The following is a 60,948-nucleotide window of genomic DNA, read 5'->3' as shown; positions in this document are numbered from 1 at the left end:
CCACCAGAGATAATTGATGCTCCGCCGTGCACATGTACCTCTTGTTTTTATGGGTATATTAAAGATTAATTTATCCCCGATCAATATGATAATGACAAATTAACTTTATGAAAAAATAATTTACTCTTAATAACTAGTCTAATGATTTTGTTTGAAAATAACAAAATAGTCATTTCACTATTTCAATCCATAATAAATTGTGTCTTAATGCATCGTAAAAGGCTAATCTCTTTTAGCTTTTGTGTTTAATTAGGTTAGTTTTCTAAATAATGGCCTGTTTATATATATATAAAAAAAAAAGAGATTAAAGCCTACTATATTTTTTTTTCAAGATTCGATTCAATCCCAATTTTAGCTATAAATAAACATGTCCAAATTGACCAATTTTCCTTTTAATTTGATTTAGTTTGATTCAATGTATTAATATATCTTATATTCCAATTTGATTATATTTTTTTAATTAAAACCAAATTGTTTAATGAAATCAAATTGGAAAATAAGATTTTATTAATTTGCTTATCCAATATCAATTAATGGAATCTTGTATGATCAATTTGCTTATTTTATATTGATTAATGGAATCATGTTTGATAATTGATGGTTGATTTGATGATATTTAAGTTGTGGAGGCTTTTGTAATAGGAGTATTGATTATGAGGATATAGTTAGGTAGTGTTTAATGGATGATGTTTAGATGATGGTGGTCGGTGTCGTAATTGCAATAACGATTATGTTAAGGTGGTGAGATGGAGATGATCGATGACGATGTTAATGAAAAAAATTAAAAGCGATTGCTTTGTATAAATAATTTAAATAATTATATCAAATTTAAAAATATTATATGTCACTTAGTTCCTGATAAATCAATATACTTTTTTAAAGACATAAAAAAGCAAAGATTTCTTCTCACTACATTGAAAACACCATTGAATTAAAGTCATTATTATTCCATTAATTATTTTATTAAATTATCTTCATACACAATATTGGGTTTAATTATAAAAGGCAGAAGAAAGTTCAAGTGATGAAGATGGACAGCACAGATTTTCAAGCATAAATTCAACAAGAAATCATAAATTCATCAAGCTCAACAGACTATTTTAATAATGTCCCATCCACAGCACGCAGGCGCGGTAGTGGATTTTAGACCTTTAGCAACTTGTCTCGCACTTTCTTTTGCTGTCCTTCTCATACGCATAGCATAACAAAATATACTGGAGAATGGTGAAATCTAGAGTACAAATTTCTGTAGCTCTAAGAATCAATAGCGCCGTGGATTGTAATAGTCAAGTTACGATTTTACTTTACCCCTCGTAACAAAAACATTTAACGTGATTGATAGGGATAACAGGGTGTTTTTTCTTTTTTTTACAAAAAAACTGTTAAAATACAACTTAACAGGTTTTAATTAATTAATTAATTTATTTTTACTTTTATTTTTTTAATTGTTATTTTATTTTTTTTGTTTTTTTATCTTTATGTATAATAATTTTTTTTTCTCAATTTTATCGTTCAATATTTGATTTGCTCAGGATTGAGTTTCGTAAATTTTTCATATATAATGTTTTTGTTTTAATAACCCGGGTTACGAGTTTAAAGAGTTGATACGTGTTGATATTTTTTAGTTATTTTTTTATTTTATAATTTGATATTAGTTTTTTTTTTTTAAATAATAAGTGACTTAGTGGTTTTCTTTGGTTTCTATTCTATCAGGTTATCTTACCTAAATTATATGTTTATTATGCTATCTCAGATTAACTCAGACCAAGTTTTTTTTTTCTTCTTCTATTTTATTCAATTTTGTGCTTCCAAATATTTTTTTCATGCTATTATTATCGTATTCTTTTTCTTTTTAAATTTGATCTGTTTATTATTATTTTTTATTTTTTATTACCTAATTAAAATAAAATCAATTTATTATAATATTAACTAATACTCTAAAACACATGAGAAAAGTATTGTAGCTTGCCCCACATGTTTTTTTTTCCATTTATTTTTGTTTTTCCCCCTTTGTTTTTGGGTTTTACATGTTTTTTTTTCTTTTTTTCCCAAGATTGTCTTCTTCTTCTTCTTCTTTTTTTAATTATCTTTTTTGATTTTTTTAAATATTGAACTAGTTGTGAATTTAGTTTTGTAGTTTTTTTCTTTAAAACATTATGGATTACTACAATATTTTCCTACATAGTTTTTTTTTTTATGAATTTTTATCTTTTTTTTTTCCAAAATGATCTTTGTCGATTTTATTTTTTTTATATTAACCTAGTTGAAAATTTTGCTTCGTAATTTTTTTCTTTAAAACATTGTGGATTGTTACAATGTTTTGCTACATGGTTTTTGTTTTGCTATAGTATTTTCCCATATTTTTTTTTTTCAAAATTATCTTTGTCAATTTTTTTTTAATATTGAGTTTGTTTAGAATTTAGCTATAACTTTCCCCACATGTTTTTTTTTTTTCCAAAATTGTTTTTTTTTTTCAGAATTGTTTTTATTGATTTTATTTTTTTAATACTGTGGATTGCTATAGTGTTTCTACATATGATATTTTTTATGATTTTTTTTTTTTAAAATTGTCTTTATCGATTTTATTTTTTCATATTAAACTGATTGAGAATTTAGTTTCATAGTTTTTTTCTTTAAACACTATGGATTGCTTCATTGTTCCCTTACATGATTTGTTTTTTGTTATGATTTTTTTAAAATTATATTTATCGATGTTATTATTTTTAATATTGAGCTGTTTGAGAATTATAATATAAATTTTCTTATGAAACACTATAAATTGCTACAATGTTTCCCTGCATGGTTATGCCTTTTTTTTTTCCTAGTCTTTCATTTGCCTTTTTTTTTTCCTTTCGTTTTTTTTTTTTATGATTTTTTTTAAAATTTTCTTTGTTGATTTTATTTTGTTAATATTAAATTGGTTAAAATTTTAATTTTATAGTTTTTTTCTTGAAATCATTGTGAATTAAAATAATTTTTCTCTATATAATTTTTTTTTATATATATAAATCCATGACAACGTATAATCATACAGCAAGTCAGTGACATCGTGCGTGCATGACATCTAGCATTAAGACTATAACCCCAATCGTTAATTAGAAAAACAGAAAAAAAGATACGCGATGTAACACGATCCACGTCTACTATATTATACATTTATGTTTTTTATTATTTATTTCTCATCTTCGATCGTCTCTTCTTGGACTAGCTAAAGGTCACCACTCAGCACCTTTAGGGGTCCCCACTAACGTCGTCGTCGACTCTTTATTATCATCACTATTTGGCAGTGATTGCTTTAGGGCCATCCGGTCACGGACAACACCAGCAAAGGATAGCCCATGGTGACTTTATTGGTCTTTGATCAGCAGTGCCTAGCAAAGGTGCCTTAGACTCAGTAGCTAGAATTGCAGGGATTTGTAACAATTAATAATAATAATAATAATAATAATAATAATAATTGATGCTTCAGAGCATAGTTTTAAAACCCGGCCCGGCCCGGCGGGTCGACCCGGGACCCGGCCGACCCGGGCATGGGACCGGTCCGGGTGAAGGCCAAAACCCGTTTGGGAATTGGCCCGGCCAGACCCGGTCGACCCGGTGGGTCGACCCGGGACCCGGTTGACCCGGCAAGACCCGGTCAACATCTAGCCCCAAACCCGTTGACTTTTATTTTTTTTTGTTTTTTTTTTTTTGCTAAAACGACGTCGTTTTGATTTTTTTTAAAAAAAATTAAAATTTTTTTTTGACCCAGCCGACCCGGCGACCCGGTGACCCGGTCAAAACCCGGAACCCGGGCCTTGGACCGGGTCGACCACCGGGCCGGGTCTTAAAACTATGCTTCAGAGATAAAAGGATAGCTGAAGTACACCTGTCGTGAAACATCTTGAAATGTGTTTTTTTTTTTTTTTTTTCCTGTCGGCAATCAATGTCTTCTGATATGTCTGTGACTGAGATACGGTGAGGCGTAGTGACTTTGCTAAAATTCTCATGAAAGCTCAAAACAAGGTAAAATATCAGTAACCAGTCACTATTTAGCCGTTTGTATCCCCAAGAGTCAATGGGCCAGTGGCAGGCTTGTGAGCAGCAATCTTCGACTTTGTGATTCTTAAGAAGGGTACAAAAGTGTTTCTGGGATCATTTCAATATCATTTTATTTACATTGTGTTATGATTCCAAGATTGCAATCGATTTACAGGGTGATTGATTGTGAAATCCACATGTAAAAAATGGTGTTTATCCTTCTTTTTTTTTTTTTTTTTAAATGAACTATTTTAAAAATATGTGAAGGGCTTGTTTAAGAAAGAACCCAACTATGTCAATGCAAATAAAATTTAAATTTCTTCTCTTCATTACTCCATGTCTTTGCTTACAATTTAAACAAATTGTTTAATAACAAAATCCTAAAAAGTTGGCACCACTACTATACTATCTAAACCATTAACAAAATATAAAAAATAACAATTGAATAAAATGAAATCTACATGAAATTTGCCAACCGGAGCATAATGCAATATTGGCCATCCTAGCTTCAACTTCCAGTGTTTTTAACAGCCACAACTCCTAATCTTCAGCCAGCTTCTTATCCACGTGGACATTGTTCATAACACATTGTCTTTGATTGGATGCTATATCGTAGGGATATTGATGAAGTTCGTATAAACTTCGTTTGGATATGGGCTCAATTCGTGGATAATATTGAGCTAGAGATGTGAGTGGTATCTATAAAATAACATTTTAATGGTTAAGTTAGTGTTGTGTTTGAAGGATTTTTTTTATTAGAAAAATATAAAGAAAGTAATTATGGATATGTAGTTCTGAGTGAGAATATTTATCATTCTCTTCTTTATTTTATTTTATTTATATAACTTACCTCAAAAAAATAATTAGGAATAACTCATTATGAATTACAAAACATGAGATAAGTGTAGCTCTTCATATAAATGCATTACGCCATTACAATTTGATGGGTCATGGTTTTTATAAACTAACCCTATTTAAAAGGTTATCGCATGAAGTCACAACCCAAAATGGGGTTATGTGTTTTTTGGTTCCCAACTCTAGTTTGGGCCATGACATGTCCACACCCAACTCTAAGTTGAGTAAGGGAACATCTGTACCTAATCCTATGTTGGGCCTGTACATGATCGTGTCCACTCTACGTTGGACTTAGACGTGTTCACGCCCAACCCCACGTTGGGCTCGGACGCATCCGCGCCCTGTTTTCTCTTGGGTTTCGGGCAGGGATTAAGCCCAACATCCCTCAAATTGGGTGCATAACTAACTAGTCACTCTACATTAAGCCTCCCATATTATGGGTTTGGGTTAACAATTATGATACTCACCACATCCTATTAAATACAAATAAGTAGCCCATGCTCATATTAATTAGATGTGATAATACAAGTAGTAGAATTATATATCTACCTCTCCACGTTGTATGAAGCTGGTCAAGCTAGGTAATATAAAAAAGGAGAGGAATATACAACAAGGGGTTCGAAACCTTATACTCTAAGACAAAAACACATTCTCTGCTTCTTCTTTCTTAATTCTACATCTTTTTCCTTCTCATCTTCTCTATCTTCATAAAAGCTCATTAATACTTCTATTAATGTCTTCAATTACATAAACAATACCTGGTACTGACTTGATCTTCGGAGGGTCCCTCATCAACACCCTCGAGGGACTTTGTGTAGGTATTTGTTTAGGAAGAAACTAACACCCCGGAAGAGATCCATTAAAGAAGTTAGTGTAGTCTTAAAGTGAAGGTCATAAACTAACACCCCGGAAGAGATCCATTAAAGAAGTCAGTGTAATCTTAAAGTGAAGGTCATAAAACATACTGTGAATGATGTGTAGGGATCTCTAGGAAATAAGAATATTCCTAGTGATTTTTATGGCCTTATCACAACTAAATGACATCGGTGAAGCGTATATGAGTGTGTAGTGCATGACATCCTCCTTAACTTATAGGTTGTTGACATGAATAATAAACTAGATAGAAAAAGGATAAAGAGAGGGAAGAAAGAGAAGGAAAGGACCAAAATATTCAATTGAATTGAGCCTAAAGTAGCCAAACCGAGCCCATTATGGACTTAATTGTGTTCAGTTTAACCGTGGTCAAACCAAGCTTAAAAAGAGTTAGGATCATTGACTTGGGTCAACGTAACGATAAAAGTGGTAATTATTATAATTTTAAAACTCGATTCAAGGGTCAATTCAATGCTAGTATGGGTCGGGTTGACCATGCACTAAACATCTTAAACCATGCACTAAACATCTTTGAGATTTGTTTAAGCATCTCAAATGTTCTATAATCATTTACAGAGTTATTGGGTACCAATCATCTCTAACCTCACTATTTTGTTCTCTCCAACTTGTTCTCACTGTTTATGACAGGTCTTAAAATGCTAATCTTCATGCTTGAGTTTGAAGGGTGAACTTGCTTTCTTGTCAAGAAATTTAAACACGCAAGCAAACAAGTTTAAAAGAAACTAATTGCTTGTATTTATTAGGAGGTCATTAATTAGTGTTTGTTTTTAGGATTATTAATTAATTAATGTTAGCGATGGATTAGTGTTGGGGTTTAGAATTTATTTTTTAGATTTAAGGTTATGTTTATGATTAGAAGATTATTGCTTAAAATTTGTATTCATATTCGAGTTTAATTTTTTATTTTTTAAGTCATTATTACCAATCACATTTTATATTTTTTTAAATCACTGCTTTTAACAAAGATGATATAGGGCTGTAGGTAATTTATAGAGAGTTTGAATAGAGAACTATAAAATAACTGAATAAATTAATACAAGGGAAAGGCACCCTATTTATAAAAGAGATGGGCAATGAAATAACACTACTATGTGACTAATCTTCTAGAAGGTATATAATACATGACATGGCATTCCACATAATCAAGCATGCCTTGAATTAAGTGTTCCAAGGTTTTTATTAAATTTTATTATTTAATATTAATATTAGATCGATGATAAACTCTAAACAAATAAAAAGTAAAAAAATACCAAAACAAAATTATTATATTTACTTAGTGTTTGTTCTAGCTAGTTAATTAATTTGTGAAGCACTGTATTTATATTTTCATCAATGCCAAAGTACTTCATAAAAACTGTAGAGGTACTAGTCTGATATTTTATACCATATAACTTGGCTCAAGGGTAGACTCAATACCAATCATTAATTAGGTTAATCATTAAGTTGGGTCAATATAAAAATAACAATAATTATTATTTTAGTTTTAAAATTAGACTTAAGGGTTGCTTTGGGGTTACAAGTCAAGGCTAAACTTATTTTTAAACCTGATTTGAGGGTTGATCTGAGATAAGGCTTAAGTCACCACTTGGAAGGGTTAACCTGAGTTGATCTAAATTGAGAAAAAATCAAAGTAACCTCGTTTTGATAAAAATAAAAAATAAAAAAATTCAATTGATTTTTGAACCATGTTTTATCTTAGGTCGATCGAGTTGTAGTTTGACTCGAGTTTTTAACCAGGTCAGGTTAGATCAATTCTTTTTTTATTTTTCAAAACAATTTAGATCTTGAGTTGGCTGAGTCCCATCTAATATCTAGCAAATATAAAATAAAGTAAGTTGTCTAGTTCAATCTAAAACACACCAAACACATGATAAGACAATTATTTATCCAATTCATTCCGACCCAGTTAATACCAATCAATATTATTCAGCTTAACAAAGAACACCTCACTTATTTGTAGCATGCAATATTTTATCCTATAATAATACAATGTGGAAAGTGTCATACCAAACCATATATAATATATATATTAAAAGAAAAAAGAAAAAACAAAACCAAAATATATAAATCAGAGTAAATTAAGAATATTTGAAAAAACATACTCAGGCCAGTAACCATAAAAAATATTTAAAATCTACAATAATGTTTTCGTTGTTGTCTATAATCATCCACCAAGGCTTGAGCTGGAACAAGACACAAACAAGAAACGAATCAAATTAGGTGCGTAGTCAAGACCACAATAAAAGAAAGAAGGAAGATAAAGGCATGGCAACCAAATCTTGCATTAGAATAACATGTTAGCCTGCCGACACTTTGCCGAACCTGAGGCTCTGTCATAGGCTCCTCCAATCCAAGCCTAATTTAACATGCAAAGCCTGCTACTACTCATTGGGTCGTTGATAAAAAAAAAAAGTATCTACCTCCAACACAAGTTTCATCTCATGCACTGAGAGAAAAACAGCTAGACAGATAACATAGAGAAGTGACCTTGTGGCTGTGCTGTCACTATAGCTATAAAAAAGCGTAAACAGTTCTAGTGCCCTTACTATCTTTTTTGTGTGTGTCGCCGGTGCTTGTTTCAAGAACTTTGTGTCTTAAAAGAGTTTTCCATTAAGAGTCTAGATTACTGTGATCATTCCAGGTTCTGGGTTCCTGCTCAAATTTCCATTTCTTGATTCTACACTAGCCACCAGGTCATTTCTATCAGTATATGCTATTGTTTTGCTTAGTTTCTCACTAAAAAAAGGTACAAACATCTCCAGTTTCCTGTAGTATTGAATCAGTTGTAATGGTTTTTGGATTGGTTGTTGAAGTCCTTGTCTCAAAATTGGAAATGTTTCTGAGTGGAAACATATAAGCTCAACTCTCGTCTCATTACTTTCATTGTTTATAGTGTCTAAAACTAGGAAAGACGCTGTTGTTTTACAATGCTTTCCGCAAAATCTGAATCTGATATTACTAGTTTAGCTCCATCTTCACCTTCAAGGTCTCCAAAACGTCCTGTATATTTCGTACAAAGCCCTTCAAGGGACTCACATGATGGGGACAAGTCGTCTTCTATGCAACCAAGTCCAATGGAGTCACCTTCACACCCTTCTTATGGTCGCCACTCAAGGAACTCGTCGGCTAGTAGGTTTTCAGGGATCTTTAGGTCCTCTTCAGGGAGAAAAAGTGGTAGTAGGAAAAGAAATGATAGTAAGGGGTGGAATGATAAGGGATGGCCTGAGTGTAATGTTATCATGGAAGAAGGGAGCTATGATGATGAGGATAAAGCGTTTACCAGAAGGTTTCAGGCCTTGATTGCTCTGTTAAGTTTTGTGTTTTTGTTTACAGTTTTTTGCTTGATTATATGGGGTGCCAGCAGGCCTTACAAAGCAGAGATTACAGTCAAGGTATGCCAGTTTTAAGTTTCATTTTCTCTGATTATTTGACCTGCTTAATACAGTCATTAGAACAAACATTTTGTCGCCGAGATTTGAACTTCGAGAGTGGATTAGAATGGACATTACTGTAAATTAATGCTACTGTACCTTTTCTGCAACTGTTATGCAAGCATTTATTTCATCAGGTTGAATCAATGTTCCAATAAGTTATTCATTTTGAAATAATTGGGCTGTTTAAAGATCTCGGGAACAGATAAAGTATAAATACAATAAATAGTTGGAATTTGGTACAGATGCTACAAAGAAAATTTGACTTCACTTTAACTGTTTGCTTAACATTTTCATTTCTTATTATACAATTTGACCGTCTAGAGTTTGTAAGCACCATTGATTTGTTTATGGATCTAGTTCAATTGTCTGATCGAGTTCATGTATGGTGACTGCTGTACAATTTCAAGCATTGTTATAATAATAGGTTATAAAGAAGAAGAAGAAGAAGACGAAGACGAAGACGAAGAAGAAAAGGAAGAATCTGATGTCTAGTATTTAATCAGAAAGTGTATGATAGGGACCTTATACATGTAGCTTTCCACTTGGTCGTATTTTCATCCATAACTACTTCTAGAATCTGTGGAGATGTATAGGAACTTAGAAACTAGCAGCCAATGGTTAATTCTCTGGGGATGGTCAATAGTACAATGCATGTAGTTAAAGCTGATTGTTTTTTGACAAAAGGCCCACACCCATGCATGTTCCTTGGATCCACCATCTTCCATGTCAAGGATTGTCTTCATTTAGACAAAATTGATCTGCCGTAAAGAAGCCTCTGTCAAATATTTTTGCTTATAGAGGATATTTTGCATGATTGCTTAGTGAGGATATTTATCCCTGCTCTAGTTCAGGTCATTTTCCATTTTTTTTTCGTTGTTACTATGTCCAGACAATGAAAAATGTTGTGGAAGGCCATCTTTCTGAATAACTAGGACTTGAAACTCCCTGTACATGCAGCTGAATAATTGAATCAACCAGCTGAATTCTGTGATCAAAAGGACCAACACAGAGTTATTGTGCCACCCTAATTGGATTTAAAATCTTTATCTGGGGCTTGTACTTGCTGAGATTCATCATCAATCTTTAAAAGCCATTTCTTTGTATCATATTCCTGTCTTCTCTGGAAGATTCACAGAGTTTGTGATTACTGTGGTTCAGCTAGTCAGAGGGAGTCATTGTATTTGAAGCCTCGATAATATTTCTATGAATTAGCCTTGGATGGTCCCAAACATATCTCCCTTACAGGATGAATTAAGCCGTTTAGTGTGTGTCACTCACCAGCTAATCAATGTGGTTCTTGAGGTAAAGTTCATTTCTAATGGAAAATCTGATTCTTGCAGAGCTTGGCCGTATATAATTTTTATGTTGGGGAAGGTACTGACTCCTCTGGTGTTCCTACAAAGCTGCTTACAGTGAATGGTTCATTGAGGATGAGTGTTTACAACCCTGCTACGCTATTTGGCATTCATGTCAGCTCCACACCAATCAATCTTGTATACTCAGAGGTCCCCATCGCAACTGGTCAGGTACAATCCTTTGCATTACCATGTAATGATATTTAATCCAAATCAGCGAGGATTCGATGGATTCGGGATAGACCCTTAAAGCCAATAGAACTTAAAATGTTTTCAAATTATGTCAAGAACTTGTGCTTGTGTTGCAAGTTTGAAGTAATTGCATGATGTCTCTTTGCATTCCTCCAATTAGAGGGCTTGGTCTCTAATTGGTATCAAAATCAATAATGAGTGTTACTGATTGCCCTTTAATGCCGCAGTTGAAGAAATACTATCAGCCAAGAAAGAGTCGCAGGACTGTATCGGTGATTGTGGAAGGAAATAAGGTTCCTTTGTATGGAGCTGGATCAAGTCTAACAGTTTCACAAACTGGTATTGTAGTTCCATTGACACTGAAATTTGATATTAAATCACGAGGCAATGTGGTAGGAAAGCTGGTCAGGACAAAGCATCGAAGACGAATCTCCTGTCCCTTGGTCATTGATTCTAGCAGCTCCAAACCTATCAAGTTCAAGAAAAATACATGCACCTATGATTGAGGTCCTTCTGCCATGCTGCGAACTATGGCCTGGTGGCTCTGTGGTATCCCTCTGTGAATACAGCATCTTGAGTTGCTGTGCTTGCATGAATTCCATTTTATTGAAGAGAGAAATCGATTCAAGTGAAATTTCCCCTCTTTCATTCTCGGCTTGTTCCCTTGTTTAAGATATGTGGTAATAAATGTGCAATTGTATGAATTTGTGCATACTATAATGTATGAAACAGCCGAAAGTGATAAATGTAAGAAAGATTGCATGTATATTGTTTCGAAGTGAGATTAATGTTGTTGTTGAACGAAAATACATGATGCATAATCAATCATCAGGCAGTAAGTGTTCAAGGGCTCTTCTTTCTCCCCAGATCCCAATCTCTGATTTAGCAGCATTCAGTCAATGCTAATGCTATGAAGCACTGCAAATAAGCTCTCCCTGTCCTGAAGTGTTCCTTTCCCATGAGGAATGAATCAGAAGGTATGTAATGTCACTGTCATAAATGTTAATCTCTTTCTTGTTTTGGGTTGTCCAGACTGAGAGATGTGGAAAGTTGACAGCAAGGAATTGGGGTGTGCTGCCATGGATGTGTTCAAATTACTTTTGCTTACCAAGTTCATAAGTTGCCGGTACCGTTTTGTAATCAGAAAATGGATCTTATTCATCAAAGGAAATGCCAGAACGAAGGAGCTGCAGCTGGTACTAATACAATCAATCGACAGAGATCACGAGGTTATGCATCTGTCCGTCCTCCTTGAGGAAGATAATCTTCATGGATGCCTCATTTCAAAGTAAATCGTCTGTTCTGTCTATAACCCAGCCAGAAGAATACGCATCAATCATGAAAAAAACTAACCCAAACATATTAAAAATCAAATTGTAGACTTGGAGTTGATGAATAGAGAAGGGAATTTTTTTATAGATTATAAAAAGAATGTAAAGGAGAGCATCTCGTTTATACTGTATTTGTTTTTGCTATGTTTTTGAGAATTTTTATTTTTTTTATTTTAAATTAATATAATTTTTATATTTTTGAATCATTAATATTAAAAATAATTTTTAAAATAATTTTTTTAATATATTTTAAAATAAAAATTATTTTCAACCAATTTTTAAATAACAAAAAATTCTCCATGTTCATTGAAAGAAGAACAAGAACAAGAAAAAGAAAAAGAAAAAGAAAAAATTGTTCCTAAATAACCAAAAACTATTCATATTGATCAGGCAAGGGTTTTTTTTAGATTAATATAGTTGGTTAAGTTAATTTATGTATAATTTTATTAATTTTAAAGTTAATAATTATATAAGTTTTTAATGATATAATTTATAGTATTTGAAGATAATTTTTAAAATATAAATTCAAGAACTAAGGTTTCACAAGAAGATTTTCTAGTAATAAGATAAGGACACATGATTTTTTTTTTTTAATATCACGTAGACATGACTTTAATACTAAAAGTCTAAAACTCCCTTCACGTTCATTCCTATCTCTCAATTTTGCCCTTTTACGTATGACTCCCTTAATAACCTCCACCAATTAAGGAAGATCTCCAGATCAGACCCTTTTAACCAAGATTCAGAAAACCCTCAAACCCCTCTACACAAATCTCAAACAACACAGAAAAACGTCTCCTTTCAACAAAACCAGCATGTTTCCCTCAAAACCCACCTCAAGATCCATGCTTTTCACCGTCACCATCCTCTTTTTACTCACTTCTACCATCCTTGTCACTGCCAATGAAGACCCAACAGTTGAAACTTATAATGACGGTGCTGATAGTGATTTACAAGAATTGATAGCAATTGATGAGCAAGAAGGAGGAGGAGGAGGAGAAGAGCAGCAGCAAGGTGACCAACAGAAGGAGGCTGAGGTATTGTCCAAAGCACAGAGGATAGTTCTTGAGCTGAACAGTGATAATGCGAGAAGGATTATTGATCAGAATGAGTTTGTGTTGATTCTTGGGTATGCACCTTGGTGTGTAAGAAGTGCTGAGCTTATGCCTCAATTTGCTGAGGCTGCTAATAAGCTCAAGGAGTTGGGGAGTCCTGTCTTGATGGCTAAACTTGATGCTGAAAGGTACCCAAAAGTTGCTTCAACTCTTGGGATCAAAGGCTTCCCTACTCTGCTTCTTTTTGTCAACGGGACCTCTCAGGTCTACACTGGTGGATTTTCCGGGTATGTCTCTTTTTATGGTTTTAATGATTTTGTTTCCTAATGTCAAATTACGAGTGATTAACATAAGTTTTTCTTAAATTATTCTCTTGCCTTGTTAAACAATTTTTTTTAGTTGTGCTTGATTTTGATCGATTGTTTTCGTGTGATTAATTTGAGATCAGGGAAGATATAGTGATCTGGGCTAGGAAAAAGACAGGTGTGCCTGTTATTAGGATAAGTTCAAGTGTGGAGGCTGAGGATTTTCAGAAGAAGCATGACTTGTTTGTTCTTGGTCTTTTTGATAAATTTGAGGTATGTATGTTTAAACTGCCTCATGTTTTCTTTGATAAATTTTGAACTGAATTATAAACTTGCTAGCGAGTAGTCAATGAAATACAGAAACGCATATTTGGAATTTACAGTGTTTGCACTCGGTCCTTGCCTCAATGGCGGAGTTGTTGTCACTTCATAACATTTAACCAAAGGGGGAGTGTTGTGCTTTGAGAAAGGGCTGTTAAATGAATGCTTTATCACCATTGACTGCTCTGTTAATTGGGTCTTACATACGTTGCATCTTTTTGCCTGACTGGTTGGTGTTCGATGTTAGATTTTGAACTTTGTGTTCATCTCGTCTCTTAGGCTTGAGAGCTTATAACACCTGAATTTTTTTGCGTTGGATTTCTTCTAGCTATCTAACAAACCCCTCCTGCATACAATAGTGCCTGGCAGAATTAGTATGCTGCAGTTAACTGAAGTAAATGATGGTCCATGACTTCAACTCAGTTTTACTAACAAGAATCATTCTGCAAACTATTTTCTTCAATTGTTTTTAATAAGTTGATGGTGAGGGATGGTGAGGTTTAGTTTTATGTAGTTTTGTTTTGCTTGGAACACTTGCTCATAAAAGTTTGATCTAACATGCAGCACAGTCAACTATATTTTAAAAATTCAGAGTTTGAAAGGTAAAAAGATTTTCATTGGTTGAGCATCATCTCATCACTACAATTTTTCTCCTCTTTGATATTCATGGGATTTTACAAGTCTTTAGCAACTATATGTAGCTGTAAGCATCTTAAGCTTTTATGTTCTTTTGTATTTCATAGTTTACACTAACCCCTCGATGTTTCAATGCATTAAATTTTCTATTTACCAGATCAAGTTCTACATGTCTTCACATTTTTGGGACTTCTCTTGATAAACATGAAATTTTTCTTAGGGACATGATTACGAAGAATTTATAAAAGCAGCAACCATTGACAACGAAATCCAGTTTGTTGAAGTGAGCAGCTCTGCTGTTGCTAAAATTCTCTTCCCAAATATCAATGCTAGAGACAATTTCATTGGAATTGTTAAAAGTGAGCCTGAAAAATATACAGCTTATGGTGAGTTGCTGATGTTCAACCAACTTGTACTTCGTTTCATCTTTACAGAGACTGCCTTTCTGAGAGTTATTTTGAAATACTTTCATTCTTGTTTTTCATTTTTAATGAATTAATTCCAATCAGCCTCAATTTACTGAGTTCATGAATGGAAACTTGCCTGTTTTGTAGGAGGGATCTTTGAAAAGGACACAATATTACAGTTTCTGGAATATAACAAGTTTCCCCTTGTTACCATTCTTACTGAACTGAACTCTGCCAGAGTTTACTCCAGTCCTGTCAAACTACAGGTTGATACTTGTAACTTACATGCATTGTGACTACAGAAAAAGAAGGATGAGTCATTGCTATGGCAGAAATTAATTTTTTGATTCCATTGTACTAAATGATAACCTTTTTTAAGTCGTCATGGATCTATTGTGCTTTGTTCATTTATTTTTCAAGGCATATCAGTGCTTCTAAATAATTTAATTTTCCTTCATTTTTCCACATATGGATACGGAATTTTATCCAGTGTGCAACAGTGTAATATAGTGTGTATTGCACTGTCTTCTATCATTTACCTCTTAGATTTTTTAGAATGAGAGAACTCACATATAAAGCTAAACATGCACAGCCAAATCAAACCCAGGCCTCATAGCAGCACTCTGCCAAAACTTTCAATTTTTTTTTAAACAATTTGTAATGAAACTGTATAAGTAGATCTGGTGCCCTGTTGGAAACTTTGATTTTGACTCTTCCTCGAGCGTTTGTTAAGTGAGAAGTTTATCCCTTGGTCACATCAGTAATCATGTAAATAGCAATAATAGAACATCTGTCATCTGTTCTCTATATCAACGGCTACTTTAAAAACAATGCTAATCATGCCAAAGTGGTCTGGTGGAGTAAATTTTGAGATGACTTACTTTTTCTGCAGGTTATTGTCTTTGCAGATGCTAATGATTTCAAAAATCTCATCCAGCCTCTTCAAGAGGTTGCCAGAAAGTTCATATCAAAGGTACCTTGTTTGGGTAATTTAATTGAGGCTGCTGCCTTTTCTTAGCTTAATTTCCTGATTCTGTCCTTCTGGTGCAGATAATGTTCATATACATAGACATTGCAGATGAAAACCAAGCAAAGCCCTTCTTAACATTATTTGGGATTGAAGATTCAGAAAATACTGTGGTTAGTTTCCTAGCTAGCAAGTAATTGTTTTCTTCAAGTTCCAGCAGTAGTTTCACTTATTTTTTTTGCTGAAGCTATAGCTTAATGAAATTTACATGTACTGGCTTGATAGGTGACTGCTTTTGACAACAGAATGAGCTCAAAGTATTTGTTAGAGTCCAATCCAACGCCAAGCAACATAGAAGTAATTTTTTCCTTCACTATTCTTTCCCCTTTGAGAATATCCAACTTAGCTAATATGATATAATTTGGCTTTTGTAGGAATTCTGCTTGAGGCTTCTGCATGGTAGTCTGTCACCTTACTTCAAATCACAACCAATACCTGATAATGTGAGTGTTATTAACTTTCTGTAAATTGATTATGGTAATGCACGTGTGATTGAAGCTTGGGGGATTGTTTTTTTTTTTTTTCCTCCTTTTTGAAGAAGACATGGGAATAATGCTTGCATGTTAGGGAATAGGTAGGCTTTTGATGTTGCTTTGCAGCAGTTGGTTAGCTGGAGAAGCTCCATTCTATTCTGGAGGAAAATTTCTTGAACAATCCATGTCATGATAATTTGTGACCCTGCTTTAAATTTTTGATGGATGGCAGTGTGCAGAAAGTCACACGTGGCTGATGTAGTATAGCTGTGCCTTGATGGAAATTAAGATAAATAATTGTGGTATTATTATGCTTCAATAATATTCTAATTTTTAGACAATTATTGGAGGAAAGAGAACAATATCATCAGAGCAAACTTGTTTAATTTCCATTAAAAGTACATTGGACTCCTTTCATCCTGTGAAAACTTGATTTACTTTCAATTTCCTTCATCAAAACATATTATTTTCATGTTCTTGAGAGTGATGAAACTTGGAATTGTTATGTAATGCTGGTTCATTGATTTCAATTTTTAAACTATCCTGTGATTACGGGAAATTGCAGAAAGAGAAAATTCTCCAGGTTGTTGTAGGGAAGACTCTTGACGACTTGGTTTTGAGCAGTCCCAAGAATGTACTTCTAGAGGTAAGCACAATTTCATGTAACCATGCACCACAGGTTTAAGCTCTGCAAGTTTGGATGGAAAAAAAATTATCATTCCTGATTTAGGAGGGATGCATTTTAAAGTTAGAAATAAGTGTGGTTATTAACCAGAGATGGGAAGCATGCAATATAACCGATTTCCCTGAAACTACCATGTCTAGAAAATGCTAAAGATGTTAGTCGTTTTCATTACATTACAGTCTATTTCAAGTGAACTGCATCTTCTGAAACCATATGCCTGCTGCTCTTGTCTAAAATACCTTATAGACCATAAGAATTAAGTGGATGCTGCAACTAGTATCTATTTCAACTTTCTTTCTTGAAACGTCAACGACAGGTGTATACACCATGGTGCATCAGCTGTGAGACTACAACTAAGCAGATCGAGAAGTTGGCTAAGCATTTTAAAGGTGTAGACAATTTAGTTTTTGCAAGGATAGATGCTTCTGCAAACGAACATCCAAAACTGCAGGTATGAGATTTGCTTCAACACAATTTTGTTGCAAATTAAAGTAAACATTTTAATGCCATTGAAAGATAACCGTATTTGATGTGTGAAATTTACCAGGTGGATTTTGTGCCACCTGGCATTCAAATCTATCATATTGGTTGGTTGCTTAACAGTACAAGTTAGCAATCAATCTTTTAGAAAACTGTTCCTCAACATTTGGGATGAAGAAACTCTTTTTTTTTCCCTTTCAGCTAAGGAGTCTTATAATAATTGATGATGAACTTATAATACTGAGAACTCTTCCTTTGTTACTATTAATTGTTGTAGGTGGACGACTATCCAACACTTCTATTTTATCCAGTCGGGGATAAAGAAAATCCGGTAATAATTTCAGGATATTTTCATTTCCATATTCATTATTTTTTAATTGTATATGCAGATTATAGAATCTGATGCATGAAACCTATTTCATTGTGCAGGTCAAGCTTTCAACAAAATCCAGCTCAAAGGACCTGGCAACAGTCATCAAATCTCTTTTGAGAGCTAAAGAGGATGTCCCCAAAGATGAACTATAGAATTATAGTGAATAGGAGCAGTGAGAATATAACTTGATCAAAAAAAAGAAGCTGGATGAGTTTCTAAATGGGATTCTGGAAGATATGTTGTGTGAAGTAGTTCAAGTAATTTAAATTTTGCTTGCGTTGGTTACCACAGTTTTCAAGAGTTACAACTAAAGCAAGCGGCCATGCTTAATACCTGCAAACTCCAAAGAGTCTGTCCACAATCTACCAGACTGAAATGCAGTTCCATTGTATACTGGTCAAGTGGTGACTGACAGAGAGTAGTTACTAAGAGAATACTGGTTGCTATCTCGTTATTTTACTGATAAATCACAATACCAATGAAATTTATGCATTTTGTGGGATTTTTCTTTGGAGCATTTGCTATCTTAATTATTATTGGACACGATCTGCAATCAAGTTGTCTTTGTTAAATACATGTATCTGCTACCTGCCAGTCTACCATTGGTTCTGTGAAACCCGAATTATTTGGACCGTCCACTGGTTAAAGCCGATGTGAACAGTTTTTGGACATATGGGCTTGCCAAAGATGGAGTATTCAGCAACTGGAATCAAGCACTCAAAGAATTGAAGCTAAAATAAACAATGGAAAGGCTTTCCAGATTGAGACAATCGAAAATAGAAAGAAAAAGGTTTATTGTCCTATAATAAACTAAGCTTCATATGAACAGATGTTATCAAATCCCAAGTACTCGTGATGTTCGGTCTTTTCAACCATATTTGCTATCCCGACTCCACCTGTTTGGAGAGGAAAACAAACCATTATTATTAAAAGGAAAATGGAAAAAGAAAAGCCCACCAAGGAAATCCATTTCTATTATCAATCAATGAAAAACTGTGTTGTCACAGATTGCGCTCACAAAAATTGTCAAGGACAGGATGGAGATGATGAGTGATGCTCTTCCTAGTAAATTGATTAGCTTTCTCGCAACAGATTGCCCTAAGAAGGAAGCAACAGTCGCCACAGCTACGGAGTATAGAGCTGTGTTGGAGATTAAAGATGATGAATTCTGAAAGAAACTTTTTTCTGATGCTAATATAGCATGTAATTCTAGTTTAGGTGCTCAAATGTTGATCAGTAAACTACTCACCATAAGGGACTGGAATATTGACAACCACGTGCTAATATAGCATGTAATACTTTTTTTTTTTTTTTAATTCATGTGGGGTGTTTGATCAGCTTGCACGTGCTTCGACTAATTTTTATGGATCTTAAAGTTAACAACCAAGTAAACCTCCAGTGATCATTAATAGTAACAACCACATTACTTGAACTTGAAATTATAGGAGAAGCAAATCCCTTGGTCTCAAATTTTTACTATTGACCATTTACTAGATGGTTGTAATACTTAACTACTGACATGGATGCAAAAAGTATTGTGGTTGTGGTTGTTTTTTAAAGTGTTTTTTATACCGAAATATATTAAAATAATATTTTTATTTTATTTTTTAAAAATTATTTTTGAGATCAACACATTAAAACGATCCAAAATATACTTAAAAAATTAATTTTTCATAAAAAAAATTTAAAATAAAATATAAATTGACTCACGTTTTCAAACACTTAATCGAAAAGGTCACTCTGGTACTTAACAACAATGTTTTATTTATTTTTTTAATTAAAACAACTGTTCTCGTACATTGCAATAAAAGAAACTCTCTCTCTCAGGAAAAGATATGAAATGTATTTATAAATTAATATGAAGAAATACTATTTCGATTTTATATAAAGTTTGATTCCTAATTGAAATAGTTACTTTTTCTACTTTCAATTATATAAAATAAATATTATTTTACTAAAATAAAAACTAAGAATGGAAAGCTGACTCATCGAGATTTAATATTTAGGAGATACAAATCCCATATATAAAATGCTTATTGTTAAAAAGTTTCATGAAAAAAATCAAACATTTAATTTAATTCAATAAATATTTGGATTTATTATTTTATTAAGATTAAAATAATTTATTAATATTAATGAAAAATATCAATATATGGTCGAACAAACCTAATTAATTAAAGGTAATTTTACCAAATAATTGAAGATTTTAGAGACTTATGGCCTGTTGGGCATCTCAGAGAATGGCAAACTTCCTGCAGAAAAACATTATTACTGTATGGCACAAATTAACTCGTCTTTGTGAAGGGTACGAGGAATTTTTTGTGTATAATTCCCTTCAAATACGAAGAATTATATATTAATTATTTTTCTCGATTTTATAAGAAAATTATTCTTAAATCAAGTTTTTTGTTTAGATCAATTTATGTGGGTGCTTAATTATAGTTCCCTAAGCAATTTGGTAATGAATATAAAATGGTTAACATAATGGAACTGTGGGAAGTTCCGATGGATGAAAAAGACGGTTAAGAGCATCTTCAATGGAAAATGCTATATTGAAAAGCCAAATAAAAAAAATAACTCTTTGAATAGTGTAAATATAGTTTTTTTGATTATGTGCATTCCAATGGTAAAAAAACTATTTAGAAAAAACATTTATATTTTAATATAGTTCATGTTAAATTAATTTTAATATAATTATATAACTAATTTAGATATTTTATATATAATATAATTATGATGTTATTAATTATATAATTAATATGAGTAATTTATAAAAATAATATAAAATTAATGAAGTAATATGAAAGTTAAAAGATATAATTTAAAATTAAATTTAAAATTTATTTATATGAATATTTTTAATTTTAAGTTTTATAAGTTATTGTTAAAATTTTAATTTTTTAAAAGTAAATTCAAATTCAAACTTTGAAAAAATGACCGTCAACTTTCTAATTTGAACTTCTTATGTTAACATAATTTTCAAGTTTTTTATGTTTTTTTTTTCATTATGGTTGTTATCTTTTAAGTTAATTAATCCTACTTATTATTGTTAAGTGTTAGAGGAACTTTATATTTAAAATAACCAAGAATTTTCTACATATTTAATTAAAATACATTACATTACAATAAATCAATCAAAGTTAATTAAAAATCAAAACCCCTCTTTTGCATAATTTCTAACTTTCTATTTTGAAAATACGCTGCAAAAATTGGATCTAAATTAGAAATATCCATTTTCATAATTTGTTCTTCTTTCTTAATCCTGTCCAATTCTTGTTTCTCTTGACTTTGTTGAATCATCATGGCTTGTTGCTCTAACATGATTTTTTTTGTCTTGTTTCTTCTGATCCTCAATTTCAACTAGAGTTTCCCTGAATTATTGTAAGAGATTCATTATAGTTACATCCCCAACTTTATCTTTTCTTTGTCTACGTTTAAGTCGTTCCTTTACAGCCTTCTGACCGATTGGTCTATCTTGATAAATCAATGGTTCACTATCTTCTCCTAAATTAACAGAATCAGGGGTAGATGAAGTTGATGAAGCTAGACTTGCATTGACATTACCTTTTTGTTTCTTATTTGACCTTTGATGTTGACTTGCACGTTCAAATTGTCATTTGGGTTCTTTTCTTAAGATAACCCAACAATGTTCTAGTTGAAATCGTTTGCCAACGCAAGAAGCATACATTTGCCGAGCATCATTAATCTGGTACAAAAATAAATAAATTAAATAATGTTAAAATATAAGTTAAACAATTTAATGTAGAAATGAATATTAACATTACCCTTGATTCTTCGGTCATTCCACTTTGCTGACGATTTTCAATTTGAGTAACAAATCCAACAAATTTACTGACTTCTCTATTTATTTCTTGTCATCTACTTAAAATGTTTATTTGTAAACGATTATTCAAGTTTCCTCCATTCTCTACAAAGTAAGCATGTACGCGAGCCCAGAACTGTTTTGTTTGTTGTTCAACTCCTGTAATTGGATCATTGCTTGTATTTAGTCATGCAGAGACAAGTAAACAATCCTTCTCTGGTGAGAAATTTTTACTTCTTTGTGATTTTTTTGCCGAATGGACATTTAAATTCGAGTATGTTAATTTAAGTCATCAATTAATTGATTAGAATCACTTGATTGAGAGAGAATATCTTCTGACTTACTTATAAGAAAGTTGGTAAAAGAGCTTGGAAAATTTGAATCCATCAACATTAAAAAAAAAAAAAAAATCAAGTTAAAACCTTATAAGAGAGTGTAAAAGAAGCTCACATTCAATGTCTAGCAATTTTGTAGTTTTCATACATGCGAATTAATAATAAGCATTGCCTCCTATTTGTTCTAACATAACAATTTGACCATTTTTTAAAACTAAAAGAGAATTGATATACTGGTTTAATTGCATTTTTAACAAGACAAAATATAATTGACATCAAATTAAAACAGACAATAAAAAATAATTAAATATGTAACTCTATCTTTTAATCAATATCAACTATCATTATTAATTCCTCTCAATTTTATCAAAGATAACAACATAAATAAAAATTGTCTTCCTTAACCCATATTAAAAACATAAAATAATAAAAAAATAAAAATCATCACAAATATTAAATTAACAACAAAAGGTCTAAAAAATCAAGAGATATAAAAGATAAAATAAAAAAGCTTTTAAACAAGCATACCTTTTAATTTCAACTAATTAACACAACCGATGTTAATAATTAACTGTAGAATAATTTATTCTTGTTTTTCTAAATTTGAGAGAAGGGTAAGGCACAATACAAAAATTTAAAACTACAAGTTTTTTGTTCATGTATTTTTTAAAAAATTCTTCTATATTTAAAGAGAAAAAATAAAAAGAGCTGTTGGCCAACAGTTAAAAAAATAGTCGTTGGCCAACAACTATTATTTTGGCCATTTCTATAGTTAAATGTAGAAATGGCTACCAAAAAAACAAATAGTCATTTTGCTATTTGTTTAGCTGCCGTGTTGGAATGTAAGCACTGAAGAAATAAAAGATAAAAGACATTTGCCTTCTTATTTAACTGTTCTGTTAGAGTTGCTCTAAGACACAACGCACACATATTTATCGATGAATGTGGTAAGAAAACTCTCTCTGCCTCTCCCTCTATCATAGTTTTGAATGTGGATATCTAAATCCGGTGCATATATAATTCCTTGTAAGAGGTAAAAAATAGATGCCATTGTAAATATTTTATTTTTAATATATATATAATTATAGTTGTTATTTATTTTAGATGAGTAACGGTTGATTTTGCAGTTTCAAATTAATATTCCACGAGTCATAATAACGACTAGCATATTGTATTGTGCTCCACAATGGACTAATAATGATTTTTTAAAAAATATTAAAAAATATTAAAAGTCTAAAAATATTTTAAATATCTTAGATCTGATGGTCACATTAAATCTATTCATTTACTAGTTTTACAAAATTGAAACAACCTAGCATGTAAATGCTTACTGTATATTCACATATTGTGTTAAAGTTTTTTGATGCAATCATGGGGTGTTTGTTCTTACAATACAAACCATATTTTTTTTTTTTTGAATCATTTTAATATATTATTATTAAAAATAATTTTTTAAAAAATATATTATTTTAATATATTTTTAAATAAAAACAACCGTAAATGAAGAATAACAATTGATGTTCGAAAACAACATCGAGGGCAATCTAAACCTGATATTCGAAGTGAAGAATAACAGCTGGTCAATCCATTTGGAAATAACAATTGATAGCACTTTTTACTGATCCTGACGAGGCATTACAAAAGTCAATGTACTAATTCAGAACGAGTAAGGCCTGGTTAATTTCTAAGCTTCTCCCTGTGAAAAAATGCTTTCGAATCCCATATTGTACTCCTTCCTCTCAAACTTTTTGATCATGCTTGCCATGCCAGCACCACCTGTCTGAAAAGTAGCAAAACCCTTCACCCAAATCAGACATATTAATGAGAATCTCAAAATATTGAACAATATTATAGATGTGTTTGTCCACGCTACATACATACCTACTAATATTGCACTCACAAATATTGTCGAGGCCAGAATGAAGATGATCAGAGATGCTCTCCCTAATATACTGATCAGCTTTCTCACCACACGTTGCCCCACCACGGCGGCAATTGTGGCCACGGTGAAGAAGTAGAGAGCTGCGTGTGTAAGAATTGCAGAAGATATAGTCAGTTAGTTCTAAATGAGCTTATAAGTTATTGCTGCTCCCTTTGAGTTGTAAATGTTGCGTTTAAATAAGCAGAAAGCTTCGTAGCTGAAAAAAGGTTACCGTAGGGGACGGCGAAACGTTTTAGAAGGTAATATTCGACGACAGACAAGGAAGCAGAAAACATCATGGCGAAGGTGGCTGTGGCGCTTGACACCTACAGCGTTGGAATTCTCAAAAATATTTTACGGCACTGTCAATGGATCTTACAAGTTGAAATAAAAGAGGAAATTCCAGCCATAACACCTATGAAACAATATAGAATAAGTTCGTGCATTGGCCAGTTATTGCTTGCTTCTCCCATGGATGTAATGTTTCTCCGCCCTTTGTACAGGCTAACCGCCTCGTATGAAGTTACACCAGCTGCCACCGGGATCTGAAAAACAAGGGCAAAATATAGTAGCTACTCTTATACTATAAGATTTCATGAATATATATGAAATATATATATGTACTCAACACAGTGAAGGTACCTGTAATATGTTCAATAGCCAATATATAGCTGAGCAGGTTGTTGTATAATTCTGTGACCAACAGACAGACATTGGTTTTTCATTAGACTAGCTGATCAATACAGAAAAACAAAGGAACTGGCTCACTCTGTAATGTGAAAATAACAACGAGTGGTAAAAACCTTCCCAATCTGCAATGCAAGAATGATCAGGCACACAATGACAAGAATTCGAAGGTCCTTCCATTTAATATTCTCTATTATAGAGACCTGACAAGGTTTCAGAAGTTATTAATCATGAAAGTCCACTAAAATGAAACTCAGATTGCTTAACCTTTCGTACCTTCTCTTTATTGGGCTCGGGTTTTATTTGATCATGACTGGTGGTGCCTCCAGGAAGAGGCTTTTCCTCTGCTAGCTGCTTCAATCTCGTTGTCTGATGAAAGAGCACATTATTAGGCATGACATGCTGGAAAAGAAAAACATTAGGATAGCTAGTTTTGGATTCTATAAACCACTCACCATGAATTTCCAACTGTGCAGCTTCCTGAAAATTTACAAATTAAAACGACTGATCAGTTATGGAGCACGAGGAAACAGATTGAATTAGAATATATCATAGATAAACTAGGTTTTGAGGATAAAGGAAATGCGAGACCTGTTTTGATTTTGATTCTTTTTTCCATGTTTCAACGCCTTTGAAGATAGTCCAAGAACAAAACGGAGAAAGTGCGTAGCAGTTATACTATCAATATATATATATACCTATGAAGAAAATGATTAGCAAAATAATGATCGTCCAGTCAGCAAAAAGAACACTCAGAGTCACTCCAATACTAATTCCCAGAATCAACATTGGCTGAAATAGAAGCGCCAGATCGTAGTCGATAATGGACAGTTCCAGTGTACGGTACTGTCTTAGTCTTAAATTATAGAAAACAGTTGTCGCCGCTGCACCTGTGATCATACCTGACAAAAGCTAACAGAGTCGACAACAACTTCATGACATATTTTAAGGATACAGTGATGCAGTAGCCATGAGAGTTGCTTGATATTTTGAATCAACTCAGAAATGTCTGAGCATATATTTTCTGTAACTTGATAGAAATGTTTTATCAACCCAAAAGATATATGCAGCATCTGTTCTTCTTTGACATTACTATATATCCTCATAACGCATGCATTAGCCATATATGAGGAGGTTTTCAGATGCATAAATATTAGAAGGGGGGGATCTTCACTTGAATTTTGATAATGCTGTTGATGATTTAGAATCGAACCCAATAACCAGTGTAAGCATGGGAACAAAAATGCCGCCTCCACCAACGCCTCCCAGGCTCTCACATGCTGCTCCAAAGAATGCAATTATAGTACCCCCAACAATTCTCAAACCAAATCTCATGTCCTGAAAACCCAATCAAAAGTTACTGACAAGACAGGAAGCGGAAAACAAAAAAGAATTCAGAGAAAACATAAAATCTGTCGGCTTTGTTTTCGATCCTGTAGGGTTTTTTTTCTATGCAGCCAAGCAGAAGATTCAAGTAATCAACAGGGTGTCAGATAACATAGAATAATTGGACTCACAGGCCAAACATGTTGGTAACCAGAGTGGCTTTTTGTCACATGGCGAGGAGACTCAACCTTTCGAGTCTCATTGTATGATGAACCCTTTTGTTTCAAACTTGGTTCTGCTACTGCCACCATCAATATTGAAGTTGCAACAACCAAACAAATCAAGACTTTCCCTCTTAGTCTTGAAGTGCCATGCCACCATTCTGATCCAACTCCAGCTATCGTATTCATTCTTGTCTAAAAAAACGAACAAGCAAGGTTTTGTCTGTATATATATATATATATATATATATATATATATATATATATCAGAAAAATAAACAAAGTCTCAAGCCTAAATTAACCAGGATGAACCAGGCTCAAATGTTATGAAGAACACCCAGCTAATCTGCTAGGTGTCACGCTCAAGAGAAGTAGAACAGCTAGGGAAAAGAGAGAATCGATCCTCACACGCAGTCTACTATTTATGCACGAATGAGATTGCTAGCGGCAGTCATCTACGATCCTCCTCGAGTTTTCTTTTATTTCTCTCTTTCTAAAAGTAATATAATAAAGCAACGAGCATTTTTTAAAAAACTTTAGCAATAAAATCTCCACCACCAGATCATATGAACTCGACCGAGCTTCCAACAACAAGAATTTAACAGAATATTAATGGTACTGAAGATTTTGATCAGTCTCAGAAGATTTTGACAGCTAATTATATTTTATTTCTTCTTCTTCTTTTCTTATCGATCTTCCAAGCACTCCCTCTTGACATTTAATTGACCGTCTCCGACGTAAACATGTAAGTAGTGTTTGTATATATAAATATAAATATAATTATGGGAGAATATCTAGAAGTCAATTGCAAGTTTTAACGTTTCTTTTTTTAAAAAAAAAAAAATCTTTTTTTATGAACATTGAAGAACGGAATTTGATATCCTTTGCACGTAGTTGAAGCAACAGTACGCGTCCTATCAATAATCGCGTTGTTGTTGAGTTCGTTTACTTCCGGAAAGCGTGGATGATAGATACATTCATCGTCCTATAATTTAATTGATTTTATATTTATTTTTAATATTTTCAAAAATTATAATTTATATTATTGAAGAGTGTAAAATAAGTTAGGATGTAAGCTGCTACACTTCACGTGCAATAATATTTAGAACGTAAATTTTAATTTTTCAGAACAGCAAGAATAAATATATATATAAAAAAAAAAACTAAATTATATGATCATCAAAGTAATTTTTTCATGTATAAATCATTCTATTCCAACTCAAAAAACAAGGGATTGCCACTATTTATACGAGTAGCAAAAGCTACATGTGGGTTTTTTTTTTCCTCGTGTCTTTTTATTTAATTTTTTTCTTATATTTCTTTTTATTGAATCTTTTTGTAACTTAATTCCACAATATAAAGTTTTAAATTATTGGTACAAATATAAAATTAAAAGAGAGAGGACTATAATGTAAAACATATGGAAAACACACTACTAAAAAGTAGAATAATTAGCATCGGATGTTAGCATCAGAATAATTTAGATGTAATTTTAGTAATAGATTAGCAACAGATTAAATATATATTAATTTTTTAATATTAACAATTGATTTAGCATCGAAAAATCCGACACTAAAAAATAAATTAATATATTAAGAATTAGCAATGGATTTTCCATTGCTAATATGGTTGCTGATTTAAAAAGAATTAAATTTTGATTTTTATATTAATTAATAATAATAATAATAATAACATGTTGCTTTTTTATTGGTCCATCTATACATACCTTGAAAACAAAAAGAGAACCCCACATTCAGTTGCAAACTTACTCATTCTCCGAAAGAACCAAACATTATCCCCTTCTATACCTAATTAACCTAATTATCCCTTTTTTCCTTTCTATTCCTTCTCTAGAAACCAAACCCATACGTCCCTTTTAATTCAACCTATTTCAATTCTACCTATCTCTGTCATGCGCCATTTTCCACAAATATAACTTGTTATTTTATTAACTTCTTCTCCAGCTTCCAAATATTCAATTTTGTAGGGAACAAGCATGGTGTGAAAAATTAAAATAGCAGGCATAATTAAAAACTCATATTTGAGAGATTATGTTTGTAATTTAGAGAGAATATATATTATTTTATTAACTAATTTTATAGAATAATTTTATAGATCTATTGCAAATTATTTGTTAAACATGGTAGTAAGATCTTTTATAGGGTACCAGTATTTTTTGTTTCACTGGGTGTATGTGTGTTGTTTTTTGGGGGAGAAATATGGGTAATGTGTTTTAGAAAGGATGACAGACTTTTCTTATATCCTTTCTCTTTCTATGATCGCGTTCTCTGTTGCTTTTCTCTTTTAATATTTGGAATTTGTGTTTTACTGGGTGTATGATGTTGTTTTTTGGGGGAGAAATATAAGTAACGTGTTTTAAAAAGGATGACAGACTTTTCCTATATCTTTTCTCTCTTTATGATTGCATCCTCTGTTGCTTTTCTTTTTTAATATTTGGAATTTGTGTTTCCCCGTCAATTTTTCAACCTCCTTATTTATACTCCCCATATTCTTTTACCAAATTCCCATGTTATTCATCGTGGCTAGTAACTAATATTTTCCTTTTCTCTCATAAAATACTTGATGGTTTTATTGATTTTGGTGGGATTTGTAATAGGATCTTTGGGAATTGCTTTACCTAGATCATTTCCAATCACAAGCTCAAGCCTTTTCTGGTAATTTCTTGTAATTCTAGATTCTCACACTCGGATTGGTTTTTCTTTTTCCTGTTCAAGCAAGCAAGGTAGAATTCTGGGTCTTGGGTTTTGTTTATTTATGTCAATAATGTTATGCAGTATTAATTTCTTGTGTTGTATCCTTAATTGAACCCAATGCTCTGTTTTAGCACTCCGAAATTGTGGAAAGATGCTAGCTAAAACCTCCACCATTTTCTTCTCATTCAAAAATGATGCCTTTTGTTTTAGTGCTATTTGTTGTGTTGTAGATCTATAATTGAGTGGAGTTTTGATAGCAAGAAAAAGCTGGTGGAAAAGAACCTCTATGGAATGATGCATTTTCGGTGTTACATCAGAGTGCTAAGAAGCCTGAAACCTTCATAGATAACAAGTCTAAAAAGTTGTTGTAAGTATTATTTTTTTGTAATTTAATTATTATTTAAAATTAAAATGAATTTATTATTATATTTAATTTTATTGTAGAAGAATTACAAAAAAAAAAAAAAAAAGATTTCAAGATATGAAACTGATCAGGAAAATCATCCTTCATTTGATGGAGCAGCTTGGTGTGTGGCTATAAGAGGAGTTACAAAGAGTAAAATATATGGTGCACCTAGTATGCCGAAATTCATGGTTAGTAAGAGTGCTTCATCACAATCCTATATGATGGAGTCAACACCTCCTAGCTCATCAATTCAGGCATTGAAAGAGCAAACAAAGGAAAGAGATGGTCATATTTTATCACTACAACAGGAGATGACTTAGGCTCGATTCTTGGGATCACTAATCACTAATAGAATCGAAAAGAAAGAGAATGTCCTTACTAAAAACAAAGAAAGTCGGATTCAATCAAAAACTTTCTTAGTAATATGGGATACCAAGCTTGGGCATTAAATATGGACCAAGGTATGTCGACACCTATGGCTTCATCTATCTCATAACATGTGGCTCCACATATATGTCCCTTGTCTAATCCAGTATATCGATCGAGGCCTCGACCACCGTATACTGGTCCCACTGCATGATGGTACGTCAGCATTGTTTTGGTTCGTTTCCACCCCCACCCCCACCACCACCTTTATGATAAAACATATTTATTAAATTGTGACTTATCTATTTTGATGAGATTTAAAAATGTAGTGTGAAATTTATTTTATTCGACTTATTATTTTTGATAAAATAATTTCTAGTATTAGTTTATGTTCTTTGTATATTTATCTATAATTTTTGAAATAGCCACAAATAATAAAAAAAATCAATAAATGAAAAAAATAATTTAAAAAAATTCATGTTAAATCAGCAACGGATTAACAACAAAATTTCTATTGTTAATCAGCAACGAAATATCAGCAACGGATATTTCGTTACTGATCAACAATAGATATTTTTTTGCTGATCAGCAACGGAATATCTGTTGCTAATAAGCAACAGTCATTAGCAATGGAATATCCATTGTTGATTAACACATTCAGCAACCAAATTTCAGCAACTGATAATCCATTGCTAAACAAATCAGCAACTGATAATTCGTTGCTAAAAAATTAGCATCTATTATTTGCATATAAAATTATCCGTTGCTAAATTTTATCAACAACAGATTTTAATATTATTTGCAACGGACTAGTTAGTTGATAATAGGCTCATTTTTTAGTAGTGCCACGTGGTCAATCTCAAATTTTTTTAAAAAATAATACTTTTTAGTCCAGCTATTTTTCTTTCTCTTCTAACCCAATCCTTGTAATTTTTAAAATTTTAATTTTGACCCAAAAATTTATTTTTTCATACTTGTCTTCTAGAGAGGAGAGAGAAACTAGTAAAAAAGATATTGTAATTCTTATAGTTTAATTTTTTCATATTTTTTCATACTTTCATCCTTGTAATTCTAATAATTTAATACTTATTATCTCATGTATTGTAACCATTTGTTTAAAGATTAACAACTTTATCATCTAATGGTCCCTAAATCACACCAAAAAAGATAAGTGGAATAAACTTTGCTCTAGGTTTTTTGTTATTTATTTCATTATTCGTGACATTCTCGTTAAACAGGATTCGTGCCATGCATCTATCTTTATCCTAATAGGGGGTGGAGTCTAGAGAGAAAAGGGCAGATTTAACTATAATTAAAGGATTTTCAGATATAGTAAATAAAGAGAGAATTGAAAACTAAGCTGCTTCCTATGAGCAAATGTTTTCAAATCCCATGTATTCATTCCTCTCAATCTTTCTTATCGAGCGTCCGATGCCAACCCCACCTGTTCGAAGAGAAGAAAACCCTAATTCAGCCATGAAAATCTCAAAATATTGAACAATATGTAGCTGTAGGGAACATGTATATATACCTAATAATATTGCACTCGCAAATATTATAAAGGCTAGAGTGAAGATGATTAGAGATGCTCTCCCTAATATTCTGATCAGCTTTCCGGCTACATGTTGCCCCACCACGGCAGAGATGGTAGCCACGACGAAGAAGTAGAGAGCTGTGTAAAATCAAAGAAGTTAAATTTGTTGCTACTCATTTGAGTTATGTTGCTATTAAAGAAGAAGAGAATGCTTTGGCTAAAAATCTTACCGTAAGGAATGGGGAAACGTTTCAGAAGGTAAAATTCTACAGCAGATATTGATGCAGAAAACATCATGGCAAAGGCGGCAGTGGCACTCGACACCTACATTGAATGTTTTTCCATAATTTGTGTCGGCCATACAAATCCTATAGTACTGTCGAATGATCTTACAAGTTGAAACAAAGTAGGAAACTCCACCTGTGGAGGGATTCCCATCTCCAAAAAAAGAGGACCCAAAATGAATCCTCCACCGAGTCCAAGCATGCCTCCACCTATGCCAGCCATGAGAGCTGTGACACAATAAAAGAAAAGCCTGTGCAAAGGCCAGTTATTTCTTGCTTCTCCCTTGGATGCAATCTTTCTCCGCCCTTTGTACAGGCCAACGGCCACATATGAAGTAACGCCGACTGCCACCGGGATCTGTCAAGCAAGAGCAAAATGTAGTAATTAACTACTATTACTACACCATCAATTATCACAGAAAGAAAGGGAGTTTTGATATATATATATAGAAGAAATTATGCATGTTCCTTAGCATATACAGTGAAGCCTGCAAGGTGAGGTACCTGCGTTGTGTTCAATAACCAATATTCAACTGAGCAAGTGGTTGAGTAATTCTGTGACAAATAGACAGGCGTCGGTTTTCCATTAGCCTTGTTGATCACCACAGAAGGGAAAAAAAAGGAAAGGGACGCGGTCGATGAAGTGAAAAGTAGGAGTGGCGGAAAAAACCTTGCCAATCTGCAACGCAAGGATGATCAGCCAGATAGCAACAAGAATTCCGAGTTCCTTCCAATAAACATTCTCTGTAATTGAGACCTGGCAAGGTTTCAGAAGCAATTAGTCCTGAAAATCCACAAAAAGGAAATTCAGACTGCATAACTTCTCGAACCTTTTCTTTTTTGGACTCGGATTTTATTTGATATTGACCGGTGGTGCCTCCAGGAGGGGCATTTTCCTCCGCTGCTTCAATTTCGTTTTCTGATGAAAGAGCATATTGGCCATGAAGGGGACAAAAAAAAATCACGATGGCTAGATTTGAATTTTATAAACCACTCACCAGAGTTACCCAACTGTACACTAGCAGCTTCCTGAAAACTTACAGAAACAATTGAGTTGTGGAACCCGAGGAAACAAACTGTGTTAGAACACCATAGATAAACTAGGCTCAGAGGAAAAGAGAAGAGTGGGATGACCTGTTTTGATTTGGTTTCTTTCTTCCATGTTTCAACACCTTTGAAGAATGCCTTGGCTGATGTTGCTGCACGTAATTAACACCGAAGGATATAAAAAATAAAGTTGCCCAAGAACGGGACAGTCAGAAAGTTGCCCTGAATATATACTAGCTAGTGGTGTATCAGTACCGACGAAGATGATGATTAGCAAAATTGTGATCATCCAATCACTAAAGAGCACATTCAGGGTGACTCCTATGCTAATTCCCAGAATCAACATTGGCTGAAATAGAAGTGCCAGATCGTAGTCGATGATAGGCAGTTCCAGCGTAGGATGTCTTAATCTTAGATTATAAAGAACAGTCGATGCTGCTGCACCTGTGATCATACCTGACAAGGTAAACAAAATCGACAACAATTTTAGAATGAGGTTCTTCTTCCATTTGAATTCATTTCCATATCTTTTCGTTGCTTTGACAGATCCGATTGCCACTTCTTATCAGTGATAAATCTTTAAAATTGGAAACTGTTAATACATTTGGATTATGTTCGCAAGAAAGCATAAGCTACGAGGGTTGGTTGAAATTCTGAATCATCTCAGAGATACCTCAGGATAAATTTTCTGTAACTTGGATTAAAAAAACTTCATCGAACAAAAGGGTGTCTGTAGCATTTTGATATTGCTGCTGGTGATTTGGAATCAAGCCTTGCAACTTATTAGCAAGTTGTCAGATGCATAAATACTAAATATAGGGATAAATTTAACTTGCATTTTGATATCGCTGCTGATGATTTGGAATCAAACCCAACAATGAGGGTAAGCATCGGTACAAAAATGCCACCTCCACCAACACCTCCTACACTCCCACATGCTGCTCCCAAGAACGTAATTAGAGCACCAACCACAGTTTTCCATCCAAATTTCATATCCTGCAGATCCAATCCTAAAAGTTAATAGTAAAACAGGAGAAAAACATGAACCCGGAGGAAACATAAAATCTACCCTTCTTATTTTCCTGCAAGTTCGTATGAAGCTAGGCTGATAAATTCAAGCAATCAATAGAATTTTACTTAGACAATTGGACTTACAGGCCAAACATGTTTGTAACCCGACTGGCTTGTTGTTCCATTATTAAATGAATCTTTCTGTTTCAAACTTGGCTCTGCTACAGCCATCGTCAATGTTGAAATTGCGACAATCAAACCAATCAAGATTTTCCCTCTTAGTCTTGAAGATGAAGTGCCGTACCACCATTTTGATCCAACGCCAGCCATCATATTCGTCCGTGTCTAAGATTCTCAAATTCGGACTTGAAACCCGAAACTCGGATTAACCAGAAGCTTGAACTTAGAGAGACAAAAAAAGAAAGGTTTGTTTACTGTAGTATATCAGAAAAAATAAATCAAGTTTCAAGCTGGAAAACAGGATGAAGCAAACTCAAATGTTATGAAGAACACCCAATTAATCAGCTAGGTGTCGCATCCAAGAAATGTTGACACAGCCAGGGACAAGAAAGAATTAAACCTCACACGCAGTCTCTCAATATTTATGCACGAAGAGAATACTACGAGCACTCCAAACAATGACGAGTTCTTCATTTCCACTTGGAAATATTATCATTTAACAATTTTATTGATGAAAACTTTTATCCGTATTTATATTTTTAATTCATCGACACATGTATACTATTGATGGGTTTATAAATACAAAAAAATCTATTAAACAAATTTATAGCTAAACAAATTACATTAAAAATAAATTATAGCATACACCTTTTCATTCCAACTTGGAAATCTTGATGATGATAGATACACAGTTACACACCATTTCATTTCAAGGAAATTTATAGTAGTAATCATAAAAGTGGCTTTATTGGATGCTAAAACTAGAAAACATGGAGAATTCTATAACTCATAATAAACTCTTTTCTAATAACTTTTGTTTTGACAAAGATGGATTTGTTTTTGTTGCTGAAAACCAATTGCACGTGCTCTGATATGAACTCAATTGCTTACCTGTTGGAATTTGGATACGTGGTGTGAGTTGGATGGCTGGCAATGTATGTCGTTGGTGTACTCAACCACACCATAACATCTTCTTAGCATCAGTTGTCTAATAAAAACTACACGTGACAAATGTTCTCTTCTTGTATAGGCAGGCCATGGACTATACATGTTGCCAACTTCCCATTAATTGCTTATGTGCATTTCGATATTTTTTTTTAAGAAAAAATAATTTTAAAGGCCTTTTTTCTGTTGACGTAATGATCGGTTACTTCTTATTTTGGGAAAAATATCTTCGACTTTTAATCAATACTTACATCAAACAAAAAAACAATTATAAAAAAAAAATTGATCAAATAAAATAAATCCACAGACAAAAGGTAAAATAAACTTCTAGCAAGAAAGAACTAAATAAGTATATGAGAAAAGACCCATTTATTTATACGTGTAAAACTAAAAATTCCAAAGCTTGATAGGTAATAGATGTCAATATTAACATGAGCGTAAAAAAGATGAGTTCTTCATTGTATACCAAGATATAGATTATTAGTGATTGAAATAATAAAATAGCTATTTTAGCATTTTAGAAAAATTTATTATTGTTGTTGAAGGTAATACAATATTTGTCATATTGCTCATTAGTAATTTTTGGATTGAAGGATGGTAAGACAATCTTTTTTTCACATTTTATCATAACAATAAAATAATTAAATCATTGTTAAAAGCAAAAGGATAGCTAACTTGCATCAAAGAGCTTTTTGTATTTTTATATTATTTTTTTTAGTAATTATCAAGTTAACTAAGAGGCAATTTAGTATTTTAATACATATAAAATATAATTTAAAAAAAAAAATGGTTAGTGCGCGCATGCATCAACAGGTGGTGGTGCATGACATGTCGTCCAATGGCTAAACATCGCCTTCTATGAAGGAGTTAGAAGTGTCCTAGTGTGGTTTTCCCAATAGTCAAGCGCGTGCATGACAACACAACAACTAGGCTCTGGAAGACTTTTTTCTTCTCCTCTCTCTTTTTTCTCTCTTTTCCTTACCAAGACATAAAAGTTTCATGTGATTTATTTTTTGTATTCAATTTTGTCCTTATTTTTTATGCTATTAAATATATTGGTTTATATTTGTCTTTTAATTTTTGCAATTTGATTTTTATTTATTGTCAATTTTTTTCTATAAAATTATCTCGACCTTGTGATTTAAGACATACAATAGACATGTAATCTTGACATGTCTCATGTCCAAGTCATAAATTCCACGAGTTAACCTAGCTTTGCCTAGAGCAATATTTTTTTTCATTTGATTTTTGTTGTTGTTGCCTCATTTTTATCATATTATCAAATTAATCAAAATTTAACTTTATTAATGAATTTCTCTCACTTCTTTAAGAACATGATCATCTCCTTTTTTTTTTCTTTTAGGTTAAAAAAATTGGTCTACTCACGGTGTTGCTCGGGCCTCTAATCTAGTTTTTTACTACTAGATATGCTTTGATCATATACTACTTATGGTGCTTCCTTCATAGGCTTTTCTCTTTTTTCGCCATTATTGTCATCTAAATCTACTTGAATATATTTTTTAACATCATTGTTTCTTATCCTAGATTCAACTTCATAAAAAATGACATCATGAATAACAATAATTTTCTTAGTGTTATAATTATATAGTTTATAAGCTTTTGAACAATTACTAAAACCAAGAAAAATACAGTTGTTTCTTTTGACATCATTTTCCCCCCTCTTTTTATCCAAAATATAGGCATAGGCAATGCACCTAAAATTATGAGATGATCTATCGTTGATCTTCGTCTACTCTAAGCTTCATTCGGTGTTTTATCTCCAACATAAAACGCTAGACTTCTGTTTGAAATATCATGAATGCTCAAGTTTACTCCTTCGAGCCAAAACCTTGTAAAAACACTTTGCATCATATCTATAATATTGTTATTCTTTTTTTCACAAACACCATTTTGTTTAGGCATATAAGATATGGCAAATTGCCTCTTGATTTTATGAGTCTTACAAAAATTTTCAAATTCATGTGAGTCATACTCTTTACTATAATTTGTTCAAATAACTTATATTGGTTTATCAGCTTTATTCTCAATATGTGGTTTATATTTCTTAAAGACTTCAAAAGCTTCATTTTTTTCTAGCAAAAAATAAACCAAAATTTTTAGCTATAAAAATGATTATATATCTTTTGCCTCCATTATAAATGTGGAGTAATTAGCCCACAAATATCGGAATGATTAAGCTCCAATGGCTTCTTTGATCTCTATGATTTTCCTCTTAGAAATTGATTTTATTATTGTTTGCTAATAACACATTCATCACAAACTTGAGAAGGAGTTGTAAGTAGAGGAAGTTCTATTACTATATTATTTTGATGTATAATTTTCAATAAGCTAGAATTAAAATGTCTATAGCAAAAATCACCATAGTTATGCTTCCTCCTTTAATCTCGTATAAAAACATGAGTGAGTATCATTTTAATGATATTGAGAAAACAAGTGATTCGTCTTCATGTTAACTTTAGAAATGAAACCTAATTTGTCATCTTCAATTCTACACTCTATTTGTTATATAAAATTCATATCTCTTTTCTTAAAGCTGACAAATGCTAAGTAAATTTATTTTTAATGTTGCAACAAAGAAAATATCAGAGATGGTATGGATAATATTCTTCTTGATTTGGATTGTTATCATTCATTTTCATGTAATGAAAACTTTAGAGTCGTCATAAACTTCACAAAAGTATATGTTATATAAATGATTATATGCATTTTTAGATCTAACCCTCGACAATGAAAAATCATATTTGATATTAAGGAAATTGGTGTGGCCAAACAAGGATATTGTTTGTTTTAGAGACTAAAATAAGAATCTCTCATGCATCATTAGTCTCTTAGTAGCCTTAAGGCATCTAAAAAGAACCCAATATTCGATTCACAATTGGTTGGTGTTCTTTAAGCTCATGAATTCAATATGATGTTACGTAGGATTTTGATAGGCAGCACTTTAAATTGACAATCATATGAAAAACAGGTATCGGCTACCTCATAACTCCTAAACTCATGGCATAAACCTATCATATTCACTCTTAAGGACGAAGAGAGGGTGAGCTTTCCTTATAAGAACGTCATTCTAGTGATTAGTACTATATAAGGTGTTCATGTATGATGAAAATGTAGTCAACATCCTCTAAAAAAAAAGTCATAGAATAATTAAGCATTCTTTTAACCGAATTGATTTTAGTAAAAACTCCCTATATAAAGATAGAAGATAAAAAAATGTTAGTTAAAGGAGTCATAGACATATCAATAATCAATGGTAACTATCCTAGATGTCACACACTCTAACATGCCTTTATAGTGATTAAGATGTATTTGGTTTAAAATGTTATCCTCGAAAAATCTTTTTTTCACTAAATAAATATGATAATTGATACCAAGTATTTGGCCATGAAGTTCCTCTCTAACAAATGAATGGCCACAGTAAGATGAAATTAGATAGTGTCTAGAAAATATTCCTTCATTAGCTTTAAAAGCATCAATTTAATATTTTTTTTTCAAGCGCAAAGCAAATAAAAAATCAAGTTGTAACAAAAAAAATAAACACTCATTTGTCTTTTTAACTAATATCCTATATTATCAACCTATGTTAAAAACTCATAGAAATCAACTTTCTCTTTTTTCTTTTATACAACACCCAATTCTCTTTACAAGTAGTTTTGATATTGAATTAATTATGCCATAATTCACATTTTTTCTATTTAAAAGGGAAGATCCTTTCGTAAGATCTTGAAGGAAAATTTGTTAGCTTGTATTTTTCACTTCATACTCATAGGATGTGTCATGAATTCAATCATAAACTAGTTAATTTTGGTTAATGGGAAAAATGGTTTTCTGATTGACCAAAATGTTTTCAAGGTAATTTATTTTTCTTGCAAAAGCAAGAAATGACCCTCAAATAATAAGGTTGAGAATCAATAACTTAATTATTTTTTAATTAATTGGGATTTCTTCTCATATATCTAAATGACTAGGTGCCAATGTTACATTATGGCAATTACTTTGAAAGATAACTCTTGAAAACTTGTTAAAACACATAACTAATACTTAGTGTTTTAAATGTCGTCCCTATCCTATAAAGCAATATGACTAATTATAGGGTGCTACAAATATAAAATTCAAGGTCATAAATCAATTCACTCAGCAATAAGAAGGATTAACCTACAACAACACTCAGCGATGATGAAATCATGGGAGAAATTAGGGGCTTGAATGTCGAAGTTGAGAGGGAGGCAAAAACAATGGTTTTTAAATCTAGGATGGTGAAGATTTAGAGTATGTTTAGCAGTGTAGTAGTGGTTGCTTTTCAAATAACTTTTCGTGCCGAAATACATGCTAATGATGTTTTTTTTTATTTTTTAAAAATTATTTTTAACATCAACACATCAAAACTATCTAAAACATACAAACCGTATTAAATTTTAGTAAAAAAAAATTAAATTTTTTTATACCGTGTTTTCAAACGGTTTCTTAGAGTTTGACACTGGGATAATGGATTCTAGAGGATTGGGGTTGACAAAGAAATGAGAAGAGTGGTTTTTAATTTATGAGAGAAGAAAAGAAAGGAAGTCAAAGAGAATGGCTATTTATAGGAATTGGTAACATGGTTACGCTACTTATGATGTGACATCTACTTTAATGAGCCTATTTATAGTTTAAGTATCATTAAAAAAAATTATATATTTAAAAACCATAATATGAGCAATAAAAGGAATGATAGGCTGACGAGTTTTTGAAGATATAAAGATTTTCCTGGGTGATGTAGAGAATATTTATAGAAACATGAAGATTTTTGGAGGTGTCGAGATGTTTTCATAGATAACAATAATGAGGTGATCTTATGGGAAAAGGTTCATTAAAGAATAATTATGGAGATAATAGTAATTTTATTTACATTTTTACAGTTATCTAAGTGCCAAAACGAGAGGAAGAACTGGCTTTTAAATGTCCAGGGCCACTTTTAGGCAGGTCTAGGAAATGGAAGGTGAGTTTCCCCATTTCTACTTTGTAATTAAATAAACTTTTGATATAATTATTTTTAACGTCGACCTACAAATTTGCATCTACTTTTTAATAATTCTAACTCAACTTAAATACGCCATGGACCATGGACCAGTAATAGTCTACATGCTAGTTTGGGCTTTCTAAAAAAATTTGAAATTTTTATTTTATTATTTTACTAAAAATAAATTTTTATATATTTTAACATTGTTTTCTATATGTTAATATCAAAAATAATTTTTAAAAAATAAAAATACATATTATTTTAATTTATTTTTAAACAAAAAATATTTTAAATCATAATCATTACCACAATTCTAAACATGCACATAGAATGCACAATAACATAACACTTAAATTTCTCATTTAAAAAAAAAAAAACAGATTTAATAAATATAAGATGCTACAAATATTTTATTTAAATAAGATGCGAAGTGATCATATCATCTTACTTAATGATACCCATATTTGTGAAGTTTTTTTTTTTTTTTTTTTTTAAAAAAAAAAAAACATAGAGAGAGATGCCAAGCTGGGCCTAGACTATTACATAATTATTATAATTTATTTCCAAGTCAGGTTCTTTTAAAAGAATTAAGCCCAGCCCGATCTTATTAAAACCCTAGCGCATGGTATATATGACTCTCAAACGCCGCTGCATCCTCTCTTTAATACCCAAAAAAAAATAAAAATAAAAAAAGGGAGCTCTTCTAGGGTTACTCTGCATCTGTTGCTGCAATGGTAAAGTATCGCTAACAAACTCAATCCTTTTCTTCTCTCTTTCTGTAAAAATAGTGTCTCTGTTTTGATCTACGAACTGCATTTGGTATTTGATTGTATGGGTGTGTGTTTGTAACAATGGCAGGGGAAGGGAACAGGGAGTTTTGGTAAGAGGAGGAACAAGACCCACACCCTCTGTGTTAGGTGTGGCCGACGTAGCTTCCACCTCCAGAAGAGCCGTTGCTCTGCCTGTGCTTTCCCTGCTGCACGCAAGAGGAAATGTATGTTTTTTTTTTTTCATTTTCTGCGTGTTGAACTCTGAATCAATCCGGGTATTTATCTGGAAGTAGTTTTTCTTTTTCTTTCAAGTCAATGCTCTCTTTTCATTTTGATGTGATATCTTATTGTTCATCTTTGTATGTGTGTTAGACTTCTGTATGTATCTAGCCTTAAGTGCTTAGCTGTTTATCTCGAACCACTATTCTTTATAGCCAATAAGCAAGTCTTGTGTTTGTGAAAAGAACATGTATATTTATTGTGGCATGGCTGTGCTACTCCATTATCTGTAAATAGTAGTGCTGTGTATAGCTTGTTTATATGGGGGAAACCATGATGTTGTATGATGTTCAACCCAGAGCCCCTTTCTTCCCAATTTTCAAGGATTCAAGCCCCCTGACCTGCCTTTTGATCTGTGGCAGCTTCCTGTGTATAAATTTATTTGCATTGATTACCAGTTTATGAAGATAATTGTGATGGCTGTAATTTTCGTTTAGCTTTTAAATATGTGACTTGTGCTTGAACCTGTGTAGTTTGGTTTGTGAACAAGTTGGTGGACTTTGTGTTCTTTGATTGTGGTTTCAGACAACTGGAGTGAGAAGGCAATCCGGAGAAAGACAACTGGAACGGGAAGGATGAGGTATCTCCGCAATGTCCCTCGCAGGTTCAAGAGTGGTTTCAGAGAAGGTAAATAGCTTTATCTTCTAATTTTGAGGGCTGTTTTTCTTTTTTAGTTCAACAAATACTACATCCGTTATGTTATCTTGAAGTTGTTGACTGGCTCTTGATCAGGCACTCAAGCAGAGCCAAGGAAGAAGGGTGCAGCAGCATCTGCTTAAGCTGTGAGTCTTTGTGGGTGTCATCTGGGCACCCAGTTATAGATTTACATTCAAATTATGTAGTGGGGAGTTTTGTGAGAACATTGTTTAATGGGTACGATTCACCTTTTTGATGCTATTTAGTTAAATTTACATTTCCTAATTATGTAGTTGGTTTGATTTTGAATGAGGATGCTGGGACTATAATTCAATTTTCTTCGAGTTTTTGACTAAAGTTTAAAACATAAATCAATGTGTGGATGGTGATCTCAAGAAGAAGTGATACTCCCCGTCAAGGCCAGCACAGGTTATATTACTAAAATTAGGGTGGGTTGCCAGTTTATACTAGGCAGATTCTGAGGACACCCGTAGCAGTAAAACCGTCTTAATATAAACGTGCACTGCAGTTGTTCCAAGCAGGCCTGCTGGTAAATGCCAATGCTATTGTGTACTCTGCCATATTACATTTGACATGGCTTCAAATGTGGGACACCGACTCTCTAGTACAAGATTGGATGGCACTTTTTTCTCGAATAGATGTACCGACGGGGAGAATCAGTGGCAGGGGATTTATACAGTTTATGAGTTCAAATTTTAGTTCTAATTAAATTTAATCTTTGAAAATTAACGATACAGACTCTACTTGTGGATAACGATGAACAGGTCACCTATACTAATAACATGATAACTCAAACGTTGTCTTTAATTGTTGCGTTTAGGATTGCAGCATGGTAACCCAACATCATTTATTCAAATAACTCTTGCTGTACTTATCTTCAATCATTCTATTGGAAGAATCCAACAACAATTCCCCTCCCACGACTATTTTGTCCTCCAAGGGAGAACTCTAGAAACCTTACTAAGAAATCCTCCACAAACTCCTAGGTTGCATTTGATGGTGATAATCCTTTTCAAAGAACCAGGATCTGGGTGGCAACTTAGTTGTGATGTTTCACCATCCTCTTGTCCACCACTGTTAATGGTTGAGGGGAGTCCTTACCATTCATGACAGGCAACTTATCAAACACTTTATTGTTTCCTGTATATTTCTTCAACTATGAAACATGAAAAACTGGGTGGATTGAGCAGTGGAAGGCAATCGTAATGTATAATCCACTGCTCTAATTCGTTCTATGGTCTTGTACGGACCATAGTATTTAGCTGATAACTTGTGTGAAATCATCTGTGGCATGGACTTCTGTCAGTGTAGTTGCAACTTTAGGTACACCCAGTCACCCATATTAAATGACCTTTCACTTCTCTTCTTGTTAGCCACCTGTGTTATTCTGTTTTGCGCTGATCTGAGGTTTTTCTAGAGTAATTGTAGCATATTCTCCCTTTTTGTTAACAGTTCATCCAAATGTTGGAGTCTCGAGGACAGTAAGAAATATGAAGTGGTGGTGCTTGACCATATGAAAGAATGATAATTGGTGTTGTACCATCATTTTGCTAATGAAAGCCACCTTAACCATTGATGGGAGTGTTACCGGTCATGCATCTCAAGTAGTTCTCTAGGCATGTGTTAACTGCTTCCATTTGTCCATCCATTCGTGGGTGACAGGCAGTAGAATAGTGCAACTCTACTCCTTGATAGGCAAAAGGGCTTCTCCAAAACTGACTTGAAAAAATAATCTCTATCGTTGACTATACGTTGTGAGTAAACCATGTAATTTGTAAACGTGATCCATGAAAGGAGTACCCACTGTAGTTGTAGAATATGGATAAGTTAGAGCCATAAAATATGCATACTCTTACTAAATTGATCCACCACCACAAAAATAACTTCTTGCCATTAGATCTAGGTAGTCCCTCTACAAAGTCCATGCTGATGTCTGTAAATGGTGCCTGAAGAATGGGCAATGGTTTGTATCAACCCTGGAAGGAGTACATTATCTCTCATATAGCCTCACCTGTTTCTGTAATTTCCTCCAATAAAAGACTTCCTACCCTATTAGTAGTCTCTGTAGCTCTAAAATGTCCACCTTAGTTGTATCATGATATAAGAAGATTAATTTATGTTGAAGTATAGGGTCATTGTCAACCACAATCTTTCCCTTCCTATTCAGAAGATTGTTCGCCCACTTATAATGAGGGTGAGATCCAAGATCCTGCTGTAGGTCTACTATGATACCCTGTATAGCCTTGTCTTGCTCCCAAGATCTCTTAATTTCTTCCATAATGTTGGTGGAAACAGTAGACACCAACATAGTGAACAATTCACCATTAGAAATCCTTGATAGGGCATCAACTGCTACATTCACCATTCCCTCCTTGTACTCAATTTCATCATCAAAACCTAGTAATTTGGCTATTGATGCTAAGAAGGGTAAGATACCTTTTGTTCTAGAAGATACTTAAGAATGATCAGTGTGGATTTTGAAATGTTTGCTCCATAGATAACGCCTCTATTTAGCTACTACATGAAGTATAGCTAACATTTTCCTTTTTATAGATTGATAGAGCTTGTTTTCCAAGGCCTAAAGACTTGCTGATATAAGTTACAGGATGACCATCTTGCATTAACATTGCTTTTATGCCATGTCCTCATGCAAATTGTTTGTTTGGGTCTGGTAGTGCCAAAACAGGAGGTTGTGTCATAACTTCCTTTAAAAGTTTGAGTTTTTTGCAGCTTTATCATTCCATCCGAATACATCCTTCTTCAACAATTGAGTCAAAGGTTTACTGATGGTTCCATAGTCTTTAACAAATCTCATGTAGTACCTAGTGAGGCCTAAGAATCCTCTCAACTATTTAGCAGTCCTAGGAAGAGGCCAATCCACTACAGCCCTGATCTTTTGTGGATTAGTGGATACTCCTTCCTTGGAAATGATATGGCCCAAATACTCCACTTGAGTACTACCAAAAACACACTTCTCTTGGCTACCGGCTTATGGACACTTAACAATTCAAACACTATCTTCAAATGCTTTAGGTGGTCTGACATAAAATTGATGTGTATTGGATTATCATAAGAAAAAACACCAACATCAACTTTCTAAGATGCTTTCGTTCACCAAGCTCTGAAATGTGGCAGGAGCATTGGTGAGCCTAAAAGGCATAACTAAGAACTCATAAAGGTCATTGTGAGTCCTAAAAGCATTCTTAAATACATCTTATGAAGTCATTCTGATCTGGTGATACCCAGATCTTAAATCTATCTTTGAAAATATAGTTTCCCTCACTAACTACTCCAATAACTCGTCCACTAGGGGTATGGGGAATTTGTCTTTGATAATGAGTATATTATGAGTCCTATATTCAACACAATCTTCATGACCCATCCTTCTTCTTGACCAAAACCACATGGGAAGCAAAAGGGTTATTATTAGGTTGAACTACCCCTGACTCCATTTCAGTGACCATTCGTTCTACAACATCCTCCTATAAGCCAGAATACCTGTAAAGCCTTAAGTGATAGGTTGGGCTCCATCCTCGAGAAGTATAGCATGATCATGAGATCCGAGGGCGGTAACCCCTTTGATTCATTAAACACCTCTTAGTTGTACCCTAAAAAATGTTCCGAAGCAGTGTTTCCTTCCACAACAGGATTTAAAGTGGTAGACATAGAACAAACTGTGATACCAACCCTTTTAATGATTCTCAAACTGTATAAGCTAACTTCTGCCCACTGTGAAGGACACCCTAGCAGACTGTTGAGTTGCTCAAATCTAATAGATTGTAAGCGAGCCGGATCGTTGCCCTTGAGCAACATCTTTTTTCCTAGCCAATTGAATGACATCCACAATTCTTTATAGTTTGACACAATGTCACCTAGCATGACCAGCCATTGAATTCCCAACATCATGTCACAGTTATTTAGGTCCGCAATGAACACATTAGCTTCAAAATTCTTACAGAGCTGTGCAACACATTGTTCCTCAATTTACTTCCACTGTCAAGGGTTTTATGGTAGTAAGGTTATATTGTAATCTACTGGCAGCTTCAAAAATGAGAAAGTTGTGTTCTTCCAAAGTCAACCATGATAACAATTGATTATTTCTCAACCTTGCTAGTTACTGGGTATGAAAACTCACAGTAGCCTCTAAAGCATTGATAGGAATTGAGTAACCTCTTCAGGTTCAAAATTGTCTTCAATCTCCCCTTCTACTACTTCCTCTTCATCACTTATAATGCAAAGAGAATTATGCCTTTTATTTTTAAACCTATGTCCAGAAACAAACTTCTCATCACACCAAAAAACACAAACCCTTTGTTATTCTTTCCTCTATTACCCCATTCTTCAAAGGTCTAGTAGGTTCAAAAGGAACTCTGCGATTATAGTTTTGGGTTAGAGTGGGTAGGAAGCTACTTTAAGGTAGTTTTAGGTTGCTGGTATTTACTGGAGGTGAGTTTCTATGGTGAGTTTGTTGGTGACTAAGTTTGGTTTAGGTTATGCCTTGGGAGGGATATTTAGGAAAGTTATGATGGTTATGTTTGTAAGATAGTGCTTTCTTATAATCGAGCTAGGTTGTAAGCTTGTTTCAAGGCTTTCGGTTCTAACATCTTAACTAGATTCTTAATTTCAATCTCCAACCCCCCAATAAAGAACATAAAAGCCTGTTTTTCAGAAATATCAACCTTTTTCTATAGTATGTCAAAATCATGTATATATGCCTCCAGACTTTTAACTTGCCTAAGATCCATAAGTTCCTCTAATGAATCTTTTTGCCCATCAAATCTTGCACATAAAGCTTCAACATATTCTTCCCAAGATACCTCCTCATGAAATTTTGGTGCCAATAAAGGGCTATACCATCAAGATGGTAAGAAGCCAATCTAAGTTTCTTAGAGTTCTAAACTTCCTCTACTTCAAAATATTGATTGTGTTTATAAAGCTATTTATACACATCTTCATCATCAAAATTAGAAAAATAACATTTGGGTTTGTGTACCTTATAGTAGTGGTGACCACCTTCACAGTTTAGACAAGTCTTGAAGGCAGCATCTTGTCCCTAATGAGCTGGTTTATCCCTGGTGACACCGGGATCACCTGCTGTTTGCTGCAGAGTCTGCAAAATGAAAGTTTGCGCAAAACAGGCCACTGATAAGATCTTTTAGTTCTTCAAGCTTGGTTTCATGATTGGACCTTGTACTTTCATCACTCGCTTATAGTTCTGCTTATATGAGTCTAGTAGTTTCATCACTTGCTCATATTTTTATGCTTGCTCCTTGTTCACAGATTCAAGGGAATCTTCAAGCCTTTTAATCTATTGGGATCAAGTGTCAGGTGCCATTGCTTGAGTCCAAAGAGATGATGCTCTGATACCACTTGGAACAAGCTTGATGGGAATAGTCCCTACTTGGATTTCGTCCAAGTATTGTAGGGGAAGCGCACTACTTGCTAACAGTGCCAACAATGGCAGATCGCAATTAACTCGGCAAGAGTAGTGGAGAGAGAGAGAGATGCTCATACTTCATTATTCATTTCTTGGATTCATTCTCTGCAAGTTTGTTACCTATTAACCAAAACAATTCCAAGATTCCAGCAAGTGTTACCTCCACTAGTGGACATGTCTCCTATACTACTAACATTATAACTCAAACGCTGTGTTTAGTTCAGCAGCACAACATAATAACTTTAAGCTCTTCGTTTAGGATTGCAGAATAGTACCCTAATGGTCATTTATTCAAATAACTCCTGTCCTACTCTTCTTCAATCGCTCCATTGAAAAAATCCTACAACAATCTCTCACCTTATCCATGATACTTCAATGTTGAAGTCTAACTAGGGCTTTCTGACCAATTCAACATTGTAAAGTCACAAACACCTCAACAGAATTACAATCTGTCATTGTAGAGGCGGCACTCATTGGATCAAAAGCAAGCAAAAATAGAGGATTTATATAAAAAGAGGAACAAGATTGAGAGAAGACATGAAAAAATCATTATATATATTTTTTTCACTAATTTCATGAATTAGGTACAATATCCTCAAAATTGCCAAAACAAGAATCTAACTAAACATCAGACCTATGTATCAATTTGACCATCTTTTGATACCATCAATCACAATGTGGGACATGTTTCAGTTGCAAAAAATTGAAAATAACATACCTGAAGGGGAAAAAATCAGGCAAAGATCGACTCGCAATGCTTGATTAATTGGGTTTAAATTCACCAAATTTATGCTTTTCTTCATGCAGCTGCCTGAAAACATAATCCAGTTCTGGAAATGCAGTCAAAAGCAGCAGCTCAAGGAGGTCAAACGCCAGTTGTTTCATGCAAACAGATGACTGCAAAGGGGGGGAAAAACCCACCGAAGCTCAGTAACATCATTTGTATAAAAATGATAGGTGAGCCGGGAAATATTCAACAAGATATGGAGTTCTAAATATGGGCAAGGCATGCACTAGAACTGCTATCTTCTTTCAGGGTCACAAATTAACACCTGGAATGATTGGCTTGTACTGATCTAGTCACTGGTGCTACCACTCACACAGATCATTAAAGCACTAAAAGCTTTCATTCTTAGCTTCACTAAACCAAGTTGTCTCACTGCCTTGTCTCCCTCATTAACCACCATTTATTGAGCAAGGCTGCTTTTTACGTGTTCTGAATGAGGCATGTCAATCCATGGGAGACATACAAAACAGATGTTGACAAAACAACATCAAACAACAAAACCCAGATCATTAATTCACTAAAAGCTTTCACCCTTCGATAAACTAGTTGTCTTAATGCCTTGCCTTCCTCACTAACCATCATTTATTTGGCTTGTTGTCTCTTCTGAATGAGGCACCCCAAACCATGGGAGAAATACAAAATGGATGCTGACAATATCAAGCAACATAGAAAGATGCCCCCCCCCTCTCAATATATTTTCCATTTGAGAAGGTTAAATACATGTCACACAAAACCATCTATAATCAGTGCTACTTTTATGCCTCTACATAAGAAGATTTGGATTTAAATCCCACCAAAGAAAAAAATACCTGAAGAAAGAAATAGAGATCTTTTGCACATTGTTCATACTCCTTTCGACCAACAAGACTTACAATGGCAGCTGGTGCATTGTCTGCATTTCAAAAACAGGGTTGGTTGAGGCATTTACTGATATTTTAAATTAATATATGTGATGCAGAAAATACAGAAAGAACAAATAAGAAAAATGATATTACCAATCATCAGCTCATATACAAGTTTAGCACGTCGAGCTGCATCCTGTTGTTGCTGCTCATTACTAAATTTAGGTGAAGATACTTCCATGGGTTGCTGGCCATGAGGGTAAATCAATTTAGGAGAAGACACTTCTGAGGGTTGATGGGGTGGTGGTCGTCTCTTTGGATGTTTGGTTATGAATATTCCATCAGGCCAAAGTATCTGTTTAATAACAACACAGCTAATATCAGGATAAAACACAAGCATCTCAATTTTCTTTCTAAAGCCTCTTACACAATCAAGTACAAATCTAAAGAACAAGTCAATCCACTCCAGCATATTCTCGTATCAGAGTAGCCCATTCCAGCTGCTGGAAAACTGGGAGAAGGCAGAAAAAGAAAAGGAAAGGGAAAAAAAAAAAGCCATAGCATGTATCCATGGGTAATCCATTCTTTCAATTCAGTCTGCTTTACAAGGATAGTCTTTAGGTTTCATTACTACCTCAGGGGTAAAGACCAGAACATGTCAAGTGAAAACAGGAGATCTTCAATTATTAAAAGGGCACTAGTGGAACTCCAAAAGTTTTTCCCTCACTTCCGACTAATAATGTGAAACAAAAAATGAAGACAGGACCCCCTCCTTCCCTCAATCAGCATTACTGAAAAGCACTTCAGATGGACCATCTTGCCACACTATCTCACCCTCTTTTTTATGCCCAAAGATGAAGTTCAATGGTGCTGGGTAGAAATGATAAGAGGACATGAACTCAAACCACCCAGACAATTCATCCAATGATCCAATCTATCGGCTCTGTTATTTATCATTTCATCTATCAGCTCTGTTATTTACCACTTCAGCGAAAAAATAGTCCAGCATTTCAGTACTGCTCTAGACTGCCAAGTATTGTTGAAGATTTAGCAGAAGAAACTGCAGAACTTCAAAGATTACCTGCTCAACCCGCTTGATCCCTGATGCAACAACTGAACCCCTACGCAGAAGCTGGATTTTCTCTATCAACCAATCATCTAAAGCATCACCCATTCCTAGTTGTAGTATCTGTTTGGCCACCCAAAAAGCCTGCCTCCTGCAATGCACAAATCATTTGTGTCAGCAGCATATCCTCAGCAGTCACAGTGGGATGTCAATATGATGATGAAAAATAGTTTCTATAAAGAGACAAGACATCCACCATATTTCTACATTGCTGTATATTGAGTACCTGATCCATCCACCATCTTGTAGCTGGAAAATGACATCTATCAAATCAAGTATAGGAACAGTCAAATTTGGTGGTGCCCACTGCAATGAAGCAATGAAATTTTATAAGACAACCTTTTATTATTAAGGTAAACCTGCAATCCAGCCCAATCCTTAACCCACTTTAATTACCTCTGTAGGGAGCATGGGGTCATTAGCAGAATCATTAAGGGATGCGGACATCTCTTCTAAACTATCGCCCTCTCTTCCTTTTATATTCTTCTCTAAATTTCTGGCAGATGATGCTTTCTTTTGCGTATCTGAATCACAGCCTGGATCCTTGAATGATTTTCCAAATTCTTTGTCAGACTTTCTCACTGGAGATTGAGGCGTGTCTTTTGAAATCATTTGTGCTCCATCTACCCCAAGAGCATGCTTTGTCTGCAATATAGATTCCTTGCACTCTGCACTCAATTGTTCCTTCCTAGTGGATAAGGAATCGGTTGTGGGCCCGATAAAATTTGAAACCCTTTTACTCTTTTCAGAGGGCTTATCATCCAGGTCAACTAGAAAATTCCAAGAAATATGAAAAGAGAGGAAAGATCAAAATAAAGAAATGAAAATCAAAATAAAAGATAACATCCTAAATTGAACAAGCTTCACCTGATAATGTTTCAATGATAGAAAATGAATTTGAGAACGCATACGTCTGCATGACACCATACAATAGCAAATGAATAGTATTGGTGAAATATCAGAAAGAACACCTTTCCCTTCCAAAAAAAAGAAGGGCAGGGAGGGGATTCTCCATTAATAACAGCAGAAAATATGGAAACCTGAGAATCAACGCTAAGAAAGTCCCAGACTTCAATAGATCCTGAAATTGTTGGAAGTTGCAAGAGCCTCTGGAAAACAGCAACAGGTTATAGTTAGTTAAAGAGTTGAAGCATGGCACCAAAGAAGTAGCAAACTAGCTCAGAAAAATGTATGTTCTAAATAAAGCAACAATTCAGTTGTTTATCGCAGTTGGCACACTCATATCTAATGAAAAACTTTTAAATATTATGCTTTGATTTAGTGGTGTGGAGCTAGATTAGCCATGTAAATGTAGCATTTCTTATTTTACAAAAATTAAATATGAGTTTGCCTACCACAAGAATGCTTTTACATGGCTAATCTAGTACCAGCACCATTGAAGTTCCCAATCATAGAACTTTTTGAGATATTATGTGTTACTTTACAACATAATACTGAAGAGTCCATAGGTACTTGAGTTAACAGCCAAGCACCAGTGCAAATATGTTAAGTGCTGGAATAGTGGCAGCAAATTAAACCTGGATAAATATCTAAATAGGAAATCAGGTTGAAAATCCATTGAAGGCCACAATTCCAGCTTATCAAAGAGCTAAAGCTGATATCAAATTCACTCAGACAAAAAAAGTGAGATTAGATGTTTGACCTTCAGATATCTGTCAAGCAATTTACACCGCTCTTTTATGACAGGCATATCTAAACCTGTAGAGAGAAAATGCTTTGGCGGCAAATGAAGACTATATTCCGGATATTCTTTGAGCCGTCTATGTAACTCCTCAAAATGTCGAAACCTGTTGACAGTAGAGTTCAGTTACATGAGCTGTATAACTTTATGGGAGAAAATATTATAAAGATCATGTGTTCACCAGGTTAGAGCACAATAAAAAGACAACATCTATTCATGGAAAAAGCTTATTACAGAAGACATCAACAAGAGATGAAACAAGAAATTTGAGACAGAAATCCATAGCACCTTCGTTTGATTGACCAACTATTGTTATTTACATCCGTAACAGATAAGGAATAAACAGCAAATGTTTTAGAGTCACTCTTAACAATATTTGCACCCAATACCTGCAACAGCAATAGGGTTTGCATCCTTTATCAATAAATCAGAAGATGAAAGGTCAAGCAATTGAGGAGAGAAAAGTAAGCTTTTAAGTGGAGTACCTCACATCTCAACTTATAAAATGCGTCCACCATTAATGAATGTTTCAAGGAATTATCATTTAAAGTATGGCTTTCAGGAATAAAAACAGATGTTGCAGATGAACAAGCAGTTGATCCACTGTAAACTCTATCCAGATTTTCAACCTCGGAATCATCAGAGAAATCATCAGCTTTAGCATGTCCTTTTAAACTAAGTATGTCCTGCCCGTCCCCAGACAAGAAGCTTGTTCTCTCAATCTCTTGCCAAACAGGTACCTTCTGAGTGCTTGGCCTCGACCTTTTCCTGCCAGATTGGGGTCTAGATAATCTTTGATAGTGAGCATGCCCTCTACCACTCTTCTTTGCCCTGTGGCCATCAGGATTTTCAAGAGGATGATGAATGTGGGAAACAGCCAGGTTTCTGTTAGTTTTACCATCCCAGACTTTAGTTCCTGGAGAATCAAGACCAGTTACAAAGTTCACATCTTCCTCTTCAGAAGTATAAGAGCTAGTGCTGCCTGATTCAGTCCCATCCACATGCATGAGGCTCTGTATGCCATCTCGGAGTGAACTAAATAGTGAGTGATTTGACATGTTCTGATTGACATGATGCTGAGGGTTTTCTACAGTGGACTGCTCAGTACCCACAGACTGATCATTGTGGGCCAGCGAAGCATCGAGTTTGGTTACATCATCCTTCTTGGAATTAGACTTACTCTTTGAATAATCTGATGTAATGGACTTACTTGCTGAAGAATTCTGTGGGGCGTGCTTGATTGCCTGATTTTCACCTTCTTTCTTTCTATAGTTTCTCCCTTTTGTCCACATGTTTTCAAAATTTTCTGGAGCAAGGGCAGCAGTCTTTCTGCGAGACATCATATCAAACATCTCACCCCATTCACGTCCTGAAAGATGTCGTTCAATTTCTCCTTCATTATTAATCTGGGAGTTTTTGGACAGTGAGCTCCATGTGCGGGAAGATGGGGTATCAATGGAAAGCAATGGATCTTTTGAGATATGGCTTCCATTCACCTTATCTTTTTCAGGTGCCTCTGGCCCACTTCTGGATTGATTGGTTTTTAACTGCGTAAGTTCAACCCCAGTTCCAGTAGGGTCTAAAAACCTAGAAAAATGATCGGATGAGATCCTTGAAGACCCATTTGGTTTGGAATGAGATGCTTCTTGAGCTGCAGCAACTCTTTGATTAGCCTTAGAAATGATAAAATTTTCAATCCTTTCGTTTATGAACCTGAAAAACAAAAGTAGGAAACAAGAAAAAAAAAAAAAAAGAATGAAAGAAAGGAAAAATGACAACACAAAACTATAAAGCAAAACAGAAAGAAAGACTACCTTGGGCTAGCCAAGTTTAACACTGGTCGCATCACCGCACAAGCGAGAAGTTCCCTGACAACATAACGGAAGAAAGAACACTGCAGATCTGCTGACTTGAAAGTGAAAGAAATGAGGCCATCCATCAGATGCTGCAAAACCTAGAATAAGCGGTCCAGATCGTCACTAAACTTTCAATCCTTCACATTCAGAGGCAGCATGTGTAGATTCTATGACTTCGCAAATTTAACAAACAAAAAATGAACAAATCAACCTTGTGCTCAGCCTCGGCAGAAAATAAAGCAGGGTGCAATTTGTTCTCAGCAGCCAGAACAAGTCTTAGTTCCTTGTCTCGCTCATCAATGGTAAGCAAACCAGACTGTTGGTTGTCAATCTTTGCTTGACTTGCACGAAAAAGCTCCAAATGGGTGCAGATGAGATTAATAAGATCCCTGTGTCACCCTGGATGATTAGTGACAAAGCAAATAACATTGGAGACAAAGTAAACTAAGAGAAAAGTCAGGAGGAAAAGAACTAAAACCTTGTCAGTAGATCAATAAGATTGACATTTCTCATGCGACTTGAAAATTCCCCAAGAACACCATTCATTAGCTGCACCAGTTCCTCTGGACCTTCCTTATCAGGGGTCAGGCGAGAGTACCATAGATCTGCCACCCACTCAGAGACTAGATGTCTTGTTAAGTGATCTATTGCATCCTCAACAACAGGAGAATTCACTTTCCTTCTCCAGTCAGACTTTTCAACTACCCTGGTAAGTTCAAGAGATTTGTTTTGTGGCAGTGCACTTGATTTTGCAGAGGCAGGTTTGTTGTTATATGCAGCAGCTTTCTTACGCATTTCATAATCCATGGTGAAGTAGCGAAGGAGAATGATCAATGAAGCAGCAGCAGGCAAGTTGACCCAAACTGAGGAGCTTGTTACTGAAAAAGGTAACTGAGAGTAAGTTCCAATTAAAGACAAGCAAAAAAGAAGGCATTGCATATATATATAAAAAAATGAGAGTACATTTATGTACAACTTAAAAAACAACAGGCTGAATAACTAGCCAGAATTTCATGTACTCAACCTATACAAATTAAATATTTTAGTTGAACTCCTAAAAGCAGCAACCATTCATGTACTGCAAATGTTCTCTGTGTGGAAGAAAATAAAGAAATTCTTTTCCTAAGCCTCCCTGTTTGTAGGAAATTAACTGTATACACCCAAAGTATAACAGAATTTACAGACCATAATTGGTCTGGTCATGCTACTTCCTCCAGTGTGTATGAATAATTCACCTTGGGCATCTCTTCATCCAGTAGGTTTACAGTTTCATGTTTTTTGGGTCCATATGAAGGTTCAAACTCAAGTTGTAAGGAACAAGGAGGGGGGAAGTACAAGATGTCAATTGAGCTAGAGCTCATTGGCCATCTTTTCTTTCACACTGAAACAAAGTCTCACTGTGGCGTCTACATTTTTGCTCTGTTCATGCTGTTAAATAATTAAATATGCACATGTTTTTTTGACCTACTCCATTTTGGAACCTTGTTTTATGGATAATATTGGTATGTCCATTAACGATCACTCATGTTCATGAATTTAGAATTTGCAGCAGGTTTATTAGCAGTCAGTTACAATGATTTTGTTAATATGATCAGAACACATTTTTATCAGATTATCTTCTTCTTTTGACATAATTCCCTTGAGACATAAGGAAAGAAAAGAAAAGCAATTTCCTTAATATATTAAAACAAAAGGGCACTCTACCACATCATTTATGTTGAAGCATTTCAGAAAGAAATAATCACGTGAAACAACAACATAGAGACATGACTCGAATTAGAGCATTGTTCTTCTTTAAAACATTGAGAACATAGCAAATTAAAACACATACATACATACATTTCCATGTTATTATGTGGATGTGTCATTTAAAACTAAAGGTATCAATATTATGGCCTGTCTTTTCTTTCTAAAATATTTCAAATACCTCGTATTATTTTTTGGGCGTGTAAAATTCTTTCCTGACTCACAGCCTTTCCTCACTGATTATGTTCCTCCCTTCACTGACCCCATTACTTGTACAATCACTACGTCCAGAAATAATGCCAGAAAAGGGTAAAGGTGCCATCTCAAGCACACCTTAATCCCAAGGGAACCGGCAATGCTAGTGGCCAGCATTCATTCAATTTCCCAATGTTAACTTGTCTATATCATTAACTTTTTGCTCATCTATTACACCTTGAAAAAATGCCAAAGTAATACCCATATGCCAAAGTAATACCCATATGTAGAAAGGGCAAAAATCAAGAACTTCTTCTTATAATTAACAGGAACGCAAATGAAAAATCTGATTAAAAGATAAAAATGATTATCAGATACATTTTTACCTAATTTAATTAATTAATTCATACAATCACAAACTCAAAATACACACACGGCGAGAGAGAGGAAAACTTACAAGACATGAGATAAGATAATCCAACAACACAAATAACCAAAACAACAATCCTCTTCTTGCCTTCATCCATTAAGTCACGTACGATCACCTGCCTTTGCGTGTTCATTTTCGCATTCACCAACAAGAAAATAATGCACTAAAATCTGAAATTCAAATCCGAATCTCCACCAATCTAAACATTTCTCCTTTTCATTTCCGCAATCGATCGGATCAGAAGAAATTGAAGCAGAGAATTAAAGTGAAAAATGGGTTATTTGATCCAGAAAAAACTTTATTTTTCATTTCTCATAATTAAATTAACAGAGAAGAACTAAAGAGAAGTCCACCGCGGGGACCGTTAGGTTTTTTTCTTCTTTTATTGTTTATTCCGAGTTCCGTGTGTTTATGTTTATATATATATCTACTCTCTTTTTCTAATATATTATTAATTATTTTGTAAAATATTTTTTATTTAAAAATATAGTAAAATAAATTTTTAAAATTTAGTTTTATATCATTAAACAAAAAAAATCAATAAAATTAAAAAAAAATTAAAGTAAAAAAATTTATTTTTTTTAAACACGATACTATTACAAAAATAAACATCACTTCTAACTCATGTCCTTACTATAGATATTGATTTATAGGTTTCAATATATACATAATATGGTAGATAAGATCGAAAATTAATTTAGTTATTAAAAACAAATATATGGATAATGTTAAAAATTAAATTAATGATAAAAATATAAAATACATGTAAAAAGCTTTATCAACATGTTCAATAAAATTAATCAAAAATTATACACATAGAAAACTACAAAAAAAATCAATAAAACACTAGACTAGAATGTAAAGCAATAGATGCAAATATTTTCTGCATGTTATTCACTATATTTATTTAATTATTTGTTAATATTTTTTATAAATAAAAAATAAAAATTGAATCAAATCAAAATAGGTTTTTTTATTATTATTAGAAACTAGATAATTGAATAATTTATGTTTTGTAATAACCTAACTTTTAAAGAATTATTTATCATAGAAGAAAATCAGATTTTCATGTAATATATCCTTAAACAATTTTATATTTGTTTAACAAGATCTAGGAACTCATGAATTTTATTTTATTTTTATTTTTGTTGTGTATGATATTTGGGAACCAATGGTGGTAGCAAAGTCATTGTTAAATAATTAGGCTTGTTATTTACATGTTTTATTATTATTGGTGTTAATTTTAAATTAGTTTTATTTATAAAAAGTAATTTTTCCAAAACTAATTTTCCTCTCGTAATTTAAAGAAAAAAAGCACAAGGTGGTTGCCACAGCCATAAGAACTGAAGAATAAAAAAAAAATATTATGCATTTTAATATGTTTTTATGCATGATGGATGATTATGGACATTAAAGACCAATGTGATTGTGTTTTTATGGTTGAATGGTTGTAATATTAAATAAGACATGTAAACTCTTATTATTCAATTGGAAACCACACACAAAGGAGGTTCCAATCGGATGATTTCTCATTAATAGCTCATTATAAATTATTAACATGATCATATTAATTATCTTATTTACATAACACCAAACTTTTTAAATATTGTCAGGAATTCAAATTGATATTAACAACAAATCAAGTTCCTTTCATAGCTTAGGTGTAGGTAAATACCATATGGTTGGGCTATGAGAGTGCCAAGCAGTTGTTGTACCAAGTGTTATACAACACAAATCTAGATTAACCATTTAACAAGCAAGGTATTAAGAATTAGTAAGATAAAAATATAAGACATGTTAATATTAAACATTAAGGTCCATGTTGAGTTTACACCATACTTATTCTTACACCATTAGTGTTACCTTTTCACCTTGACATAATAAACTTAGCTAATCATAATGAAGAAGAGAAACATAAATAAACAAAACAAGAACATAAATAAGATACAAGTTAACTAAGGAAAGGAAAGGAAATGAAAAACATAAACAAGATATTAATGAAAGCAAAACTTAAGAATTACAAAAAAAATAAAATATAAAGAGAAATAAAGAGCATGAACTTGATCTGAACAACCAAGCCCCCAAATACATGGCAAATTCCTCCTTTTATAGGCCAAAATTCGGAATTATTGATTTGATAACTAATTGTTGAGTGGGTGACCAACTCTTGACTTTGTGAAAATCCTTATCTTCTTGTCTGAATAAAACGAAAATGTTAGCATCAGAACTGGGTCCACTTGAAAACATGAAAGTTGCAGGAAATTGTCTTACCAAATCTGTGTAAAAATTTAAGGTCATTTGGACTTCTAGAACTCCAGATATGGGCCAAACACTGAACAGTGTTCAGGCTGTAGGACAGATTCGGACTTCTCCATTGTTGCTATAATTTGGACTTGAAAACGACCTTTTTAGATCTTGATGAAACATGAAAGTTGTAGGCCTATGTCTTACTGAAGTTGTGTAAACATTTGAGGTTATTTGGACTTCTAGAACTTCAAATATGGGCGAAACACTGAACAGTGTTCAGACTGCAGGAAAGATTCGGACTTCTCCATTGTTGCTATAATTTGGACTTGAAAACGGCCTTCTTAGATTTTGTTGAAAACATGAAAGTTGTAGGCCTATGTCTTACTGAAGCTGTGTAAAAATTTGAGGTCATTTGGACATCTAGAACTCGAGATATGACCCAATTACCGAACAGTGTTCCAGTTTGGACTACACCAACATCTCTTTTCTAAGTTTAGCCCTCTCTTTGTCCTTTCAATTTCCATACTTGAACTCATCAATCAATCCTTTGATTTATGTGATAGGCCTGCATTTAAGATAAACATTTATCATATATTAAGGCATTTTATAGTATTAGATTTGTTATTATAAAACATGCTTTAGTTAAGGAGTTATTGATACTTTAAGTGCAAAATGATGATATAAAACCTTGATAAATATGCACTTTTAAGTACTAATTAGTCGGACTCAGCCCCAAAAAGGTGGGTCGATCTCAGCTCTAAAAGGGATTGGGCCTATCTCGGCCCAACAATTCTCTCTTTTTAGTCTGGGCGAGACTCGGCCTAGACATCATGGTTGGGCCAGAATCCGTCTGGCCTACAAAAAACATCAAGGCTGGGCCAGAACCAACCTTTCCCAGAGAAGGAAAAAACCATTGGTGCTTGGCCAAAACCAGCCTAGCCCAGCATCAAAACCTACGAGGGGGAATTATTCCCCCCTTCCCATCCTCCTGCATGCAAACGGTATTTGTTCTGAATGCAGGAGGAAAAGAAGCTGACAAAAGAAAAAAAAAGTGAGGGGGGAGAAGAGTTACCTAGCGTGGAGGGGGTGGTGCCTGGCTGGTCTGACTGCTTCGCTGGCGGTGCTGAGGTGGAGGCCGGTGGCGGTGTTGTGGCTCACGGACGATGACTCCAAGCAATGGTGCTACTGTTTCAAGCAGCAGAGAGAGAGGTTACTGCTCTTCCTTTCTCCTCTGTTTCCTTTCCTTTTCTTTTGTTTTTTCAGTGGTTTCGCTTTAACCTCCCGATTTGTTTTTAAATTTCCTCCCCCATTTCAAGCTTTTCCTTCCTCTCACTATATTTCGATCCCTCTCTTTCTATTCTCTCTGTTCTCTCCCTTTCGATTCGTTTTTCCCTTTCTTTGGTTCGTTCTCCTCTCCTGTAACTGGTGTTGAGAGCAATATTTATAGGGCAAAGGGCAGTGGGGGGCGCCCCTATCACCGCCCCATCGCAGTGTATGGGGAGCGACGCCTTCCTACCCTGCCACAACATCGGTCTAGGCGGCCAATGGGTGTCGGTTGTAGGGCTTGACCCCTTGGAGTCTAATAAATAAGGGGGCGTGCGTATGCTGTAGGAAGAAGTAAAGAATAAAAAACAAAATCATATCTTCCCCTGCTGCATATCCATGGGAAGGAAGAGGAACAATGTCGCTCAAAACAACACCGTTCTATTATTTAAAAAAAAAAAAACGTGAAACAACGTTGTTTTGGACAAAACACGTCGTTTAATTTAAATATGGCATTAATACATAAACTTCCAAACCAGCCCTTAATTTATTCTTTGTCCTTTTAAGTCCTCAAATGTAATTTTGATTTTAAGAATTAATTCAATTGTATCCCTGCAAATTTCAATCATCGGCCCTATAGTTGGCCGTATTTTTCACTTTGGTCTTTGGTATCTGATTTATGCAATTTGACCCTCAATTGATCAATAAACTTCTAATTTCTTCAATTTGACCCTTGATTTGGTTAATTACAGCCCTCTATTTACACGCATTTTCCAATTTGATCATTGGTTTCGAATTTCCTCAATTAAGTCCCTAATTGGCCATCAAACTTCAATATTTATACAATTAAGCCTATAATTTGACCAAATCAACTCTTAAAAATTATAATTTAACCCCAGAACTTTAATTTCTTCTAATTAAAGCCCTAATTGACTTAAAAATCAAATTTTCTTGCAATCAAATCCTTTATAAATTCAATTAAACCTTCAATAAAATCCAATGGAGTCCATACACATTTAATTTTGGACTTTTCTCCTCAAATTAAATTTTCTTTTCTAATAGAGTTTTCATCATTCAAGAATATGCTGTCAAAATTTCAATATTTGTAATTTTATCCTTTTTAATTAATTTTTCTGATTATTTTTTGAGCACTCCAGCTTATTACTATTTTTCTAATTTTTTTCGGCTATATATTTATATATTTATTTTATTTTTATTTTTATATGGGAGCTTAAAAATAGATTACAAGTTACAACAGATAAAACAGAACCAATATTTTTATAGATCTAAAAACTGAATTTTAAACTTTCTTTTTTATCTAAAAAACCTAGAAAATGTATTAAGCAACTTAATGAACCCATTCATTACAAAAATCCAATAAAACCATTCTAGAATCTAAAATCAGTCCAAAACTAAAAGCTTACTAAGACCAAATTTATTTTTATTAGGAATTGATTACAAAGACAAGTAATTCAGTGAGATCCACTCATTACGTCTTCTTCTCTGCTTCGCTAGCTCAGCAACCCATTGTTGACAAAAAGAAACTTCTAAGCTGCTTTACCACTCCTCTCTTTCACAATACAAAATACCACTCGCCCGAAACATTACGGACGATGTCGTCTCCGTCTCCGGGAGATTCTCCGTTCCCTTTCAACTCCACCCCTCCGCCGACAGTATCTAACTTCACATCTCCGCCTCCGCCTGACACAACCAACCAAACTGCTTCTCAGGCACCTCCACCGACGAGCTCGAATGGTACTCTAACGCCGCCGGCATATCCTAGTGGATCTCCGGGGCCGTCCCCGCCGGTACTGTCGGCGTTGATAGTAGGAGTAGTGTTAGGTGTGCTGGCTGGTGTGGGTTTTTCTGTTTGTGTGTACCGGAGGAAGAAAAGGAAGGAAGCGCAGAGATTGTTGCTCGCTGGCCAACCTTTGCAAGTAGCTAGCAA

At 33.8% G+C, this 60,948-nt stretch overlaps 6 protein-coding genes and 1 pseudogene across 8 annotated transcripts in view; 4 read left to right on the top strand and 3 right to left on the bottom strand.

Annotated features, from left to right (window-relative positions):
• The first annotated feature begins 8,196 nt into the window (after positions 1–8,196).
• LOC118046215 (uncharacterized) lies at positions 8,197–11,557 on the top strand. Its single transcript, XM_035055025.2, has 3 exons — positions 8,197–9,161; positions 10,544–10,729; positions 10,978–11,557. The coding sequence occupies exons 1-3, from the start codon at positions 8,697–8,699 to the stop codon at positions 11,254–11,256; spliced, it is 930 nt and encodes a 309-aa protein (XP_034910916.1). The 5' UTR covers positions 8,197–8,696; the 3' UTR covers positions 11,257–11,557.
• A 1,164-nt stretch (positions 11,558–12,721) lies between these two features.
• On the top strand, positions 12,722–18,360 carry LOC118046216 (protein disulfide isomerase-like 1-6). Its single transcript, XM_035055026.2, has 12 exons — positions 12,722–13,423; positions 13,585–13,714; positions 14,619–14,784; positions 14,953–15,071; positions 15,698–15,778; positions 15,856–15,945; positions 16,058–16,129; positions 16,207–16,275; positions 16,871–16,951; positions 17,307–17,441; positions 17,748–17,801; positions 17,900–18,360. The coding sequence occupies exons 1-12, from the start codon at positions 12,897–12,899 to the stop codon at positions 17,993–17,995; spliced, it is 1,620 nt and encodes a 539-aa protein (XP_034910917.1). The 5' UTR covers positions 12,722–12,896; the 3' UTR covers positions 17,996–18,360.
• Positions 18,361–18,412: 52 nt separating this feature from the next.
• LOC118046250 (sulfite exporter TauE/SafE family protein 3-like) lies at positions 18,413–26,345 on the bottom strand (annotated as a pseudogene).
• Positions 26,346–30,835: 4,490 nt separating this feature from the next.
• On the bottom strand, positions 30,836–31,807 carry LOC118046252 (sulfite exporter TauE/SafE family protein 3-like). The gene is made up of 4 exons (XM_035055077.2): positions 31,597–31,807; positions 31,407–31,500; positions 31,174–31,314; positions 30,836–31,086 (listed from the first exon to the last, which is right to left on the bottom strand). The coding sequence occupies exons 1-4, from the start codon at positions 31,681–31,683 to the stop codon at positions 31,010–31,012; spliced, it is 399 nt and encodes a 132-aa protein (XP_034910968.2). The 5' UTR covers positions 31,684–31,807; the 3' UTR covers positions 30,836–31,009.
• Positions 31,808–40,253: 8,446 nt separating this feature from the next.
• On the top strand, positions 40,254–41,682 carry LOC118046219 (large ribosomal subunit protein eL37x). Its single transcript, XM_035055029.2, has 4 exons — positions 40,254–40,397; positions 40,522–40,657; positions 41,238–41,339; positions 41,445–41,682. The coding sequence occupies exons 1-4, from the start codon at positions 40,395–40,397 to the stop codon at positions 41,489–41,491; spliced, it is 288 nt and encodes a 95-aa protein (XP_034910920.1). The 5' UTR covers positions 40,254–40,394; the 3' UTR covers positions 41,492–41,682.
• A 5,657-nt stretch (positions 41,683–47,339) lies between these two features.
• LOC118046218 (uncharacterized) lies at positions 47,340–55,897 on the bottom strand. 2 transcript variants are annotated; one of them, XM_035055028.2, is made up of 15 exons: positions 55,518–55,897; positions 53,598–53,997; positions 53,331–53,508; positions 53,078–53,217; positions 51,749–52,976; positions 51,552–51,652; positions 51,225–51,369; positions 50,602–50,670; positions 50,429–50,474; positions 49,958–50,331; positions 49,788–49,867; positions 49,517–49,652; positions 48,589–48,790; positions 48,403–48,485; positions 47,340–47,703 (listed from the first exon to the last, which is right to left on the bottom strand). In XM_035055028.2, the coding sequence occupies exons 1-15, from the start codon at positions 55,621–55,623 to the stop codon at positions 47,569–47,571; spliced, it is 3,423 nt and encodes a 1,140-aa protein (XP_034910919.1). In that variant the 5' UTR covers positions 55,624–55,897; the 3' UTR covers positions 47,340–47,568. The 2 variants fall into 2 exon arrangements, 1 of the variants encoding a protein (XP_034910919.1); XR_012170087.1 differs by lacking the exons at positions 47,340–47,703; positions 48,403–48,485 and having other exon boundaries at positions 48,653–48,790; positions 49,788–49,824.
• Positions 55,898–60,416: 4,519 nt separating this feature from the next.
• Positions 60,417–60,948, top strand: part of LOC118046220 (proline-rich receptor-like protein kinase PERK15) — a 5,733-nt gene continuing 5,201 nt past the window's right edge. The window contains exon 1 of one of the 2 annotated variants that reach the window (XM_035055032.2): positions 60,417–60,948. This exon is cut by the window's right edge and continues 2 nt beyond it. In XM_035055032.2, the coding sequence (XP_034910923.1) occupies positions 60,614–60,948 (335 nt within the window). In that variant the 5' untranslated portion in view covers positions 60,417–60,613. The other variant, XR_004687131.2, reaches the window with a different exon arrangement.

This window comes from Populus alba, chromosome 1 (assembly GCF_005239225.2).
Source record: "Populus alba chromosome 1, ASM523922v2, whole genome shotgun sequence".
Classification (NCBI taxonomy): Eukaryota; Viridiplantae; Streptophyta; class Magnoliopsida; order Malpighiales; family Salicaceae; genus Populus; species Populus alba.
This window is presented reverse-complemented; position numbering and strand designations above follow the sequence as displayed.

Bases quoted from the DNA above. Each gene is read 5' to 3' on its own strand.
- LOC118046215 (XM_035055025.2), top strand. From the start codon at position 8,697: ATGCTTTCCGCAAAATCTGAATCTGATATTACTAGTTTAGCTCCATCT. The intron at 9,162-10,543 runs GTATGCCAGTTT...TGATTCTTGCAG, and splicing joins AAGCAGAGATTACAGTCAAG to AGCTTGGCCGTATATAATTT. The intron at 10,730-10,977 runs GTACAATCCTTT...TTAATGCCGCAG, and splicing joins TCCCCATCGCAACTGGTCAG to TTGAAGAAATACTATCAGCC.
- LOC118046216 (XM_035055026.2), top strand. From the start codon at position 12,897: ATGTTTCCCTCAAAACCCACCTCAAGATCCATGCTTTTCACCGTCACC. The intron at 13,715-14,618 runs GTATGTATGTTT...AATTTTTCTTAG, and splicing joins GTCTTTTTGATAAATTTGAG to GGACATGATTACGAAGAATT. The intron at 17,802-17,899 runs GTAATAATTTCA...TTCATTGTGCAG, and splicing joins TCGGGGATAAAGAAAATCCG to GTCAAGCTTTCAACAAAATC.
- LOC118046252 (XM_035055077.2), bottom strand. From the start codon at position 31,683: ATGGCTGGCATAGGTGGAGGCATGCTTGGACTCGGTGGAGGATTCATT. The intron at 31,501-31,596 runs GTGGAGTTTCCT...CATTCAATGTAG, and splicing joins AGATGGGAATCCCTCCACAG to GTGTCGAGTGCCACTGCCGC. The intron at 31,315-31,406 runs GTAAGATTTTTA...GATTTTACACAG, and splicing joins ACGTTTCCCCATTCCTTACG to CTCTCTACTTCTTCGTCGTG.
- LOC118046219 (XM_035055029.2), top strand. The intron at 40,658-41,237 runs GTATGTTTTTTT...TTGTGGTTTCAG, and splicing joins TGCTGCACGCAAGAGGAAAT to ACAACTGGAGTGAGAAGGCA. The intron at 41,340-41,444 runs GTAAATAGCTTT...GCTCTTGATCAG, and splicing joins CAAGAGTGGTTTCAGAGAAG to GCACTCAAGCAGAGCCAAGG.
- LOC118046218 (XM_035055028.2), bottom strand. From the start codon at position 55,623: ATGAACACGCAAAGGCAGGTGATCGTACGTGACTTAATGGATGAAGGC. The intron at 52,977-53,077 runs GTAGTCTTTCTT...TTTGTTTTTCAG, and splicing joins TTAAACTTGGCTAGCCCAAG to GTTCATAAACGAAAGGATTG. The intron at 50,332-50,428 runs GTGAAGCTTGTT...GGAATTTTCTAG, and splicing joins TATCATTGAAACATTATCAG to TTGACCTGGATGATAAGCCC.